Source organism: Oryctolagus cuniculus, chromosome Y (assembly GCF_051225735.1).
Source record: "Oryctolagus cuniculus isolate XC-2025 breed Fujian yellow rabbit chromosome Y, ASM5122573v1, whole genome shotgun sequence".
Lineage (NCBI taxonomy): Eukaryota > Metazoa > Chordata > Mammalia > Lagomorpha > Leporidae > Oryctolagus > Oryctolagus cuniculus.
The window spans coordinates 19,395,780-19,467,868 of NC_142889.1; positions in this window are offsets into that span (position 1 = coordinate 19,395,780).

Genomic DNA, 72,089 nt, shown 5'->3' on the forward strand with positions numbered 1-72,089 from the left:
GTTGTTCAGTCTCCATGTGTTTGCATACTTTCTGGGGTTTCCTGAGTTGCTAATTTCCAGCTTCATCCCGCTGTGGTCTGAGAAGCTGCATGGTATGATTCTAATTCTTTTAAATTTGCTGAGACTTGCTTTATGACCTAAGAGACTATTGGAACTCATAGAAGAGTTTGGCAAAGTAGCAGGGTATAAAAGCAATGCACAAAAATCAACATGCTTTGTATACACAGGCAATGCCATGGCTGAGGAAGAACTTCTAAGATCAATCCCATTCACCATAGCTAAAAAACAATCAAATATCTTGAAATTCCAATCAAGATACTGAAGACCTTCTTCTCAGATCTGGAAAAAATGGTGCTGAAATTTATATGGAGACACAGAAGACCTCGAATAGCTAAAGCAATCTTGTACAACAAAAACAAAGCCGGAGGCATCACAATACCAGATTTCAGGACATACTACAGGGCAGTTGTAATCAAAACAGCATGGTACTGGTACAGAAACAGATGGATAGACCAATGGAACAGAATTGAAACACCAGAAATCAATTCAAACATCAACAGACAACTCACATTTGATCAAGGATCCAAAACCAATCCCTGGGGTAAGGACAGTCTATTCAATAAATGGTGCTGGGAAAATTGGATTTCCACGTGCAGAAGCATGAAGCAAGACCCCTACCTTACACCTTACACAAAAATCCACTCAACATGGATTAAAGACTTAAATCTATGACCTCATACCATCAAATTATTAGAGAGGATTGGAAAAACCCTGTAAGATATGGGTACCGGCAATGACTTCTTGGAAAACACCCCAGAAGCACAGGCAGTCAAAGCCAAAATTAACATCTGGGATTGCATCAAATTGAGAAGTTTCTGTACTGCAAAAGCAACAGTCAGGAAAGTAAAGAGACAACCGACAGAATGGGAAAATATATTAGAAAACTACGCAACTGATAAAGGGCTGATAACCAGAATCTACAAAGAAATAAGAAACTCCACAACAACAAAACAAACAACCCAATTAAAGAGATGGGCCAAGGACCTCAATAGACATTTTTCAAAAGAGGAAATCCAAATGGCCAACAGGCACATGAAAAAATGTTCAACATCACTAGCAATCAGGGAAATGCAAATCAAAACCACAATGAGGTTTCAACTCACCCCGGTTAGAATGGCTCACATGCAGAAATCTACCAACAACAGATGCTGGTGAGGATGTTGGGAAAAGGGACACTAACCCACTGTTGGTGGGAATGCAAATTGGTTAAGCCACTATGGAAGTCAGTTTGGAGATTCCTCAGAAACCTGAATATAACCCTACCATTCAACCCAGCCATCCCACTCCTTGGAATTTACCCAAAGGAAATTAAATTGGTAAACACAAAAGCTGTCTGTACATTAATGTTTATTGCAGCTCAATTCACAATAGCTAAGACCTGGAACCAACCCAAATGCCCATCAACAGTAGACTAGATAAAGAAATTATGGGATATGTACTCTATAGAATACTATACAGCAGTGAAAAACAATGAAACCCGGTCATTTGCAACAAGATGGAGGAATTTGGAAAACATTATGCTGAGTGAATTAAGCCAGTCCCAAAGGGACAAATGTCGTATGTTCTCCCTGATCAGTGACAACTAACTGAGCACCAAAGGGGAAAATTTTTGAAGTGAAATGGACACTATGAGAAACAGTGACTTGATCAGCTCTTTTCCTGACAGTTGATGCACAATGTAATACTTTATTCATTTTAGTATTTTGTTTTATTCTAGTACCATTGGTTGAACTCTGTAATTAACACACAATTATTCTTAGGTGTTTAAATTTTAACTGAAAAGTGATCCCTGTTAGGAATTTGGAAAACATTATGTTGAGTGAAATAAGCCAATCCCAAAGGGACAAATACCACTTGTTCTCCTTGATAGGTGACAACTAACTGAGCACCAAAAAGGAAACATGTTAAAGTGAAATGAACAGTATGAGAAACGGTGCCTTGATCAGCCCTCACCCTGACTGTTGATGAACAGCTTAATATGATATCCCTCTTAGTATTTTTTTTTGTTTGTTCTACTTAATACTTTTGGTTGAATACTGTAATCAATACACAATTCTTCTTAAGTGCTGAAACTTAACTGAAAAGTGATCGCTGTTAAATATAAGAGTGGGAATAAGAGAGGGAAGAGATGTGCAATTCGGGACATGCTCAAGCTGACTTACCTCAAACGGTAGAGTTAGAAACATACCAGGGGATTCGAATTCAATCCCATCGAGGTGGCATGTACCAATGCCATCTCACTAGTCCCAGTGATCAATTTCTGTTCACAATTGAACATAATGATAGGACTAAGAACCAAAGGGATCACATAAACAAGAATAGTGTCTGCAAATACTAGCTGATAGAATCAAAAAGGGAGAGAATGATCCAACATGGGAAGTGAGATACACAGCAGACCCATAGAATGGCAAATGTTCTAAACAGCACTCTCACCTCAGAATCAGCCCTTAAGGCATGCGGATCTGGCTGAAATGCCCATGAGAGTATTTCAGGCATGGAAAGCCAAGACACTCTGGGGGGGGAACCTAAATGAAAGATCTCCACGAGTGAGATCCCAGTGGAAAGAATGGGTCATCAAAGAAGGAGGTACCTTTCTCTGAAGGGAGGAGAGAACTTCCACTTTGACCATGGCCTTGTCTAAATATGATCAGAGTCAGTGAATTCAGCGGGCTTCCATAGCCTTGGCAGCTCATGACAAGAGCCTAGTGTGATTACTGAGGCCAAAAACAAGAGTGTCCATTTGTTAAGTCAACAACAGGAGTCACTGTGCACTTACTCCTCATGTAGGATCTTTGTCCTTAGTGTGCTGTATGTACATTGAGATTTAATGCTATAACTAGTACTCAAACAGTATTTTTCACTTTATGTTTCTGTGTGGGAGCAAACGGTTGAACTGTTGAAATCTTTACTTAATGTATGCTAAACTGATCTTCTGTATATAAAGAGAATCGAAAATGAATCTTGATGTGAATGGAAGGGGAGAAGGAGTGGGAAAGGGGAGGGTTTCAGGTAGGAGGGACGTTATGGGGGGGAAGCCATTGTAATCCATATTCTGTACCTTGGAAATTTATATTAATTAAATAAAAGTTAAAAAATAAAAAAAAGGTTGTGCCGTTCCAGACATAAACAGTAGCAGCTGCTCCAGCTCTTATGTGCACACACAGAAGCTAGAAGGAACTGTCAGCAGGGGCAAATAGAGCAGTTTGAGAGCACTGCCTGAGATAGGTCACTACAGAGGGTCCCATGCTCACCCTGAGGACTGCACAGATCCTGTTTTGCAGTTCATGCTTCAGCATGGGTGAGGTTTATACCCATCATGGGCTGATACTGAGCATTGACCAACATGGAAGAGAGGAGTGAGGTTGTGATTATAGCAACAGGTATGATCCTACCCTCAACCATCTGACTATACATATTCACCAGGCCCAATGTGGTGTCACCCCAGATTCTTGTCCCACACTTGAGCCCTGACCAGAGCTGACTTGCCTTATGAAGCAACTCTGTATTCAGTGAGGGAGCAATCACTCCACTCAGCCACAGAGGCACAGGTTGAAGATAAAACATTCCACTGAAAAGAGTTAAGAAGAATACTAATCACATTTTTTAAATATGAATGTAAATCCTCCTCCAAATAGTTGCTGTTCATGCTTGTATCTAAAGTATCACAAGTTTTTCTATGTTGGTTTTATGAAACTCAGAGTCAGTGCTGAATGCTAATTTTCCCCATGGTAAAAATCCATATATCACAAGAGTTCACATTACCCACCAGCCACAGCCCTACTCTTCACAATTTTATTGGGCAGGTATAAGAGTTCCCATGGGTGGCACTTTCCTTCTGTGGTGCTGGCTCCCATTCCACACCCATTGCAGGATGAGCACAGTGGATGGTTGTTTTCCCAGTGTCTGTATGGGGGCAGATCCCAGGAGTGGACATTTGTTACAGAAAAAAATCTTAAAATTTATACAGAAATGTAAATGTCATTAAATGGCCAAATCTGTCTTAAACAATAAAAATAATGCTATAGGCATCAAATAGATTACAATACACACTGCAGGATAATTAATATTTAAAAAGCATGGCACTGCATAAAAATAGACATGTAACCCAAAGGAACAGAATATAAAAAGCAGAAATAGCTGTACATCTACAATCAATTAATATGTGATAAATGTGCTAAAAAGATTCAAATATTGTGAAAATTGGATTTATACAAGCAGAAGTTTGAAATGTGACCACTACATTATACTCTATGCAAAAATGCTTTCAAATGAATCAAGAATCTAATATTAGGATATAAAACTATCAAATTAGTAGAAGAAAGCATAGGGGAAATGTTGCAGTACATTGGCCTAAATAAAGTTTTTTTTATATATAACATTCCAGAAGCACAGGCAATAAAGAAAAAAATAGAAAAATGGGATTATATCAAGCTTAAGATGCTTCTGCGCTGCAAAGAAAAAAACATGAAAAGAAAAATGAGAGTGAAAGAATCAGCAAACTATGTATCTGATAAATGATTAATATCCAGAACATATAAAGTAGCTCAAGAAATCAACAAGACAATATGGTTAAAAAGTGGACAAAGGATATCAATGTATATTTTTCAAAAGAAACACAAATGACCAACAGACACATGCAAAAATATTTAATATCACTAACCTTCAGGAAAATGCAAATAAAAACCTCAGTTGTATATCAATCTACCCCAGTTAGAATGGCTACAATGCCAAGATCAAAATGTTAAAAATACTGAAAACATTGTAGAGGAAAGAATGCACTAATATACTATTGGTGGGAAAAAGAATTACTGTAACTGTTATAGAAAACAGTATAGATTTTGTATCTGTGTGGGTGCAAACTGTTGAAATCTTTACTTAGTATATGCTAAGGTGATCTTCTGTATATAAAGATAATCAAAAATGAATCATTTTTTTTTGACAGGCAGAGTGGACAGTGAGAGATAGAGAGAAAGATCTTCCTTTTTGACACTGGTTCACCCCACAATGGCCACTGCGGCAGGCGCACCATGCTGATCTGAAGGCAGGAGCCAGGTGCTTCTCCTGGTCTCCCATGCAGGTGCAGGGCCAAAGCACTTGGGCCATCCTCCACTGCACTCCCGGGTCATAGCAGAGAGCTGGACTGGAAGAGGGGCAACCAGGACTAAAACCCAGGGTGCCAGTGCCAGAGGTGGAGGATTAGCCTGTTGAGCCACAGTGCTGGTGAAAATTAATCTTGATGAAGAATGGGATGGGCGAGGGAGTGGGAGGTGCGATGGTTGTGGGTGGAGGGAGGTTAAGGGGGGGAACATTGCTATAATCCAAAAGTTGTACTTTGGAAATTTATATTTATTAAATAAAAGTTAAAAAATAAGAGAAAGAAGAAAAAAAAACAGTATAGAGGGACATAAAAACTCAAGGTGGATTTACTTTATGATCCAATTATTTGACACAGTGGGATATATCCAAAGAAATAAAATCAACGTATAAAACCTGTTTATGGCAGCCAAATGCACAATAGAAATGATATGGAATGAGATTAGTTGTCCATAAACTGAAGGTTGGATATAGAATATATATATATATATACACACACACACACACATATGTGACGGAATATGACAGCCACAAAACAATGAAATCCTGGCATTTACATCAAAATAGATGCAACTGGAGATTATTATGCTTCTGTTATTTGTGGACATTAATATAGAAAAATATAAAAATTGCATGGATATATTATTTTTATATAGATATAATTCTTTATTCAATTATGCCATGTATATGAGAATATACCATTATTCCCATGCTATGATTATTGCAATAAATCCATTTTGTGATATTAATGGATTTGTTTTCAAAAAAGTAAACATCAACTTTATTATTATAAGCTATAGTTATCCTACTGTACTATGGAATATTAAGATTTATTAATTCTGTGTTTTGACACTCTTTATCCAACCTTTCTTTACCCTGACCCCATAATGCCTAGTCTTCAGTAGTTATTATTACAATTTCAGATTTTTTTTTATTAAACTTTCATATAAGTGTGATAACACATTGTTTTCAACTTTCTTTTGGGAAATATTGGCTGATTTCACTTAATATAATAATTTCCAGTTGGATCCATATTTGGGTAATGTTAGAATTTCATTCTATCCATGGCTCAAAAATATTCTGTTGTCTCTATCTATTGAATTTTCTTCTCCTATTCATGAATCAATTGACATCTACATTGATTCCATACCTCATTACTGTGTATAAAGCCAGGCATGAGAGCACAGGTTCTCTTTTATGTGTTAATTTCATTTCATTCAAACATATGACTAGATGTGGGATAGCTGCATCATAAATCAGATCTTTTTTTAAAAATTTTGTGGGGAACATCTATACTGGTCTCCACAGTGGCTGTAGTGAAGTTCATTCTCATTAACAAATTGTAAGTGCTCCTGTTTCTATGCATCCTCACAAGCATTTACTTATTGCCTGAGAATAGTCACTCTGTTTTAATTGGCATAATTGGTTCCTGAAGGTATAGAACTCTTAAACAGACCAATAACCTAACCAACAGGGAGTTTAACTCAGAAATAAACAACCTCCAGATAAAGGAAAGCCCAGCACCAGGTGGCTTCACTGCTGAATTCTAGCAAATTTGTAAAGAGGAACTAATTCCAATTCTCAAACTATTCAAAATATTTGAAAAGGAAGTAATCCTCCCTAACTACATCTATGAGGCCAGCATCACCTAAATTCCTAAAGCAGAAAAAGATACAAGAAAGATACTCATAGACGAATATTCCTGATGAACAGATATAAAGACCCCAACAAAATAACAGTTAACTGAATCCAATGACACTCCAGAAAGATCCTTCACTGGACAAGTTGAATTTATCTCTGGTATGCAAGAATGGTTCAACATATGGAAATAAATAAATATTACACATAACATTAACAAATGGAACAATAAAATTCATAAGATTATCTTAACAGATGCTGAGAAATCATTTGATAAAATATATCATCTAATGATAAAAGTCTTTATTCTTCAACACAATCAAGGCAATATATTACAAACTCATAGCAAGCCTTATACTGAATGTGGAGAAGTTTGCAGCTTTTCCACTAAGATCCAGAACCAGACATGGATGTCCACTCTCATCATTAGTATTCAATATAGTTTTCAAAGATTTATCCAGATCCATTAGGTAAGAAAAAGAAATTAAAGGAAAGGAGAAAGTAGAATAATTATCCTTGTTTGCAGATGGCATGTCCCTATATATAGTGAAACCAAAAGACTCCACCAAGAGACTATTGGAACTCATAACAGTGTTTGGTAAAGTTGCAGAAAATAAAATCAACACACAAAAATTAATAACATTTTTATACAAAGAAAATTCCATGGCTGAAAATGAACTTGTAAGATCAGTATCATTCCCAATATTTACTAAAAATTTTAATACCTTGAATAAATTTAACCCAGGATGTGAAAAATCTCTATAATAAAAATTAAAAACATTAAAAAAAGAAATAGAAGACAACACACAAAAAAATGGAAGACTCTTGCATGTCTGTGGATTGGATTGGAAGAATTAATATATTGAAATACCCATCTACAACTAATCTTTCAAAAATGAGCTAAAATTAATCTCTTGTAAAAAAAGAGTCTTTTGAACAAATTATGTCAGAAAATTATATCTACGCATACAGAAGCATGAAACAAGACCCCTACATTACATCTCATACAACAATCAACTCAAAATCTATGTCCTAATCTAAATCTATGTCTATCTAAATCTATGTCCTGATACAATCAAATTACTAGAAGAAGACATTAAGGAAATTGCAAGGCATTGGCATTGGAAATGTGTTTTTGGAAAAGACCACAGAATTACAGGTAATAGAAGCAAATACACAAATGGAATTAACTTAAGCTAAAAGGACGCTAGACTGCATAGGAAACACTCAGCAAAGTGAAGAGGTAATTAATGGAATTGGTTAAATTATTTCCAAATTATGAAATAAAGGATTAATATCCAGAAAGTATTAAGTGTTCAAGAAGCTGAACATAAACAAAACAAACAATCCAGTTAATAAATGGGCAAAGGACATGAACAAACATTTTTCAAAGGATGAAATTCAAATGGACAACAATAAAAAAGTTCTCAGAATCACTAGCCACCAGGGAAATGCAAATATATAACACAATGAGAGGCCAGACTGTCCTTGTAGCATGTGAAGGTATCTCCTGCAGCATCGTTGTGAGCAGCAATTTGAGTCCCAGTTGTTCCACTTCTGATCCAGCTTCTTGCTAATTCACCTTAGAAAGTTGTGGAAGATGGCCCATGTCCTTAGGCCCCTATACCATGTGGGAGATCCAAATGAAGCCCCTAGCTCATGCTTTTGATCTGGCCCAGAACTGATCATTACAGCTGCTTGGGAAGTGAACTAGTAGATGGAACATTCTCTCTGCCTGTGCCTCTCTTTCTCTGTAATTCTTTCAAATAAATAAATAAAGCTTAAAAAATTACAGTGAGGTTTCACCACATTCCAGTTAGAATACCTATCATCCAAAAATAAATAAGTAAATAGATAGATAAATAAATAAATAGATATTGGTGAGGATGAGGGATAAAAGGCACCCTAGTACACTTTTGCTATGACATAAAGTAGTACAACCATTTTTGGTGACAGTACCATAATTTCTCTGTAATCTGACAATATATTCACCATATGACCCAGACAACCCACTCCTGGGATGTACCCACAAGATATAAAATTGGCATATGAAAGAGTGATCTGTACCCCCATGTTTATTGCAGCACAATTCACAATAGCTAAGATGTGAAATCATCCCAGATGGCAATCAACTGATGACTTGATAAAGAAAATGTGATACACACACACACTATGGAATAGTACTCAGCCTGAAAATAATGAATTCCTGCCTTTTGTAATAAAACAAATGGACCTGGAAGCCATTATGATTAATAAAATAAGTCAGTCCCCCAAAATGACAAGTATCCTATATTTCCCTGATTTGTAGTAACTATGATACAGAGTACAAAACTGTACATTATATGAATGAAATTGACATTTTGAGATTTAACTATTGTTTATAACCCTTGTCTATACTATTGAGGAATAGTGTGTGTTTTTTTTTTTTTTTTTTGTACTTACTACTTGTTGAATTGTTTGCTCAGTGGAAGGCTAAGTAACATAAACTGAAAGTATGTCAATGTAACTATGAAAAGAAAAAATAAGAAAAGAAGGCTGTAGAGAGGTTGGTAGCATGGGTAGGAGAGAGACTAGGGCAGGATGTATCACAATTCTCCTAAATCTGTATATAAGAAACATCAAATTTGTTCACCTTATGTAAATAATTGAAAATAAAAATAATAAAAATGATCTCATTGATTTATAGATTCAAATGATTCCTTATAATACTCTAATAGTAATATTTAAAAATAAAATTAAAAAAAAAACAGAAAATCCATATGGAATGACAAAGGATCCAAATGCCCAACATATTCTCAAAAATAATATTAATGATGGAAGTCTCACAATCCCTTAATCCAAAAGGAAAAGTAATCAAAAATTGTGGAAATAGCATGAACACAGATGAAAAGATCAAAGTAATGGAATAGAGAAGCTAAGGGTGGGCATTTGGTCTCTCAGTAAAAATGCTGTTTAAGATGCCTGCATCCCTGCCAGTGCTGTGGCTCAATAGGCTAATCCTCTGCCTGTGACGCCAGCATACCGGGTTTTAGTCCCGGTTAGGATGCCAGATTCTGTCCTGATTGCTCCTCTTCCAGTCCAGCTCTCTGCTATGACCCGAGAATGCAGTGGAGGATGGCCCAAGTCCTTGGGCCCTGCACCCTCATGGGAGACCAGGAGGAAGCACCTGGCTCCTGGCTTTGGATCAGTGTGGTGCGCTGGCTGCAGCAGCGTGTCAGTCACAGCAGCCATTGTGGGGTGAACCAACGGAAAAAGGAAGACCTTTCTCTCTGTCTCTCACTGTCCACTCTGCCTGTCAAAAAACTTTAAAAAAATAATAAAAAAAGATGTCCACATCTCATACTACAGTATTTGGATTCAATTCTGGCTCCTGACTCAAGTTTCCTGTCAATGTTAAATATGACAAGCCATGATGTGACAAATAATTGGGTCTCTGCTACTTACTTAGGAGGCTAGGATTATAAGTATGGCTTCTGGTTCTGGTTCCAGTTACAGTGTGCAGATCTGGACATTACAGACATCTGGCAAGTGAACCAGCAGTTAGGAGCTGTGTCCATCTCTGCCACTCAAATTAACATAATACTACTAATAATGATAAGCATTAATATATAATAAGCTATGTTAATAAATGAAAGTAAAGGTTCATTAATCTCATTAATCAAGAAAAAATTGACTGAATTCACCTTATCATTAAAACCATAAACAAACTATGAATTGAAGAGCATTTCCACAAGAAAGGCACATATAGAAAATCTATAGCAGACTTCAATAAATGGGAATAAGGCACAGATACTGTTAACACTTCTATTCATCAGTTGACTAGAGGATTCTGCCAAAGAAATCACATAAAGAAAGAAGAAAAACTACAAGGGACAATTTATTGCCTCAGCAGTTTCTCCCCAGCTATGCCACTAAAATATTCAAAATCCACATGCACACAAAGGCTCACAGCAGCAATATTCATGAAAGCCAAACCCAAAAGCAACACAAATACCGAAGTATAAGAAAATATGTTATGAAGTACATCTTTCATAATGGTATGCTATTTGGCAATCAAAATTAATTATGAAATGACAGACTACAGATCTAGTGAAATGCACAAGAAAAAAGAAATCAAAAGTAAAACCCCAAATACTGTAAGACTCTATGATTCCAATTTTAGGACACATCCAAAAAAGTTCATTCTCTGAAAAGAGATTTTAAATTAGTGCCTCTCTGTTGCTGATGGTGAATGAGGATTTATTGTGAATAATACTGATTATTTGGAATTAACAAAATGTGCTTATATTAGACTGTGGTAATCATTATGTAATTCCCAAAATTTTAGAAAGCGTGGAATACTCACTTAAAACATGGGGCAGTTAGGTCTACGCAGATAGCATCCTGAGTTTGGTCTTCACAGAATAAAGTGAAAATTAACAAATATGAGGGAGTTGGAGCTGGCACTGTGGCACAGCAGGTTAAAGCCCTGGCCTGAAGTGGCAGCATCCCTTATGGGCGCTGGTTCTAGTACCAGCTGCTCTACTTCCTATCCAGCTCTCTGCTGTGGCCTGGGATAGCAGTAGAAGATGGCTCAAATCCTGTGCCTCTGCACCTGAGTGGGAGACCTGGAAGAAGCTCCTTGCTCCTGGTTTGAATTGGCACAGCCCCGGCTGTTGCAGACGTCTGGGGAATGAACCAGCAGATGGAAGGCCTCTCTCTCTCTCTCTCTCTCTCTCTCTCTCTGCCTCTCTATGTAGCTCTCTTTCAAATAAATAAAATAAATCTTAAAAAAACAAATATGAAAGAGTTTCACATGCTCTGTAGAACGTGAAATTAAAACACCCTCAATTTGGTTAAAAATATATAAAACTATAATATGAGGGAACTTACAATTCATGGACAATGTTTTTGTGTGAAAGAACTATGCATATGATTCTAGAAATTCTTACACCTTTTAATTCCTCATTTATTGCTTGAGATTGTTCAATTGCTCTAATTCAAATTAATTCCACTTATGCTTGAGAAATATCTCATTTTTCTTATGTGAAACAATGTAAAAGATGCATTAATCACCAATTTAAGGAAATTTTTGACTCCTAACCAAACCATGTACCATGACAAAATATCAATTCAGTTATTTCCAGATTGTCTCTCTTAATAAACTGCTTGCAAACATCATAATTTTAGCTGTGATACTAATTTAAATATTTTAACACTCCTTAATTTTAAACACTGAGTGAGATGCTTTTTGAGTTTTTTTTGTCTATAGTTATACATATATATAGGCTACAATGTGAAATTTTAATCACTGAAAACAGTGGCTACTGATCAAATCAGAGTAAGCAACATTCTCCCTTCCCTGGAATCGCACTTCATGATCAAGCCTTGGAACACTGTTGTTCTGTTTGCTTATAAAGTATAGAATACTTTACAGTGTACTACAGTCACCCCAGCATTCTATGTAAGACTAGGAACTAACAGCCCTAATCTAACTCAGATTTGGTGTCAATTATCTAAATAGCTTTTACATACCACATTTCAAGACACACTACACGGTGGTTATAATCAAAATATTCTGGTACTTATACAAAAACAGATGTATAGACTAAGGGAACACAATAGGCATGCCAGAAGTCAATCCAAACATCTATAACCAACTTAAATTTGACAAAGGAACTAAAATCAATCCCTGGATCAAATACAGTCTCTTCAACAAATGCTGCTTAGAAAACTGGATTTCCACATGCAAAAGTATGAAGCAGGACCCTCATCTTGCACCTTATACAAAAATCCACTTAAAATGGATTAAAACCTAAATCTATGACCTGATAACATCAACTTATTAGAGAATATTGGGGAAACTCTGCAAGACATTGGCATAAACAAAGACTTCTTGGAAAAAAAAAAAACAGAGGCACAAGCAATCAAAGCAAAAATTCATAAGTGGGATTTCATCAAGTTGAAAAGTTCCTGTACTGCAAAAGAAACACTCAGGAAACTGATGAGACAACTAACAGAATTGGAGAGATTATTTGCAAGCTATGCAATGGGAAAAGGATTAATAACTAGACTATATAAAGAGATCAAGAAACTTAACAACAACAAAACAAACAATCCAGTGAAGAAATGAGCAAAAGACTTACCCAGACATTTTCTAAAGAGGAAATGCAAATGGCCAACAGACACAGGAAAAAAAATGCTCAATCACTAATCATTAGAGAAATGCAAATCAAAACCACCAGGAGGTTTCACCTCACCCCTGTTAGAACGCCTTTCATACAGAAATCAACAAACAACAAATGCTGGCAAGGATGTGGGAAAAAAGGTACCCTAATCTGCTCTTGCTGGGAATGTAAACTGGCACAGCCACTATGAAAAACAGAATGAAGATACCTCAGAAATCTAAATATAGGCCTACCATATGACCCAGTTATTCTACTTCTTGGAAGGTACCCAAGGAAAATGAAACCATCATATGAAAGAATTATCTGCACACCCATGTTCATTGCAGCTCAATTCACAATAACTGATACATTGAATCATCCCAAATGCCCATCAACTGAAGACGGGGAAAATAAATTATGGGATATGTACACTATGGAATACCACATAGTGCCAAAAATGAAACCTAGTCATTTCCAACAAAATTGAAGAATCTGGAAAACATTATACTTAGTGTAATGAGCCAGTCCCCAAAAGACAAATATCACATATTCTCCCCAACCTGTGATAACTAGTAGAGCACCTAAAAGCTGATCTGTAGAAGTGAAATTGACACTTTGAGAAGCAGTGACTTGAACAGCTCTTGTCTTGATAGTGGAAGAGCATTTTTTATACTATTTTTTGAACTCTTGTATATAAAGTCAATTGAAAATAGATCTCAGTAAAAAGAGTGGAAATAAGAGAGGGAGAAGGAAGAGTAGTTTGGAAGTATGGGTGAGAGGATGGGTATGATGGGAAGGATCACCATATACTTAAAGTTGTAATTATGAAGTGTATGAAGTTTCTGGCTGTAAAGCTTTATAGCTCCGCATACATTCCTACAGTCTTACTTCTAAGGGTACAGGTTAAAAACTTTCCATGAGGTCCCATATCCCTTAAGCTGGGGGTAAAAATACCATGTTAAGTGCTAAAGTTATCATATGAATAGGATTGAGGTTCTGGTAATAATAATAGAAATTAAAAGAAGTGAATGCTCCAACATGGGAAGCATTCCACACAGCAGACTCACAAAATAACAAACAATCACTTTAAATAGCACTATGACCTCAGAATCAGCCCTTAAGGTATTCTAGTCTGGCTGAAATACTCATGAGAGCATTTCAGGAATGGACAGCCAAGATATTGTGGCAATAAATGTCTTACATGAAGGAACTCGGTGGGTGAAACCTCAGAGGAAAGAAGTGGTCATCAAAGAATGAAGGAGGAGAGAACTTCCACTTTGTTTATGGCTTTGTCTAAATACTGATGGAGTTTGTGGGTTCAAAATGCTTCCATAGCCTAGGCAGCTCACGCCAAGAACTTTGGGTGATCACTGATGTCATACATAAGAGTGTTAATTGTTAAATTAACCAAAAGATTCATTGTGCATTAACTTACCATGCAGGAACTCTGTCCTCAAAGAGTTCTATTTTTTTTTTTTTTAGTATTCTCAAGATCATTTATTTTTCAAAATTGCTCTGTTGGTTTAAGTCCAATCAAAACCACAATCCACTTTCTTTTGTAGAAATGTTTTAGTTGGTTCTAAGAACCAGGTACAGACAAAGAAACTTCAGGGGGAAAAGATGGCATATTTATACCTCTTCACTTATATCTTTATGCCTGGAAATAAAGTTTCAATATTCAAGACAGGATGACTTATAAAATATATATAAATATCAGCACATTGATCAATGGATGCAATGCACATGCACTAAGTTGATTGTTTTATAATCATAGATAATGTACTGAAGAATTTTCAACAATTTTCTGTTGGAAAAAGTCATTGTCCATGTTAAACAAAAAGAAACATGGAATCTATGCCTGTACATACATAAAATAATTGATTATTATTCATAATACTAGAAATGAAACATGAAATTCTAGAACTTCAAAGAATATATTAGAAAACATATTTTTATCTTTTGGTTATTCACAGAATCCTTTTTTTAATAATAAAAATATAATTCTTTTTTCTTTGTTGTGTTAACTTTTCACATTTCTTCTTTCTCATTTTTATATAATGTCAATATATGTTAAATATGTATTATATATAAAATATATAATTTTGTATAGTTATAATGAGAAGAGATTTCATGTATTTCAAGATACAATTCTAAGAACACTTTTCCTCTCTCCCTTCCTCAATCCCCTTCCTTCCTTTGCTTATTTTTTCCCTTTACTTTTTGCAATAACATAATTTTCTTCATAATCACAAACTTGAAGTATCACTAACCATAATGTTCAACAGTTAAAAAGTAGAAAGACCACTGTTCCACAGGAATACAGACAAAGACTATAAACAATTATCAAATCATTAGATATCGGTTTCATTCTTATACATTTTTGTATTTTATATTAACTATCAAATATCAGAAAAAACGTGATACTTGTGTTTTTGGAACTGGTTTATTTCACTAAGCATATTGGTCTCCAGCTGCATCTATTTTGTTGAGAAAGGCAGGATTTCTTTCTTTTTTATGGCTGAGCACATTTTCTTCATCAATTGATGGACATCTGGGGTGTTTTCATAGGTTTGCTATTCTGAATTAAACTACTATAACATAGGAAAGATTACTATTTCATATGATAATTTCATTTCCATTGGGTAAATTACCAGGAGTAGAATAGCTGTTTCATATGGTAGGTCTATTTGCAGATTTCTGAAGAATCTCCAGACCTTTCTCTGAAGGGAGGAGAGAACCTCCACTTTGACTATGACCTTGTCTAAACAAGATAAGAGTTGGAGAACTCAGAGGGCTTCCATAGCCTTGGAAACTCATGACTGGAGCATAGGGAGATTACTGATGCCATAGACAGGAGTGTCAATTGGTAAAGTCAACAACAGGAGTCACTGTGCACTTACTCCTCATGTAGGATCTCTGTCCTTAATGTGCTGTGCATTGAGATTTAATGCTATAACGAGTACTCAAACAGTATATTTCACTTTGTGTTTCTATGGGGGTGCAAACTGTTGAAATCTTTACTTAATGCATACTAAACTGATCCTCTGTAAAAAAAAAAAAAAAAAGAAGAAGAAATTATCAACTCCCAACTTGACTCTCACTGGGATTAAACATGACAATAGGTCTGATCTGATTTCATCATCATTTAAAAAAAATCATCTATTATTTTTCACTTTATGTATCTGTGTGGGAGCAAACTGTTGAAATCCTTACTTAATGTATACTAAGCTGATCTTCTGTATATTAAGATAATTGAAAATGAATCTTATTGTGAATGGAAGGGGAGAGGGAGTGGGAAAGGGGAGGGTTGTGGGTGGGAGGGACGGTATCAGGGGGAAGCCATTGTAATCCATAAATCGTACTTTGGAAATTTATATTCATTAAAATAAAAGTTAAAAAAAAAGAAAAGAAAAAAAATTTTTAAAAATGAATAGTAAAAGCTGACTAGGCTGTAGAGGAAAAGAGTTCTATTATAAACATGTCAAAGTGCTCCCAAAAGGCGTATCATTCTTGGGTGCTTCTTAAAAATTAAGGTTCTAACAAAAAAGTGAAATTAACTTGTAGATGCAATGATTTTGAACAGCCTTTGTCTTGACTGTTGAGGAACAGTTTTTTTTATTGATGTCCAAATTATTGAACTCTTTGATTACTATAGAGTTGGTTTTCTTTGTATAACGTTAGTCAATAATAGGTCTTCATGGTGAATGGAACTGGGGATGGGAAAGGGAGGAGGAGGAGTGAGAGAGTGGGTGTTAGGGCAGGTATGGTGGAAGAATAGCTATGTTACTTAACTTGTACTTATGAAATGCATAAAGTTTGCATTCCTCAAACAAAAGGTTTCATTGAGGGGGGTGAAATTAATTAGTCTTAAAAAAGAGACACTCAAAAACAAAGACAGAAAAAATACTCTCTTCAACTTGTCACTTCACAAATGCTTAAAAATTCAACAATGATTTAGATATAACACCAAACACAGGTGACAAAAATGAAAATAAGGAAATAGGACTGTAAAGAACAACAACAAAAAACTACATGCTAAAGGAAAAGATAAAAACAGAAAGCAAAGAAGGGGAGAAAATATTAGCAAACAGTATGATTAAAGAAAGAATACATAAGACATACAGAAATCAATAGAAAATATAATAAAAACTGATAAATGACCTAATCAGTTTGCACAAATGATCTGATCTGTTTTTCCAGTGAAGACACACAAACAGCTAATAGGGCTCAGTATGGATCATCAAGACTAAAATGGTTATCATCTCATATACATAAACATGGATATTATCAAAAAGTACAAAAAAAGGTAACAAGCATTGAACCAGGTGTGGAGAAATGGGAACATATAAATTGGTTGTAGGAATGTAAATTGGTACATCCACCATGGAAAACACTATGGAGATGCCTCTAAAAAATGGAACAAATGACAAAACAATCTCATTAATTTATGTGCATCCATAAGAAATAAAATCACTATCTCAAAGGTACACCTGCACATCCATGTTCATGGAAGCATTATTTATAAGAATAAAATATTGAAATAACCACATTGTCAGCAGATCAAAAGATAGAGCATGATACTCACAAAAAAAAATAAATGCTACTCATTTGTGGAATCTAAGAGAGTCAATCATAAGCACAGAATATAACGAGGGTTGCGAAGGGCTAAGGGTGAAAAAAACTGGAAGATGCTAGTTGAATGACACATTTGCAGTTAGGAGATAAATTAACATTGAGTTGTATAATAGAGCACAGTAATGATATGAATACAGTATTAGATACAACAGGTTAACATCTGAAATATCTTTTAAAAACTATGTAAGGTGATAGATATGCTAGTTAATTATCCTAATCACTTCACAATATATATGTATAAGGGGACACTAAAAGGTTTCCGATAAAGGGCTTAAAATATAATGTGATTATTCCATAAGTTTGTAAAAGTCCCCCACATTGCAAAACATGTTGCAGGCCTTGAATGTGTACTAATTTTGTCTGTCAATTATACTTAAATAATCTTTAAAAAATTACCTCTATCAAACTAAAAATTAAAAAAAAAATTAACTTAGGAATCTGGGTTTATATCTTGGAGGTGGAAAGATAATCAAGGAACATAAACAGTTTTTAAAACAGTCAGAAACATGACCAGCTAAAATTTGTATTTTGAAAGTTCAGAGACAGATGACAGCCTGCCAATATAAGATGGCTCAGATAACATCCATATATCAATATACAGTGTCCTCCTGCCCTCCTATAACCTGTACAAAAACCTGAGTCAAATAAAACTTTGTTTTTAATTTACCTAGTCTAGGACACTGTTATTGTCAACAGAAAGCAGGGGCAAGACTCCGAGAGAGCTGTGCTGAGACCCTGCTTCTGACATAATCAGAAAACAAGGGGAACGAGGTCAGCCCTGAAAAAAGTAAGCGAGGACCCCATGAAGAACAACTCCTCCCCTGCATGAACCCCACACACAGGGTCTGGGTTCTCCCTGGTGTCCATCGCGTGCTCACCACACAATCTGGGAGGCCGGGGGACGCCACCAACACTGGTTCTCAGAAACTGGTCCCAGCCGACAACTGGCTGTGAGGAGACAGGACTCCAGGAGTCCCAGCTGCCAGCCCAGCCCCGACACCGCAGACCAGAGTGGGCCGAGGGAAGGGCCGTGCCAGCAGGGAGATGCGGCCCACAGATTCCCAGAGTGGACCCTGGGGAGGCCCGCCTCAGACCAGCCTTCTCCACTACTTTCCCCAACTCCTCCTTCCCCACATCTGCATGCCAGGACTCTCACACTCACCATGACAGCTTCTGAGGGGAGAGCTGTCCTGACGCTGAGTTACACCGGAATTCAGTAAACACCAGAGGCCCCGCCCTGGACCTCTCTCTGCTGTGACGCTGGAAGACTATTATGGAGTCAAGATCTCGCGTGATTACGTAGCATTCACGCCCCATGCCTGATTGGACAGCGTGGATATCCATGAGCGTGCACAACGTTACCAAAGTCGTATCAATCAGCATCCTCCACAGTGCTGACAAACAACTTCAGATGTTGCGGGAAGGAATAATAAGAGGTGAGTCCTGTGTTCCATTCTGAAATTGTGTCCTGCCGCCAGGGGGGTTTTCACCTCCCTGGTCCACCACCTGCTGGCCCACTCCTGCCTCCAGGGTCTTTCCTGCGAGGATCCTACCTGGGCTCACAGCAACCTGCTTCAGATTAGTAACAATTTAAAGGCTGTTAGGCCAGCGCCTTGGCTCACTAGGCTAATCCTCCACCTTGCGGCGCTGGCACACCGGGTTCTGTCCCGGTGGCCCCTCTTCCAGGCCTGCTCTCTGCTGAGGCCCGGGAGTGCAGTGGAGGGTGGCCCAAGTGCTTGGGCCCTGCACCCACATGGGAGACCAGGAGAAGCACCTGGCTCCTGGCTTCGGATCAGCGCAGCGCGCGGGCCACAGCGGCCATTGCGGAGTGAACCAACGGCAAAGGAAGACCTTTCTCTCTGTCTCTCTCACTGTCCACTCTGCCTGTCAAAAAGAAAGAAGAAGAAGAAGAAGAAGAAGAAGAAAAAAAACAATTTAAAGGCTGTTTATTAGCTCCTGAGCATTTTTCATCGTATGTGTGACGCACTTTACAGTTGTTTTTATATTGCTTTAAAGAACGTTTAGAGACAGGTAATTTAATCCTTTTGTTTCCATTTCTCTTGCAGATTTTTTCTAGTCTGCCTATTGTCCTTTAGTATTATTTTTATTTGTTTCATACTGATTCTTAGTAATGACTGGATTTTATGATCTTTCTAGTAATCTCATTTATCAGTTTTTTTAAAGATTTTCATAAATTATCTGTATATAAGAATAATCCGACGCATTCACATTGTATTACATAGGAATTGAGCTTTACAACTTGTTTGTTTTTTGCTGCTTATTTCCCTGACCACTCTTGCAGTAGAAAGTTGGAGAGAGAAAGTGCAGGCATTGTCTAAGTTTACTTCCAGGGAAAATACTTTCAATGATCCTGTATTAGCTGTGTAGTTTTTTATAGGTTCCTTGTGCTCTTGATCATATAAGGAGATCACTGACTTTTCTCTTGTTCTCCTAGCAGTTTTATTTTGTACTAGATGCTGAACTTTATCCATTGCTTTTCAACACATAATCTACATGATCGTGTGATTTCCCTTTACTGTTTACTTCCTGGATGCCTGGTCTGAAAATCGTAACCACTACTGCATTTTTCATTACTACTTGTTTGCTATGGATATGTTATGTTTTAATGAAGTGAGTTCATTTATTATATTGATATGTTGTTTAAGATACTTGTAGCTGTGTTTATTGAAGGGGTACTTTAAAAAAAGTAAGTTCTGGTCCATTTGCATCATCTTTAATGTAATGTTGGTTTTCCAAAAGAAATTTAAAAAATTTTTCTCTTCTTATTTCCACTTTGAGTATGTATGGGAAATGTAGATTTGCATTTTCCTCTTTCAAACTCTGAGGTATTCTTTAAATCTGTATCTTAAATCTAGATTTGTGAGACTTTTTTCATTATTGATTTGTTGGAATTTTTAAAATGTGATTCAACTTACTTGGTTTATATGAGTTTTTTCTAATTTGTATTTTTGTTTTGGAGACTGATTTTCAAAATACAATGAATTTTGAACTCTGTAGTCATATTTTTACCCCTAAAGCTTTAACAGCTTTCTCCTTATATCTTGGAAAAGGCTTATAATCTCTAGAAAATAATGATCTTGTTTAACTTATGGAGACAGTTGTTTGTGTTACTGTTCCATTTGTTTCCTTAAATGCTTTTTTAATGGTTTGTTAACATTGTTAACATTTTTATTAAAAAAAATTATATCCTTGTTTTTTGTGCTACTTTATATGGTATTTCATAGATGTCTGTCGTTATCTTTTTCTCTTGCTTTTATTAAATATTCTCTCAATATTTTTGATTCTTGACAAAGAAGATGTAATCTTTGATTTTCAGTGTTTTATTTTAACATCATAATTTAAAGCTGTACATTATCTCCAGGCACTGATTTATCTGCATTCTCTTTATTCTCTCTTGTGTTTCCAAACCCAGTATATGCAGGCCCTGTCTGTCTATCAGTGTTTCGACCCCCATGGGCCTGCAGCCATCACAGGCTAAATGTGTCTCAATGTCTGCAACCCATATGTTCTGATTGGTAACAGATTCATTGCACTCCTTTTCTTTACTGTTGTATGCCTAGTAATCTCAGCACATCAACTACCATTTCCATGTCTGGAAAAGAGCTATGAGCCCTCAAAACCTATCACATCCTCATAGAGCCATGTCTCTCCTGATTTCTTTTAGAGAAACAACTAAAATTTCCCAGACATCTTAGGTAGACATTCCCTTATTTACTACTGACAACATCTGAATCATCTGATCTGTACTCATCATCAGTTTTTATTTTTTTCTTTATGGGGATGTTATTTAATTGCCAAATTTTATTGATGCTAATGAGATTCATATAACTGATTTTTCTATTTACTGGATTGTCCTGAATGGCAAAACTCTACCCTCACAGAGCATATATGAAGATGGTTTTACATATTATATATGTAAAATTGTTAAGTTTTTAAAGTGCTCTGGAGAAAAAAAATAATTGATAGGTCCTAATGCAGAGGACAAAGATTACTTCAGCTCTAACACTTTGAAAAACTCAACTATGGGCAATTATTTGAGTTTAACACATAATGACAGGGGCCGGCACTATGACATAACAGGTACAGCCACTTCCTGCTGTGCTGGCATCTCATAAGGGCATCAGTTCGAGTCCCAGCTGTTCCACTTCAGATCCAGCTCTCTTCTATGGCCTGAAAAATCTGTGGAAGATGGCCCAAGTCTTGGGGCCCCTGCACCTACATGGGAGACCTGGAAGAAGCTCCTGGACCTGGCTTTGATCCGTGCAGCAATGGCCATTGTGGCTATCTGGGGAGTGAGGCAGCAGATGGAAGACCTCTTTCTCTATTTCTGCCTCTCCTTCTCTCTTTGTGTAACCCTGACTTTCAAACAAATAAATAAATATTTTATAAAACATAATGACAGAGAGTAACTTTCAGTACGAAAGGTAGAAAGATTGCCTTTAAGTTGAAGCAAAAACATATTTAATGATCTTTATGAGGGAAAGAAAAATATGGAAGTATTGACCTGGAAGCTAAAGACAAAAGTGAATTCCTGTGATTATAGTCAATGCAAAGTAATTTAATCTTCAAAATTACTGAGAAAATAGATTGAAAATATTCTACCTCTGAAAAATGTGCAAGTTTATATGTATGATAATTCTCTTTATTAAGCCATTACACAATACATACATATTTCAAAACAATATGTATAATGATACTGTAAAATTTCACATAAAGTGGAATTAAATGATTTATATTAAGAAAAATAAAATAGATTTATAGATAGGTATAATGCAAATTTTCAATGTGTTTTTTAAGATCCTTTATATGAATGGATTACAAATTTTCTTGCACAAAAGTACACTTGTCTTTGAATTTCATCCTCCTCAAATATTTTGAAATACTCATTGTATGTAATATGTGACTATATACTGTATATATTTTAGCTTTTATCAAGATCACTAGCCATCAGGGAAATGCAAATCAAAACCACAATGAGGTTTCACCTCACCCCAGTCAGAATGGCTCACATTCAGAAATCTACCAACAATAGATGTTGGCGAGGATGTGGGGAAAAAGGGACACTAACCCACTGTTGGTGGGAATGCAAACTTGTTAAGCCACTATGGAAGTAAATCAGGATATTCCTCAGAAACCTGAATATAACCCTACCATTCAACCCAGCCATCCCACTCCTTGGAATTTACCCAAAGGAAATTAAATTGGCAAACAAAAAAGCTGTCTGCACCTCAATGTTTATTGCTGCTCAATTCACAATAGCTAAGACCTGGAACCAACCCAAATGCCCCTCAACAGTAGACTGGATAAAGAAATTATGGGACATGTACTCTATAGAATACTATACAGCAGTCAAAAACAATGAAACCCAGTCATTTGCAACAAGATAGAGGAATCTTCAACATGGGAAGTGAGATACACAGCCGAGTCATAGAATGGCAGATGTCCTAAACAGCACTCTGGCCTCAGAATCAGCCCTTAAGGCATGTGGATCTGACTGAAAAGACCATAAGAGTATTTCAGGCATGAAAAGCCAAGACACTCTGTCAAAAAAAAAAAAAATGACCTAAATGAAAGATCTCCGTGAGTGAGATCCCAGTGGAAAGAACAGGTCATCAAAGAAGGAGGTGCCTTTCTCTGAAGGGAGGAGAAAACTTCCACTCTGACTACGACCTTGTTGAAATCTGATCAGAGTCGGTGAACTCAAAAGGCTTCCATAGCCTTGGCAACTCATGACAAGAGCCTAGGGAGATTACTGGTGCCATACACAAGAGTGTCAACTTGTTAAGTCAACAACAGGAGTCACTGTGCACTTACTCCTCATGTAGGATCTCTGTCCTTAATGTGCTGTACATTGTGAATTAATGCTATAACTAGTACTCAAACAGTATTTTTCACTTTGTGTTGCTATGTAGGTGCAAACTGTTGAAATCTTAATATATGGTAAACTGATCTGTATATAAAGAGAATTGAAAATGAATCTTGTGGAGAGGGAGCAGGAAAGGGGAGGGTTGTGGGTGGGAGGGAAGTTAAGGGGGAGGGACTCCCCCTTGTACTCCATAAGCTGTACTTTGGAAATTTATATTCATTAAATAAAAGTTAAAAAAAAAAAAGTTCCCAGCTGGGCACCTTCTGGATCAGTTTGTTAAGATGCTTGTTTGGGAAGAAATGAATGCTGATCATAAGACAGCCTGTGCTGGCCTGAGGGAGGCTCATAAATCCCCAGAGGCAGTTAAAATGAAGGTTGAGTCTTCAGGTGTGGAGGCAACCCCTAAAGGCCTAGCACTGCCTCAACCCACTGAGCCTCCAATTCTGCCCAAGTGGCCACCCCTTTATGGTTATTCCCCTCTCTTAGATTCCCTGTCACCATCTTGTAAACAGTGTGCTTACCAAACCCCGTGGCCAGTCCTGCTAGGCCCTGGTGTGCACAGTCTTCCCTGTAAATGGGTGACCATGGCCTTTCTCTGCACTCTCTTCCAGTCAACATGGCCTGACGCACCCATGCAGGCATGGCCAGATATCTCTAGGGAGAGTACTCCCTAGGGCTGTTTTTTTTCTCTCCATTGACAACCCTAATCTCTCCTCACTGGGAGGGAAAGTGCCTCTGGCTACTACTGGCCTTACCTAAACCTCTGCCTTCCACATGTGTGGCCCCAACTTCACTATCTCAGCTCACTATACATCCCCCTCCTGCCTAGGAATTCAGACTTTATCTTAGAACCAGGCCTGGTCCAAAGTCTACTCTCCTTGTCTTAATGGCTGTCTCCATGATTTCCAATTGGTCTTTTGTCCCTCTCTTGTTCAGTTTTACCATAAGAATAGCAAGGGTGTGGTAATCCCATCCTTGGGCTCCCTGCTTATTGAGAAACAAATTAGGTATCCCACCCTTCTGATGGCTCTTTTGTTTTATCTTGAGCAAGACAGACAGGAAAATCAGGAGTGGGAACTGTGACAGCTGCCTAAACCTTTATTTCAAAAGCAGCCCCACATGGCTGATAGACTATGATGTCATGGGGCCTGAGATATTCTTTAAAAAAAAAAGAGGGAGGGCAACTAATTTTTCTTTGAATCTAGGATGTTCACTAGCCTTAAAAATATTGCTTTGTGACTTGCTGAACTTATTTTGCAATTTATTTTAACAGGTTTCTGGGTAATCAATGCTCAATGAAACAACAATGGGTAATTAGTACTTGTGTTAGATAAATGCAATTTTAATTTTGACAGATGATATTATATCAGCACGCTAAGTCATTTAGGTGTAACTGCTAATTTAAATTGCATAAAGGCAGATGAGATAAATGCATCCAAATGTAAACTTTTATATACTCAGCATGTTATGAAAATAGTTCAACACTCTTTAAAATAACTCAGGTCAAAATTTGTGTTACCTTATTTAAAAATGTTATGTTAATTTGGAGATTCTTAGCAAGTTATTTCAAAATGTAATCAAGGATATTGGCAGATGGAAAACATCACAAGTATACTAATCTATTTCTCTTTGACATAAACTTAAAATCTGATCCTCTGTTAAAGTAATGTTAATCTATTATGTTCTCTCCATTCCTCTTTGACATAGAATTAAAATTTGATTCTCTGTTAAAGCAATGAGTTAAAGTAATATATTATGTTGTCTTAATGCCTGTTAAATTCTAATTGTTTGAAAACAGCTGAGTTTTTATTAAGAGCTATGGGTTATTTAAATATGTGCTTATTTCCAAACATTTAAATAATCACCTTGTAACAATGATCAAGCTTGGTCTATATTATGTCTATTTGCCTGTTTTTAACATTTAAGTGATTACCTTAAATCTAATCAGATCTAGCCCACAGCCTTGGTTAAATTTTTGGCTAAGCAGTTTGACTGTCTAACAGTTTTAAATTCTAAAATGAGTCTTCCAACTTTGGGGCTTCCCATAGGATCCCTGGAATACTCAAAGGATGAGACTCTAAATGTGTTAAAGTACAACTGTTTGAGTCAATTCAGATTATGCAAAGTGTATTAAAATGCTGTAAATGATGTCAGACCTATGTTGTACTCATGTTTTTGCTTTCCAGATAAAGTGGTCTTATGTAAATGAGAAAATGGAAAAACCCACTAAAGGGATGCTGGCAAGGACCAGACCCACTGATAAGGGCTGGTAGTGGATTTGGTTGTGTCTTCCCTCAGGGGAATTCCAATCCCTTATGGGTACGTGTGAGAAAACTTAAATACCCCCCCTTTGCCAAAGAATGTCACCCAGGAGGACACCCTCCTGAGGAGTGATTTTTCTTTTATAGGGATAAAAAGACCATATTGAACTCCCTGCCTTATTGTGACTGTGTCGCTCCCCGTCTTCATGGAGGAACAACACAGGACCCTGCGCTGTTCTTTCATCTGCTCGGCCCTCCCTGGGTTTGCTGCTGGTTCTTCCCAGGTTGGCTACCGTCCCTTCCACCTCCGTGGAAGGGCAGTTCCCCTTAGCCACTTTCCCCACTTCCGCGGGGGAGCGGCACACCACCAGCCAGCTCTCTCGGGGGCTGCACAGGTGTTCCTTCAGATAGATGTTCCTCTTAGATGTTCCTGCTGCATGTTGTCTCTCTCCTCCTTTATAGTCCTCTTCCACCAATCCCAACTCTGCTACCCACACGCCGAGTATGCTGCTCTCCTCCAATCAGGAGCAAGATCAGCTCCTGCAGCTCAGTCAATCAAATTGGTGAGAGGCAGCTGCGTAGAAGCTGCTACTCCCTTCTCAGCACCATATTGTGGGAGAGCAGATGCATAGAATAAGTCTTAATTCCAGTAACTTAGTCTAGTCCGAGTTACTCCCCACAGACTGGATCATCATGGTACACTGGAGTGCTGCTTTTATGCTAATTGTTCCAGCATCATCAGGGAAAAGATCAAGACCCTCCAAGAAGAACTTGAAGCTCTAGTTACCTGTGATCTGGCCTTGGGGGATGGCTTCCTTATCTCCTCCCCCTTGTGGACCCTTTGTCTCCATTGTCCTTGTAAATTTGTCTAAGATTGCATTGCTGTGGTCCAGTTAATGGTGGTCAGACAACAATATGCCGCTCTTTAAGTGCCAGCTTGGGAACTCTATACATCTGCCCACGGCCACTGCCAAGATGTAGAGATATAATACATCATACACTGAGTTGCTGAGGTGGTAGCCAATGACAGGTAAGATCCTCGGGACAGCCCTTAACAGCTGGAGTAGTAGTCAAAGGCAGGTAAGGTCCCCAGAGGGGGACAACCTAAGACAGACAGGCTCCCTAAAGGGCTGATCCCAGTCAGAGGGGACAACCTAAGACAGGCACACTCTCTGCTCAGTTCCTCTTTTTCTCTCTTTTATATAAAACAAAAAAGGGAATCTGTGGAGAAATTAGTTCCAGGAGGCAATTCAAAGATGGCACCTGCAGGGAAATTAGCACCAAAGGGGAAACCTGTTGAAATGGACACTATGAGAAACAGTGACTTGATCAGCCCTTGTCCTGACTGTTGTTGTACAATGTAATTCTTTATCCCTATTAGTATCTTTTGCTCTAGTACTATTGGTTGAACTCTGTAATTAACACACAATTATTCTTAGGTGTTTAAATTTAACTGAAAACTAATCTCCGTTAAATATAAGAGTGTGAATAAGAGAGGGAGGAGATGTACAATTTGGGACATGCTCAAGCTGACTTGCCCCAAATGGTGGAGTTAGAAACGTGCCAGGGGATTCCGATACAGTCCCATCAGTGGCATGTACCAATGCCATCTCACTAGTCCAAGTGATCAATTTCAGTTCACAATTGATCACACTGATAGGTAGGTCTAAGAATCAAAGAGATCACACAAATAAGACTAGTGTCTGCTAGTACTAACTGATAGAATCAAAAGGGAGAGAACGATCCAACATGGGAAGCGAGATACACAGCAGACTCATAGAATGGTGGATGTCCTAAACAGCACTCTGGCCTCAGAATCAGCCCTTTAAGGCATTCGGATCTGGCTAAAGAGCCCATAAGAGTATTTTAGGCATGGAAAGCCAAGACACTCTGGGGAAAAAAAAAGAAGACCTAAATGAAAGATCTCTGTGAGTGAGATCCCAGTGGAAAGAACGGGGCCATCAAAGAAGGAGGTACCTTTCTCAGAAGGAAGGAGAGAACTTCCACTTTGGTTATGACCCTGTCAGAATAAGATCAAAGTTAGCAATCCCAAAAGGCTTCCATAGCCTTGGCAACTCATGACTAGAGCCTAGGGAGATTACTGACGCCATAAACAAGAGTGTCAAATTGTTAAGTCAACAACAGGAGTCACTGTGTACTTACTCCTCATGTGGGATCTGTCCTTAATGTGTTGTCCAATGTGAAGTAATGCTATAACTAGTACTGAAATAGTATTTTACACTTTAGGTTCTGTGTGGTTGCAAACTGATGAAATCTTTACTTAATATATGCTAAACTGATCTTCTGTATATAAAGATAATTGAAAATGAATTTTGATGTGCATGGAATGGGAGAGAGAGCAGAAGATGCAAGGGGTGCAAGTGGGAGGGAAGTTATGGTTGGGGGAAAGCCATTGTAATCCATAAACTGTACTTTAGAAATTTATATTTACTAAATAAAAGTCAAAAAAAATCAAAAATTCAACAAATAAGTGTATTTCTTATCATAAATTATCTCCTATAATAGTTCCTCAATAATCTTGTAGCCCAAGAGAAAGAAATAGCTTACTATTTTTTATTTAATTTCAATTGAAATTAAGTATTCTAATATTTAGTAACTAATCCATTAGCCTTCCATTTCATTACATGTGTTTTTCTAATATGCATAGCATTGTGAGAAAGTGGCCTGCTGCTTCTGCAATGATTGACCTCCCTTTCAGATAGATTTATAACATTATATAACTTCAAATATTGTTAGCAAAATCTTAAATATAGCACATTTATGTGATTTAGTATTATAATGGCAAATAAACTAAATGTTAACTAAAAGTACAACCTACTATGTTACAAATCACCTCATGCTCAGGAAAAAAAATCAATTCTAAGATAACATATATGTTTACAATTTCAGGGATACTGAAATATGACCTACAAGTGATGTAAAAAATAACTTGCTAATTGTTATACATGGAAGATAGGATGAGGCAAATTGATGTTTGACATTGTCAACTACTTTAAGGATGGATATACTCAAGAGGTTATCATCTCTTTTACATTGGGAAAAGCACTTTTTGTTGCAGTTAATTTTGAATCCTCAACAGCTGGGACACTAACCCACTGTTGGTGGGAATGCAAACTGGCTAAGCCACTATGGAAGTCAGTCTGGAGATTCCTCATAAACCTGAAGATAACCCTACCATTCAACCCACTGTTGTGGGAATGCAAACTGGCTAAGCCACTATGGAAGTCAGTCTGGAGATTCCTCATAAACCTGAAGATTACCCTATCATTCAACCCAGCCATCCCACTCCTTGGAATTTACCCAAAGGAAATTAAATTGGCAAACAAAAAAGCTGTCTGCACCTTAATGTTTATTGCTGCTCAATTCACAATAGCTAAGACTTGGAATCAACCTAAAGTAGACTGGATAAAAAATTATGGGATATGTACTCTATAGAATTAATGTCCATGACCACTTATAATAAGAGCTATATTCATCCAGGTATCAGTTTTATTTGTGTGAAGACATATATCTGTATCTGAATATATTTTGATCATTAAATATTAAACTACTATCTATACTAATAAACAGTCTATTATCTATACTAATAAAATATTAGTCTGTAAAGAAAATGTTTTCTCTAAAAGTTGAACATTTGGGAACAACTGTGAATATGAGTGTCAAAACTGTCAAACCAGATATGTAATATTCAAATAAAATATTTTGAAAAAGTATAAAATGTAGAATATATGCAAATTACTCATTAATCACTTTCAAGTATTTTCTATTTAAATATTTCAAAATGAAACCATATTATATCTGATTTGAAATTTTTTTGAGTCAACCAAATTCTAGTTTAGTTTACTGCATGGTACTATAACTTGCTTTCAGATAAGAGACTACACAAATGCAAGCTTAAATATGCCAGTTATATATAAACAGTAAGCCTGTATAGAGAGTTCATGTCTAAAATTATATTTTTGACTTTTATTTAATGAATATAAATTTCCAAAGTACAGCTCATGGAGTACAATGGCTTCCCTCCCCCTTAACTTCCCTCCCACCCACAACCCTCCCCTTTCCTGCTCCCTCTCCCCTTCCATTCACATCAAGATTCATTTTCAATTCTCTTTATATACAGAAGATCAGTTTAGCATATATTAAGTAAAGATTTCAACAGTTTGCACCCACATAGCAACACAAAGTGAAAAATACTGTTTGAGTACTAGTTATAGCATTAATTCACAATGTACAGCACATTAAGGACAGAGATCCTACATGAGGAGTAAGTGCACAGTGACTCCTGTTGTTGACTTAACAAATTGACACTCTTGTTTATGGCCTCAGTAATCACCCTAGGCTCTTGTCATGAGTTGCCAAGGCTATGGAAGCCTTTTGAGTTCACCGACTCTGATCAGATTTCAACAAGGTCGTAGTCAGAGTGGAAGTTTTTTCTTCCCTTCAGAGAAAGGTACCTCCTTCTTTGATGACCTGTTCTTTCCACTGGGATCTCACTCATGGAGATCTTTCATTTAGGTCATTTTGGTTTTTTTTGACAGAGTGTCTTGACTTTTCATGCCTGAAATACTCTCATGGGCTTTTCAGCCAGATCCACATGCCTCAAGGGCTGATTCTAAGAGGGATAACCTATTAAGTTGTTCATCAACAGTCAGGGCAAGGGCTGATCAAGTCACCGTTTCTCATAGTGTTCATTTCATTTTAACAGGTTTCCTTTTTGGTGCTCGGTTAGTTGTCACTGATCAGGGAGAACATATGATATTTGTCCCTTTAGGACTGGCTTATTTCACTCAGCATAATGGTTTCCACATTCCTCCATTTTGTTGCAAATGACCAGATTTCATTGTTTTTGACTGCTGTATAGCATTCTATAGAGAACATATCCCATAATTTTTTATCCAGTCTACTTTAGGTTGATTCCAAGTCTTAGCTATTGTGAATTGAGCAGCAATAAACATTAAGGTGCAGACAGCTTTTTTGTTTGCCAATTTAATTTCCGTTGGGTAAATTCCAAGGAGTGGGATGGCTGGGTTGAATGGTAGGGTTATCTTCAGGTTTCTGAGGAACCTCCAGACTGACTTCCATAGTGGCTTGACCAGGTTGCATTCCCACCAACAGTGGGTTAGTGTCCCATCTGTTGTTGGTAGATTTCTGAATGTAAGCCATTCTAACCAGGGTGTGGTGGAACCTCATTGTAGTTTTGAGTTGTATTTTCCTGATTGCTAGTGATGTTGAACATTTTTTCATGTGTCTATTGGCCATTTGGATTTCCTCTTTTGAAAAATGTCCATTGAGGTCCTTGGCCCATCTCTTAAGTGGGTTGTTTGTTGTGTTGTTGTGGAGTTTCTTGATCTCTTTGTAGATTCTGGTTATTAATCTTTTTTCTGTAGCATAGCTTGCAAATATTTTCCCATTCTGTCAGTTTTCTCTTCACTCTCCTGACTGTTTCTTTTGCAGTACAGAACCTTCTCAATTTGATGCAATCCCAATAGTTAATTTTGGCTTTGACTGCCTGCACTTCCAGGTTATTTTCCAGGAAGTCTTTGTCAGTGCCAATATCTTGCACAAAAATCCACTGAACATAGATTAAAGACCTAAATCTACAACCCAACACCATCAAATTATTAGAGAACATTCCTGAAACCCTAAAATTATTTTTAAAGTATATAAGTGTAAAATGTAGAGAACTACATGTAAATCAATGATTATTATGCTATAGCCAATAATTATGATTTGTTTAATTCTTTGAATTGAAAGAATAAAATATAAAATGAACAAAAAACATAGATCATACTTAACCACATGAAAAATAGAGTAAATCTTCATTTAGCGAATCTTTACTTACAGATGAACACCAAAGGACAAAACTCCTGAATTTGCACCCATTCAGGTTTTTCCACTTGACAGGTACAGAGTGCAGAGCAGAAAAGTGACAGTCAGGTATTTTCTGAACAAGAGAAACAATATTAAAATCATGTTTTTCATAAAAAATGCATACTAGTGGCCACCTTTTCCACTGATAGACCATAAGTAATCTTATTAATGTAGCGCAGCTAATTGGCCCCTTGCATCAACTTGCAGCAACCAAAGACAGAGTAATGTCCATTGGATAAAGAGCAAAGACCAGATAAACAGCAGTTACTCACTTTTCTCCATTAGGATCTAGAAATTAGTTTTCAACACACAAAAATAAATATCTCTTTCAAGAACCTAATTTACCTTTTACACATAGTAATGAATGATTTCTTTCTCAGTTGCCCACCATTTATCACCGTAGTGTAAAATTTTTCTCATCCCCATTTCTGGCTCTTCCCTTGCATTGCCCATTTTGTATTGATACATTTTATTCTTCTTAAAGATTACCTTAAAACTTTCAATTTCAAAATTCCCAAATCTGGCTCTCTCTCTCCTTTATAATTGATTAGATGTTGAGTGGTTTGGTGGCTAATTTCTCAACTGCCTAATTTCATATGTGCCTTCCATTTTACTCCTAACTATTGGTAATTTGCATTATGCTTAATTTATCCTGTGAAAAATAACACACACATGCACACACATGCACACACACACACAACATTGAAGGTAAGGTTAAATGGCTAAAATAAGTTGCCTTGTCAACACTGCAACTTTTTGTTCATATAGGTTTTATATAAAATAGTCATCTTATTGTTTTAAAAGGGAAATTTATGTATTTCGGTACATAAATCTTGAAAAGTGGAAGAATAATTCTCAATTGATAAAAAAACATTCAGGCCAAAGGTATAAGCAAGCCCATCCTCAATTAATATGGCAATTTGATAATCCTTAGCAGCTGCCACTTGGGAACAATTATGACTGTTCACATCAAAATTCAAATATAATATTATATGTGAACCAGAGCTGAATGATTGTCAAATGCCCATCCAATTTTCTCAACTGAATCTACAGAGTAATCCGCCTCTTGCCCAGTGAATTTTAATTTTACATTGTATTTATAAACTTTTATTCATAGTAAGGCTGTTCATTTTAAATAATGATTTAATTAATTGATGAGATCCCATGAGACAGAGAGAGTCCTCACATCCCTTAGGTCTCTCCCCAGATTTCTATAACAGCTTCAGGCTAGGGCCAACTGAAATGCTGAATCAAGGTGGCATGAACCAAACCATATGAATCTCCAAGACTTTCTCGCAGGGTTGCATGACAAGGAAGCTGGACTCACAGGCTGAATCCAGTCTGAAACTCAGATACTCTGACATGGGATGTGGGCATTGTTGCTCCCCCTCTTCATGGAGGAACGACACTAAACCCTGCCTAGGCTTCATATCTGAGTCATGGCACCATTATGTCGCTCCCCCCTTCATGGAGGAACGACACAGGACCCTGCACTGTTCTTTTGTCTGTCGGCCCTCCCCAGGTTTGCTGCTGGTTCTTCCCAGGTTGGCTGCTGTCCCTCCACCTCCGTGGAGGGGCGGGCCCCCTGCCACTTTCCCCACTTCCGCAGGGGAGTGGCACACCGCCGGCTGGCTCTCTTGGGGGCTGCACAGGTGTTCCTTCAGATAGATGTTCCTGGTGCATGTTGTCTCTCTCCTCCTTTATAGTCCTCTTCCACCAATCCCAACTCTGCTACCCACACACCGAGTACACTGCTCTCCTCCAATCAGAATCAGCTCCTGCTGCTTATTGGTTGAACTGGAAGCAGCTGTGTAGAAGCTGTTTCCTCCTCTCCCAGCGCCATATTGTGGGAGAGCAGATGCATAGAATAAGTCTTAATTCCAGTAACAGTCTAGTCCGAGTTGCTCCCAGTTGCTCCCCACAGGGCATCTTAACTGCTAAGACAAAATCTGCCCCAATATAGACCAATCATTCTGTTTTTCTCCTTCTATATTTTTACCTTATTATGTAGAGGGAATGAGCACCCTTTAACTATATGTGTATAATTTTTGTCAGTATTAGTTTTAATAAAGTCTGTACTTTATCAATGGTATAAATAACTACAAATTAAAATATTTGAATTAACTTGATTGATTGGCTGTATTTATTGTCATTACTTATAAAAACAAATATCAAAATAGGCAATGTAGGGAATATTAAACAAAAATTCTAATATACAAGAAACCATGATATATCATATATTAAAATTTACCATAAATAATTTAAGTATACTGTAATATGATGGTATCAGGTTACAGATTTACATCCTTGATTTATTGTGAATTAATTTTTGTATAAGATGTTAAAGAAAAGTCTTGATTTTAAGGGATTCTTAAACAGCAAAACAAAGCTGGAGGCATCACCACATCAGATTTCAAGAACACCACATGGCTGTTATAATCAAAACAGCCTACTACTAGCACAGCACAAAAATATACATGAAGACCAATTAAACAGAATAGAAATCCCAAAATTTAGTACATGCATCCATAATGAATTTTTGATGAATGAGCTAAAATCACTGTCTGTAGAAAGGACATCCTTCTCAACAAAAAAGGTTGGGAAAATTGGATATTTTCACACCGATAATGAAACAAGGCCTTTCTTTGCTATTTGGGATCATTCATGTTTCCATATCAATTTTAACATTGCTTTTTTCTAGATCTGAGGAGGATGGTATTTTGATTGGAATAAATTTGATCGCTTTTCATAGTATGGACATTGTGATTATATTGATTTTTCCAAACCACAAAAATGTACTACTTTTTGTGTGTTTTACTCAATTTATTTACTTAATGTTTTGTAAATTTTATTTTAAATATCATTCACATCCTTCGTAAACTTATTTTAAGACATTGAAGAGTTTCGGTTAGTGTTATTTCTAAGCCACGGCATTGTTTGTATATACAAATACTATTTGTTTGTGTTGATTTTTATAAGTTGCAACTTTGACAAACTCTCTTGTGAGTTCCAAGACTTTCTTAATGAAGTCTTTTGGTTCCCATAAATATAAGATGATGTCATCTGCAAACAGATAATTTGAGTTTCTTCTTTCTAATTTGTACCATTTTAAATTTCTTTTTCTTGCCGAATGACTCTTGATAAATCTTTGAGAACTGTATTGAATAGCAATGATGAAAGTGTGCTTATTTCTACTTCAACATCTTAGTGTAAACGCTTCCCAATTTTTCCTTATTCAATATGATGCTGCCTGTGAGTTTTTCACATATTGACTTGATTATGTCTTTCTATACTGATTTTGCTTAATGTTTTTATCATGACAGAATGTTTTCTCTATATTTATTGAGATAATCTTTTGGATTTCACTCATCAATTTGTTAATGTTATGTATAATGTTTATTAGTTGCATATGGTGCACCATCTCTGCATTCCTGAGATAAATCCCACCAGGTCTTGGTGTAATCTTTTTGGTGTGTTGTTGGAATTCTTTAGCTAGTACCTTGTTTAGGATCCTTGCATCGATGTTCTTTGGGAATATCAGTTTGTAGTTCTCTTTGTTTTATCTTTTTTAGGGATTTAGTATAAAGGTGATACTGGCTTCGTAAAAGGGGTTAAACATAAATCACATGCTTTCAACTATTTTGAATAGTTCTAGAAACATTGAAATTGTTTAATTAAAAGTTTATTAGAATTCAGCTACGAAGCCATTAAATCTTTCACTTTTTTGGGGGGAATGTCTTTATTAGTGGTTAAATTTCCATCTTGGCTATTGGTCTATTTAGAATTTCAATGTCATCATACTCAATTTTGGTATAGCTTATGTGTCCATAAATCTATCCATTTCTTATATATTTTCCGATTTGTTGGCATAAATCTAAATAAAATAATTTCTAATGATTATTTTCACTTCAGTGGCATTAGTTGTAACATCTGCCTTTCCATCTCTGATTTTATTAATTTGGGTCTTCTCTTTTTTGGTGATTTAGGCTAACTGTTAATCAACTTTACTGTTGTTTTAAAAAGTCAGCTCTCATTTCACTGCTCTTTTGTATCTTTTTTGACTTCAATTTTATATATTTCTTCTCTAATTTTTATTATTTCTTAATTTGGGTTTGGTTTATTCTTGTTCATCTAGGTCTTGGAGATGTATTGCCAATTTCATGATGTAGGCACTAGTTGCTATTTAATCTTTCTTCATAACATGGTTTTTGCCATATCCCATAAACGTTGATATGATGTGCTGACATCTTTGTTTAGTTCATGGAATTTTTTTTATTTCCTTTTGAGTTCTATGATACAATGTTCAGTTAGAACCATGTTGTTCAGACTCCATGTTTTTGTATATTTTCTAGAATTTTTGTGTTATTAATTGTTGCAGTTGATTTCTCAACAATGTTGCAGTGGATTCATTTCTGAGAGGAGTGTGGTGGGGGCAAGAGGTGTGGAGTCACCACACAGACTCCAGGAGTTGGGTGAAAGCAGGCCTGAGGTGAGCAGCCTGCAAACTAGTTCATTTGAGTTAGTAAAACAGCTTATATAGCAAAGACCAGCCAATCTAGTCAAGGGGCAGTCTATGCCCCAACCAATCACAGCCTGTTGCCAGGCAGTTTCCAAAGCCATCCAATCACAGCCTGTTGCCAGTCAGGCTCTTGTCACCAGGTAGTTTCTGAAACCATCCAATCATGGCCTGCCATCAGTCAGGCCCTGTTGTCATGTGGTTTCCTCTGTTGTCATGTGGTTTCCAAAGCCATCCAATCATGGCCTGTTGCCAGGCAGTTTCTGTTGTCAGTGGCCATCTTGGCATGACCTTTTCACCTCATTCCATCACAATTAATTACCAGCTTATTTCAACTGTGGTCAGAAAATATAAATAAAATAACTTTTTAATCTGTTGAAAATTTTTCCCAAACATGTGGTCTATTCCAGATAATGTCCCATGCCCTGATTGTGTATTCTTCTTCTGTGAAATGGATTCTTCTGTAGATATGAATTAGATCCATTTGGAGCAATGTGTAGATTAACCTCATTGCTTTCTTGGTTATATTGTCTGGTGATGTGTCTATTGACGAAAGTGGGGTATTGAAATCACTAATTATGATTGCTTTGGAATATATGTCTCCCTTTAGATCCATTAATTTTTATTTTAACTAACTGGGGGGGTCTAATATTTTGTTCATATACATTTACTATAGTCAAATCTTCCAGTTGAATTGATCCCTTAATCATTACATAATAATCTTCTTTGTCTATTTTAACAGATTTGTCTTAAAGTATATTATGTCTAATATTCAGATAGGTATGTGGCCAGCACTGTGGCACTGAGAGTTAAAGCCCTGGCCTGCAGGTCTGGTATCTCATTTAGGTACCATTTGCAGCCCTGGCTCCTCCATTTCTGATCCAGCTCCCTGATACTGTGTCTGGGAAAGCAGCAGAATATGACCCAAGTCCTTGGGACCCTACACCCATATGGGAGATCTGGAAGAAGCTCTTGGATCCTGGCTTTTCCTGGCCCAGCTCTGGTTATTGTGGCCATTTGGGGAGTGAACCATTGGATGGAAGACCCCTCTATCTCTCTCTCTACCTCTCTCTGTAACTCCACCTTTCAAATTAATAAAATAACTCCTAAAACATAGGTATGCCTCATTTTTGATTCCCATTTGCATGTACTTTTTCAATCCTTTCACTTTTGATCTGTTTTTCTCTTTTGTGAGATGTTTTTCTTGTAGACAGCATATAAATTGGACTTGCTTTTTAATCCATTCAGCCACTCTGTAACATTAAATTGGAGTGTTTAGTCTACTTACATGCTTTGTCATTGTTACTAAGTAATGTCTTAGTCTTGACATTTTTCCATAAATATTCCTATTGTTTCTTTTGGATCACCTTTGGACTATTAAATTTTGCCTTTCCATTCTTTCAGGAAGCTGATCATCTTTCTTTGTTTTTCCTGTGTAATAAATACTTAAGTATCACTTGTGAGGCTGGACAAATGGTGGCAAATTTCTAGTTTTTTAATAAGATGCTTATTTTATCTTCTTTTATAAATAAGAACTCAATGCAGTGTTTGGGGCTTGTGAGGTTTTAATTTGGGTAAGATGTAGACTATATCTCTCCATCTCTAGTAACCTGTTGGTTTTCTGATGAGAGTCTTATTTTCAATCTAATTGGAGATCTGTTACAAGATAGCTGATATTTCCCTTGTACATTTTAGGATGTTTTCTTTGTGTTTTTACATTTGAAAATTTGAATATAATGTGTCATGGTAAAGATCTTCTCTGAATGTGACTCTTTGCAGTTCCATGTGTTCTTGTACTTGGATATCCATATATATAACAAAATTAGGAAAATTTCCTGTTATTGTATCACCAAATAAGTTCTCGAAGTCATTCTGCTATTCCACTCCTACAGGAATGCATAGGACCAGTATATTTTGTCTTTAATGGTATCCTGTAGATCCTGAGGCATTTTTTTGCATTTTTATAAATTTTAAAATGTCCTTTCTTTTTATCAATTTCAAAACCTTTTTCTTCCAGCTCAGACATTGTTTATTCTACCTTACTGAGTCTGTTTTTCAAGTTTTCCACTGTTTCTTTTTACTTATTAAATTTTTTATTCATAATATTTCAGTTTGATTTTTCTTTAATTTTTTTCTTAGCCTAATTTCTTACCCATATCATTCACAGGTTTCTTTAACTCTTGTGATTCCTTCTGTGTGTTTCTGAGGAGCCTTACATTTTTAAACTTCCTCTTCAGGCATTTCATCAATCTCATCTGCACAGTCTAACACTGAAATATTATTGTGTTCCTTTTGCAGTCATATTGTCTCCCCTTCATGTTCCTTGTATTTTTATACTTATTTTCATGTGTATGTAGAAAACACTTGTTGATATCTCCTCTAAAGTCTCTGTACTTAGGAACCTGCCCCTAGGTATGGTGGGATGCCTGTATCTTCCAACAAATCCAGAGGTGTGTACTAGCTGGGGTCAAGTGTTCTGGAAAACATTTATAGGTGGGCCCAAAGCCTAGGGTAAAGACTATGAGCAAAGACTTCTATGTGAATCAGGCTCACATCTTCATGCTGGTGCAACAATCTCTTGCCACAGTCACCTGTGGGATTGTTTCTCTGCAGTGTCTCAGACACCTCCATCAAAATAATGGAGAATCAGAGAAGTCAGGACAATATCTGTGGCTGGCACTGTGGCCTAGTAGTCATAGTCTGCAGTTCTGTAATTCCATAAGAGCACCAGTTTGAGTAGTTTTTGCTCCACTTCCAATTCAGCTCCCTGTTAATTTTCCATGGGAAAGAAGCACAAGATGACCCAAAATCTTGGGCCCCTGAACCCAAGTAGGAGACCCACAGGAAGCTCCTAGCCACAGCTGTGAGCTGCTATAGGAAATCCAATGTCTCATTTTTCTAGTTATTGGACTTTGTGAGCTTTACTTGACTCATCAGCTGACCTGAAATCCTGAAGATTCTAGCTATCTCAGTTCCACAGTGTGTCTCTGTAGTCAGGCCTTAATTGTTTACTAAACAACCTTTGTGATAATATAGACTTAAGGACTTTATTGGTGTCCACTTGTCACTGACCATGCCTGTGCCTAGACATGCTCAATAGAGGTGCTTGTTCACCTCTCTGTATCAAATTTTTCATAAACTTTACCTTTTGCACACTTTCCAAGGTAAAATGATGTGATTCATTTTATACCCAATTTCCTTAGGGTGAAGGATGTGTATTTTATCAAAAGCTTTCTCTGTATCTATTGAGATAATCATATGGTTTATGTAGTTCAATTTGTTAATGTGATGCATCACATTTATTGACTTAGGAATGTTGAACCATCCCTGAATACCAGGGATGAATGATCTTTCTAATGTGTTGTTAGATTTGATTCACTAGTATTTTGTTGAGGATATTTGTGTCTATGTTCATCAGGGAAATTGGTCTATAATTCCCTTTCTGTATAAATAAAAAGCTTTTATTTGTTTACTTGAAAGTTGGTGTTACAGAAAGAAAGAAAGAGAGTGAGGTCTTGCATTCCCTGATTCACTCCCCACATTGGCTGTAATGGCCACAGCTGCACTGATCCGAAGCCAGGGGACAGGATATTCTTCTGGTTCTCCCATGCAGTTGCAGAGGCCCAAGGACTTGGGCCATCTTCTACTCCTTTCCCAGGCCACAGAAGAGAGCTAGGTCAGAATAGGAGCAGACTGAACTCAAACCAGCGCCGAAGTGGGAAGCCAGCACTGCAGATGGCAGTTTACCCAATACACCATGGTACCAGCCCCTATAATTATCTTTCTCTATTGCAACTTTTTTTCTTGTTTAGGAACTAAAGTGAAATTGGCTTCAATGAAGAAGTTAGGGAGGAATCCCTCTATTTCAGTTATTTTGAATAGCTTGAGAAGAATTTGAATTCATTCTTTAATTGTTAGATACAATTCAGAAGTGAGGCTGTCCTTTCTGGACTTTCTTTATTGGGAGGGTTTTTATTATTGATTCACTCTCCATTTAGCTTATTGATCTGTTTAGGGGGTAAGAAGATTACTGGTTCTAAATTTGAAATGAATGATGTTTTCATACTTTACACCAGGAATCAAAGTAGAAAATATGCTAATGCATTTACCCACATTGATAGGATTAACAAGAATGTCATATATTCACATTACTAAATAAACACTATGGGCAATTAATGGAAATAATATTTAATTAAATCAATAGTATGCTGCAAAATATTTCTAAACAACATGAAAACAATTGGTACAAAAGTAATGACACTTGAACTAATGTGGTTTAGTGGGTAAGGCTGCTGCCTGTGATGCTGGAATTTTTGTGGGCACTAGTTTGAGTCTTGACTGTGCACTTTCATTTAGCTACATGGTAATGAGCCTGGGAAAACAGCTAAAGATGAGCCAAGTACTTGGGCCACTGAACACATGTGGAAGGCCCAGTAAAAGCTACTGGGCTTTATTTGAGCCCAGTCCTGGCCATTGCAACCATTTGGGGAGTGAACCAGAAAATGGAAGACCTCTCTTTTGCTCATTCTCTCTTTCTCATTTTTTCTCTCTCTCTGTCTTTCCCTCTCTGCAAGTATACTTTTCAAAGAAAGAAAAATAATTTTAAAACATTTAAAAAAAGAGATGTCATTGGAGCATAAGCATTTGCCATAGTTGTTAAGATTCCTTTTTGAATTTCTGCATCTCATATCAGGGTGCCTTCTTTCAAGTTTAAGCTCTGGTCTTGAGTTCAGCTTTCTGACACCTTGGGAAGCAGCAGGTGAAAGAGCCCTAAAATAAAAATTTCAAAACTTGTCTAAAGAAATAACAGGAAACAAAAAATGAAACACAATTTCCTTGTCTGTGGATTGGTTGAATTAATACCATCATAATGAAAATACTACTGACAGCAGTTTATAGATTCAATGTGATCCTAGAAAAAAAATGGTGCTAAATTTCAAATATAAACAAAAGAGATCCAGAATAGATAACACAATCTTATCCAAAAAGAAAATAAAGACAGAGGCATCATAACACCAGATTTTAAGACATCCTACAGGGCAGTTATATTCAGAAGAGCGTGCTACTGGCAATAAAATATATTTGCAGACCAATGGAACTGAATATAACTCCCAGAAATCAATTCACAAATCTGTAGACAACTACTCTTTGATAAGGGCTAAAATCAATCCCTGAAGAAAGGACAGTCTAGAACCAATGCTGTTGAGGAAATTTAACCTCCACCTTCAGAAATATGAAAAATGACTTGTACCTAGACCTTAAGCAAAAATCAACTCAAAATGGATCAAGAATATAAATCTATGACCTGATACCATCAAATAACTAGAGGAGAATTCTGGGGAAACTTTGCAAAGCATTGGAATATAAAATTAATTATTGTAAAAGACATCAGAAGCACAGAGAAATCAAAGCAAAAATAGACAAATGGGATTACATCAAGCTAAGGCTCAATGCAAAGGAAACATTTAACAAATTGAAGAGTCAATTGATAGTATGGGAAAACATATTTGGAAACTATGAAATTGCTAAGGATTAATGCCCAGAATCTATAAAGAGTTCAAGAAACTCAACAAAAAACAATCAAGTATGTATTCAAGGGATTTGAACAAGCATTTCTTTAAAAAGAAAATTCCATTGGTCAAAAGATACAGAAAACAATGTTCAAGATCAGTAACCAACAGGGAAATACAAAGAAAAACCCCAATGAGGCTTAACTTCACCCCAGTTAGAATGTCTCTCATACAACAATGAAAAAAAAATGGTGGTAAGGATGTGAGGAAAAGAATCTGTAATCCACTGTTCAAGGGAATGTGGACTAGAACAGCCATTGTGGAAAATGCTGTGAAAATTCTGCAGAAAACTGAAAGTAGATCTACTAAATGATCTGGCCTGCCTACTCCTGAGCATTTACCCCCCAAAAATGAAAACAGCACATGAAAGAATTATCTCTACCTCTAAGTTTATTGCAGCTTAATTCACAATAGCTAAGATATGGAGTCAACCCAGATGCTCATCAATTCATGACTAGAGAGAGAAAATGTGGTGCGTATACACTATGGACTATTATTCAGCCTTAAAAAGAATGTAACCCTATCTTAACAAAATGAATGCTACTAGAAAACAGTATGCCTAGTTAAATAACCCAGTCCTTAATAGACAAATATCATAGGTTTTATTCTAATCTGTGGTAACTAAAAGAGTACAAAAATATGCAATGCATAATTATTTGCATTTCAAATTCCACAAAATTATTTTGTGCATAAACTGCTGAAAGATAACACTTTAACATCTAAATGAACTTAATTATTATTTTTAAATACAGTGGAAATATGTAATTGTTATATTGACATTTGTTCTATTTCATTGAAATTCTGAATGACTAATTGGAAAAAAAACTGTGTATGGGTGAGATGGTCAATTGTACATTCAACTATTGATATCTGCTGCCTATATTCCCACTAAAGTAGGGGCTTTTTTTATTCATTAAACTACTTATTCTGTGACGTATTTTCTGTAATGTAAATTTAAAATATGTTATCTCAAAAACTAGTAAGAAGAAAATGAAAGGTAGAAGGAAGGAATGTTGGAGAGAGTGAGGGGGGGCGGGAACTAGAGAATATACTTATCTTCTTAGGTTTGTAACTACAAATCATCTTGAATATTAAAATTACTAAAGTAAATGTAAAAAAACCTAAGTATATAAAATGTAAAATATATTCAAAATATACAAAAATGAGAAATACAAATTGACACTACCAAGGAAAAACAAGACAAAAATGAGTTAAAAAATTCACATAATCATGAAGGAAAAATAAATGTTCAACTTAACTGATATGAAGCAAATTTAAAGTAGTCATAAAGTAATTAAAACTACTATTAAATAATTTCTATCAATTTGTTAGATGCGTGCTTTAAAATGGTTTAAAAATACAGTATGTGCAGCACAATTGACATATTCAGGCATAATTTTTTTAAATTTATATCCCACCTAACAGATAATATATGGTATCATTCATTCTGTGTCTGATTTATTACACTAAACATTTGTCCTCCAATTCCAATCATTTTCCTGCATTTGTTGGATTTTCATCCTTTTGTCTTACATTAACATTTTATTTGTGTGTGCTTTGTGTGTGTGATGTGTGTATACAAATATCTTTAGCCCTTCATTTGATTAGTTGATTCTACATTTTTGCATTATGAACAGTGATGCTATTCACATGGTAGAGCAGGTATATTTAAGCCAATATTTTTGTGTCTATTCTGCATATATCCAGGAGTGAAATTATTGGATCATATGGCAAATCTACTTTTAGATTTTTAAAGGAATCTCCATACTATTTTTTATAGGGACTGCACTAATTTACATGTTCACAAACAGTGTGTAAATGTATCCCTTTCTCCACATCCTCATAGGCGTGTTACACTCTCTCTTGAATAACAGCCATTCTGACAGGAGTAAAATGAAAACTCACTACAGGTTTGATTTGAATTTCCCTGATGGCTAGTGGCATTTAGCATTTTTTTCATTTAATTTTTGTGGATATTGAACCAGTTAAATATATGAAAATATCCAATGCAGGCTACTTACATAGAAAGGGATAAAAAAGAGAAAGTTATGAAAAATAGTGATAAAACATCTAAGAAACCATTTTTTGTGAGACACAGAAGAAACTTTATTGTGGAGGGTGAGGCTAAATATAAAAGAGGCAACTGGCAGAATACAAAAATGATAAACAATACATCTGATAAAGTATTCATATCTAAAAAATATAAAGACTTCAAGAAACTCAACAACAATCAAGTTAAGAAATGGACATGGTACTCTATTTATTACCTTTGATCAGGGAAAACATGAAATCTGCCTTTTTGGGCTGGCTTAATTCAGTAAGCATAATGGTTTCCAGTTGCAACCATCTTGTTGCAAAAGATAGGATTTCATTCTTTTTTGAAAGCTGTGTTTATTGAAATGTAATAGACATTTTGAGAATCAGTGATGATTTATAGTCCTAGGCTCTTTCATTGAGGAACGGTATTTTGTTTTACTTTGTTTTCTCTTCATACTACTTGTTGAGCTCTTTTACTGAGGGTAGCTTTAACTATATGAGTATTAAGTGTACTAAAAAAGATCATTGTAAAAATTAAGAGTGGCAATTCAAGAGGGAAGGAGAGAAAGGATTAGAGCATGAGTGGGAGGGAAGGTGTGGTATGTCCACTATGTTTCTTTAATGGTATAAAGAAATTTATGAAACATATGAAACTTGTAACTTAAATTAAATATACTTTTAATAAAAAATAAATGGGCAAGGGACATGAACAAGTATTTTTCAAAGGATGAAATACAAATGGTTGACAGACAAATGAAAAATGTTCTGAATCATGAATCATTAGTGCAATACAAATAAAACCACAATGAGAGATCAGCTCACCCAATTATAATGACTATCACCTAACAATAAAAATCACAAATGCCTGCACAGATGTGTAGAAAAGAGTACCATAGTACACTTTTGGTGGGAATATAAACTAGTGCAACCATTATGGAAGACAAAAATGTAGATTCCTCAGAAATCTGGAAACCAACCCAATGGTAGAACAACCATCACATTCCTGGGAATTTGCCCAAAGGAAATGAAGTCATCATATGAAAGAGTTATTTGTATCCCCATGTTTATAGCAGCTCATTTCACAGTAACTAAGATATTGATACATTGTAGATGTCCATGGATGACCGGATAAAGAAAAGGTAGTATTTATACACAGTGGAATACTATTCAGCCATGAAAGAGAAATAAATCATGTATTTTGCAACAAATGGATACAACTGGAGACTGTAATGCTTAGTGAAATAATCCAATCCCCAAATGACGAATAATATATATGCTTTCTCTGAAATACACTAGTTAACACAGAATACAAAAAAACATAAGAATGAAACTGATGTATTTTGATGTGAACATTGCTTACAGAACTTGTGTATATTCCTAAGGAACACTTATCTTTCTACTGAGTAACTTGTTGAAGATCGTGGTTAGTGGTACATTAAGCCTGTGATCATAAATAAAGATAATTTTTCACAAATTAGAGGAAAATAGAAAGGAAGGAAGGAGGGGAGACTGAGGGAAGGGGGAAAGAGAATATGGCTATATTCTTAGAAATGTATGTGTGGCATCAGTAGTCACCCTAGGTTCTTGTCATGAGTTGCCAAGGCTATGGAAGCCTTTTGAGTTCACTGACTTTGATCTTATTTAGACAAGATCATAGTCAAAGTGGAAGTTCTCTCCTTCCTTCAGAGAAGGATAACTCCTTATTTGATGGCCCATTCTTTCTACTGGGATCTCACTTGCAGAGATCTTTCATTTAAGTTTTTTTTTTTTTTCCCAGAGTGTCTTGGCTTTCCATGCCATAAACTGATGCCATAAATAAGAATGTCAATTTGTTAAGTCAACAATAGGAGTCACTGTGCACTTACTCCTCATGTAGGCTCTCTGTCCTTAATGTGTTGTTCAATGTGAATTAATGCTATAACTAGTACTCAAACAGTATTTTGCACTTTATGTTCTCTGTGGGTGCAAACTGATGAAATCTTTACTTAATATATACTAAATTGATTTTCTGTATATAAAGAGAAATGAAAATGAATCTTGATGCAAATGGAATGGGAGAGGGAGTGGGAGTTGGGAGGGTTGTGGGTGGGAAGGAAGTTATAGGCGGGGAAAAGCCATTGTAATCTGTAAACTGTACTTTGGAAATTTATATTTACTAAATAAAAGTTAAAAATATTTTAACAATAAATAAATAAATAAAATTCATGCATAAAAAAGAAATGTATCTATGAAATACTTTACATGTTTTATTTTTTATTAATAAAAGTAAAATCTAAAATTAAAAATAAAGCTCCAATGTCACATTTCATTTACATATTCACCAGCTGTATCTCTTTATTAAGAACAATAAATTCACATCTCTTTTGAACACAAATTTTAATTGATAAATGTATAAATTAACCACAACACAAATGAAGGAGAAAGATAAAAAATACAAAAAAAAATTGAGTCAGGGCTATTCATGGCCTTTGCCCATTTCTTAACTGGATTGTTAATTTTGTTTTATTGAATTTCCTTAGGTCTTTATAAATTCTGGATATTAATTCTTTTTTTAAGATTTATTTATTTATTTGAAAATCAGAGTTACACAGAGAGAGAAGAGGTAGAGAAAGAGAAGTCTTCCATCCACTGGTTCACTCCCCAGATGGCTGCAATGGCTGGAGCTGCACTGATCTGAAGCCAGGAGCCAGGAGCTTCCCCTGGGTCTTCCACATGGGTGCAGGTGCCCAAGGACTTGGCCCATCCTCCATTGCTCTCCCAGGCCTTAGCAGAGAGCTGGATCAGGAGAGGAGCAACCAGGACTAGAACCGGTGCCCATATGGGATGCGGCGCTTCAGGGCAGGGCATTAACCTGCTACGCCACAGCACCAGCCCCTGGATATTAATTCTTTACCATTGAGTAGTTTGAAAATCTTTTCTTTCATTCTGCTAGTTGCATCTTCACTTTTTTTGTGGAAACAAAGAGGTGTTTTTCAAAGAATGAAATACTGTCATCAATCACATGAACAACAACAAAAAAGATGCTCAGGATGCCTAGACATGAGGCAAGCAAATAAAAACCACAGTGTATCACCTCACATCAAAATGAATATCATCCAAAAAACAATTTCTGGTGAAGATATGTAAAACAATTACCCTAATACACTATTAGGGGAATGTAAACTAGTACAACTTTATGGAAGGCAGTATGGAGATTTTTCAGAAATCTGAAACATATCTACCATGTGACGTGGTCTTCCCATTCCTGAGAATATGCCTAAAGAAATGGAATCTTCATATGACAGGATTATCTGCACTGCCATTTCTCTCACAGCTCAATTCAATATAGCTAAGATATTGAATCAGCCCAGATATCCATCAGAGTCTTTCTACTTTTTCCTGGCTGAACTCAGTATTTAGTGAACCACAAAGCCTGTGATTATAAAGCAAGTTCAAAGCATTTTTTAAATTTTGAAGTGTTTTGAATAATTTTAATTTTAATTATTGATAGTTTTTTAACAGATTCAATATAATTTGTAGATACAATTTTAAGATGTGATGCTACCCCTTCTTGCATCCCTCCACTTCTCTCTCACCCTCTTTTATCCTCCTTTTTTGTCTTTTTTAGTTTTAGTATTTGAGACAACATATTTAAAATAAATTACAGTAAAAAGGGTTAATACTTCGCCCAGGAAGAAGTTTAAGAAGTAAAAATCAATAAGACCGTAGTGTAGTAAGAATATAGACAAAAGCTATAAACAGTAACTGAGTGGAAAAATGATAATGAATCAACCCAGATGCCTATTGTCTGATGAATGGATAAAGAAAATGTGGTATAGATACACTATGGAATATTACTCAGCCATATAAAAGAATGAAGTCTTGTTTTTCACAACAAAATGAATGCAACTAGAAACAATTACATTTAGTGAAGTAAGCAAGTACCAAAAACAAATATCTTGTTTTGTATGTTCTGTAGTAACTAATAGAGTACAAAAAATGCAATGAGTGTTAGCAAAAGTGGCATTTTGAGAATTGGTTATTGTTCATAGCACTTCTCTCTACTGTTGTGAAACTGTGTTTTTCTCTTGCTTTTTCTTAAGTTCTTTGCTTAGAGGATGGCTCATTTATGATTATAAATAAACTGAAAGTATGTCATTATAAACATAAAAAGAATAATAAAGGGAAAGTATGAGTATGGGCATGAGGGAGGATAGTTTGGGAAATATCACTGAGCTTCCAAATCTGTATATATGAAATACATGAAATTTGTTCACCTTATATAAATAAAATGCTAAGAAATAAATTAAAGAAAAAGAAAACCTAAAAATATTTAAATAACAGACAGTGCAGTTAAATGCATTTAGAACAAAAAGGGCACAATTAGAAGTAACTTAGATTTTTGATAAATTTTGGATATATGTTTTTATTTTATGTGTTTAATTTTTTCTTTAAATATTTTCCTGTTATAAATAGAAAAAAGTGATCTATAACATTAGCTACATTTCCTGATTTGCCTTGAGAATGACAGAAGAATAAAATGACTTTTGGAATCATGAGCAACATTGGTTCTATTTCTTGGTTGCCTTAGCATATTCATTTTGTAATAATTCCTGGAACTTTATGTAAATAGTTTGTGTGTTTCATTAGGTAGTTTATACATCAATAAGCAATTTACGCATTACATATTTGCACAAAAATTTTAACCACTCTCTCAGAATAACTGTATCATTATTTGTTCATGTGAAAGCTGAGCAGGGCTTTGGGGGACTGTTTGACACTTCCCTATGCATGCATCTTGAAGTTAGAAAGGACTTAAAATGTGCTGTTTGTCAGATGTTGATGCTAAGGCCTGAGAAGGATAATAGAGTTGATCAAACTTTCCACCAAATGCAGTTTTGAGCTGCAGAAAACTGTATTTGGGACTGTGCTTCAAAATTAAGGCATAATTTTTTCTAATGATGATATTAGTGCCTGAACACAATTACATTTGTTTTATGGTAAATGAGCCGGCAAGGAATCTGAGATAAAGCATAACATGACACTCTATATGATGTTTCTAAATACTAAGAGCTAAAACATCTTTGAAAACATGCCCTAAACTCTTCTATAGCTTTCTGAAGTTTAAGGCACAGTGATTTTTCATGGCCTATAATTGTTGCAGCAAAAACTAGTCTTCAAGTTAGTTTCTAAATTTTACATCCTTTGTGGCATTTTCCTCTTCTTGGTCAAAAATAATGACTCCTGCTCAGAAGTTTACGGAAAATGTGCTTGAAATATAATATATCTTTGACTTGTTCTGATATGCCCACATAGTCATAATTTTGTAATAGTATAAAGAGCATTCAGTTAAGGTCACTTGTGTGATGTGGTGTTGGAGTGTTCAGTGGAATATTCACAATCCAGACACTGGGAAAAAAGTGGGGGTGTGTCTTCTATGAATTTAGTAGTGTTTGTGTGGGTGGTCTCCAGTCACTTGGTATGTGTTTCTCAGGATCTAGTATGTTTTCTGGTTGTTCTGGAATGACATCCAGGATGCTCGCATGACCGACTATGTCTACCCAACCAACAACATGAGGAGGATGAAAGACCAGCATGCACAGTGCCATGTGAAATTGGTTATATCGCACCATGGCAAGAAACTCTGACAGGTCTTCAAAGGACGTGGTCTCCTGATTGACACACTCTGTGTTAAATCCTCTGAGTTGAGCAGGGGCTTCCTTCTGCAGAATAGTAATGGGGTGGTCATGAGAAATAAAATTTCTCATATCTTGTTGTGAAAATAAACTTATTCAGGAAAATAAATTTAATAGAGTTTATTTATTTAAGCATTTATGAGATTCATGAATCAGACAAAACTCAAAACCAGAAGACATTCAGAGAACTCCATTTAGCAGGTTGAATATGGATGCAAAATAAAGATATTACTTGAGGGGCCAGTGTGGTGGTGCACTAGGTTAATCCTCTGTCTGTCAAGCCGGCATCCCATATGGGTGCCATGTTCTAGTCCCAGGTTGCTCCTCTTCCCATCCAGCTCTCTGCTGTGGCCTAGGAAAGCAGTGGAGGATGGCCCAAGTGCTTGGGCCTCTGCACCCACACGGGAGACAGGGGGGAAGCACCTGGCTCCTGGCTTCAGATCGGAGTAGTTCCTGCCATTGTGGCCATTTGGGGAGCGAACCAATGGAAGGAAGACCTTTCTCTCTGTCTCTCTCACTGTCTGTAACTCTACCTGTCAAATAAATAAAAATCTTTAAAAAAAGATATTACTTGATAAGAGGCAATAAGGCTTTGGCTTATGTGTATGTGATCCAGTGGAAAGTCCCAATTTTGAGCTTAGGTTTTGTTTCACTGTTAATGTTAGATTTAGATTGTCTATAGAGGTGCCCAGGGTGCTAGAACTTTCTCAACCTAACGACCTCTACTTCTTCTCAATTTGTTTGCTTAGTAGAGGGCTGAACTTGTGTTTATAAAGTAAATTGAAAGTATGTCATTATAAAAATCAAAAGACAACTAATAAAGGAAACACAAGGGAAAGTGGCAGTGAGTAAGGATAGAGGGAAGGGAAAGGAAAATGGAAAGTGACATTACGTTCTGTTTTTTATTTTTTCATTTTTTGGCAGGCAGAGTTACAGAAAGAGACAGAGAGAAAGGTCTTCCTTTTCCGTTGCTTCACCCCCCCCAATTGGCCATGTGGCCAGCCAACAGCGCCAATCCAAAGCAAGGAGCTAGGTGTCCCCTCCCGGTCTCTCATGCAGGCACAGGGCCCAAGCATTTGGGCTATTTTCCATTGGCTTCCTGGGCCACAGTGGAGAGCTGGACTGGAAGAGGAGCAACCGGGACAGAATCTGGTGCCCCAAACAGAACTAGAACCTGGGGTGCCGGCATCACAGGCAGAGGATTAGCCAAGTGAGCCATGGTGCCAGCCTGCCTTTTTTCATTTTGACTCTTGTTGAAGTAATTGGTACCAGATTTTTCTGCCCACCATAAATAGTAAGAGCACAGAAAAATGAGACCAAGGCATACAGATATTGGGCAACAGCAGTGTTGGGCCATAATCCTTGAGCAAGAAAACAAGAGACCCCTATAAAAGAGGACCCGTTTCTGTTAGAAGAAGGCAGCTCAGGAGGATGGAAACTAAGGTGGTTCTTCTGGGCTGAGTAGACCTTGTGTTGTCAGAGGCTGAAGCAGGTGTGATTTGGGAGACGTGGATCAGGAAGAAGGAAGCTATCCAGAGAAAGATCTACATAAATCTGCATAAGGGTCTCTGCATTAGTGGATATTAAGGTGTGTGTGAGTCAGGTGAAACTAGGAAGCCCAAGATAAAACCATTCCCCAAACTGGGAGGTTTCCAAGTTCCAACAATGAGAGTGAAAGACTCACCATAACATCTATACTTAGTTTAAAAGTAGAAACATATGTATGAAACATATATATGTATTTTATAGATAAATATATTTGTGTACACACATATATATGTTTCTTTCATATATATGATGAAATGCTTTTTCAGGTATACAAATAGGAAAAAATTATCTGCTACAAATTACACAATAATTTGTACAAAATTTTATTGTACAAATATTTATTGTAAATTGAAGGAAATTTGTGCCAAATGGAAATCCAGATCCACAAAAAAGAAATAAAGAGCCCAGAAATGGTAAATACATAGGTAAATATAAAATGTGTTTCTCTTATTTTTAAAATTCTTTCAATACACATTTATCCATTTAATGTAACAATAGTAACAATGAGTTTTGGAATTAATAAAATACATATGGGGCAGGCCTTTGTCATAGCGATTAAGATACCACTTGAGACAGCTGCATCCCTTATGGGAGGGCCTGGATTGGAGTCCCAGCTCCACTCCTGATTGCAGTTTCCTGCTGGTGCAAACTCTGGGAGGCAGCAGGTGATGGCTCAAATAGTTGAATCTCTGTCACCTATAGAGGTGGCTTGGATTGATTTGCCATCTTCTGGCCTGAGCCAGCTCTGGGTGTTGTCATCATCCAGCATCTGTGGAGTGACCTAGCCTATAGAATGTCTGTCTCCTTGTATCCCTCCCCTTCCTTCCCCTCCCCTCCCCTCCCCTCCCCTCCCCTTCCCTTCCCTCCTCTCCCTCTGCTCCACTCCACTCTTCTCCCCTTCCCTCCCCTCTTTTCCCTCCCCTTCTCTCCCCTTCCCTCCCCTCCCTTCCCTCCCCTCCCTTCCTCTCCCTTCCCCTCCCTTCCTCTCCCTTCCCCTCCCTTCCCCTTTCCTTCTCTCTCTCTGTCTCTCCCTCCCTTTAACATAATGGCTTGAATCCTACTTTGATTTCTGATTCCAGTTTCCACCTGGTGTTCACATTTGGGTAGCAACAACTGATGACTCAAATTGATGGGTCCTTGCCACCAAAGTGGGAGATCTGGATTTCAGTCCAGTTACCACTTTGGAATTAGCCCAATCATGAGCATTTTTGGTATTTGAGGGAGAAGCCTGCTGATGGGAGATGTCTCTCTCTCTCCCTCTCTCTCCCTCACACACACACTCTTTCTGATTTTCTTGCTCTCACTCTAGCTCTCACCCTCATCTCCATTCCTGCATGCCCATAAATAAATAAAAATGCTTAACAAATAGACTGAGATAAGGTAAATGTGGTTATATTAATGCATAGAAAATCATATTTTAGAAAGAATAAAGGGCTAAAGCACATAAACAAATAGCTAGGACAAAACATATCCTCAGTGAATAAATAAACTCAATTAGCTGAATCAAGAAAGAAAACATAGTAAGCAAGAACAAAAACAACAAATATACAGTACAATAAAACACTGAAAGTCTTACTGGTGATTACGTTAACTATAAAGGCTGTAAACATTCCAATTAACTCAGTTTTCATACTGAAGAAAAAAAGCCACTCCAACTATATGCTAAAGAAGTTAAATTTCTAAAATAAATGAAAATTAAGTTAAATATCAGTACACAGACAAATTAAAAAAAAGAATACCTTGCAAATACTAATCTTAGTAAGCTAGACTGACTATATTGATAAGAAGCAACATAGATTTCAGGACATGGCATATTGCTAGGGATAAAAAATAACATTTCATAATGACAAGAAGACTAATTGACAAGTAATATATAATTATATATCTACAAAATGACAGAGATTCAAAATTTGTACATATAAAAATGGCTGACTGAGGTAAGAAAAAATTGTGTACAAAAATGATAGCTGAATGTTTCAGTTTGCATTTACAGTGTTATAAAAAAAGAAATACTACCTACTAACTGGGTGAAAACATTTGCAAATCACATGTCTCAAAAAGTACATGTATCTAGTATGTATGTGTGTGTATATAGATACTAGATATACATATACACACTATATACACCTTATATATATATATATGAGTATATATACATACTCAACTCATTTGTAGGAAAATAGGAAGTCCAATTAGAAATGGATAAAGACATGATAAAGACATACATTTCATAAAGGGGTAGGTATATACATATAGGAAGTAAGTACATGAAAAATAAACAAATACAAATTAAGGACAGAATGAGATATTGCCACAATCTATTGTACTGACTAAAGTTTATGCTGATGATATAAAGTGGTAGCAAGGATTTGGAGTGACAAGACCTCTCTCAAATTACAGGTTGGAATGTAAGCTGGAATATCAGCTCTTGAAAAAAATCATCTGCGGCTCACTAGGCTAATCCTCCACCTTGTGGCGCCAGCACACGGGGTTCTAGTCCTGTTCGGGGTGCCAGATTCTGTCCTGGTTGCCCCTCTTCCAGGCCAGCTCTCTGCTGTGGCCAGGGAGTGCAGTGGAGGATGGCCCAAGTCCTTGGGCCCTGCACCCACATGGGAGACCAGGATAAGTACCTGGCTCCTGCCATTGGATCAGTGTGGTTTGCCCACTGCAGCGCACTGGCCACGGCGGCCATTGGAGGGTGAACCAATGGCAAAAGGAAGACCTTTCTCTCTGTCTCTCTCTCTCTCTCTCTGTCCACTCTGTCTGTAAAAAAAAAATCATGGCTGTGTTTTATAAACACACATCACCATATGAGTATAATTTAAAAGTTGTGTTCCCAGCTATTTATCTTAGGGGAATGAAAACTTAACATTCACACAAAGAATCTGAATCTGAATATACATAACAGCTTTATTAACACTCAAATAAAACTGAAAAACCTAAATGTTTTCAATGAGCAAATAGATAAACTATGGTGCTTCTGTTCAGTGAAATTATTACTCAAACAAAATGTACAACATAAATGGATTTTTGGAACATTATGCTAGGTGAAAGAAGCTAGACACAGAATCTACATATCTTTTTTTAAAACAAATATATTCTATAAATGCAGAAAGCATATTTGTAGTTTCCTAGTGTTGAAGCTGGGAATGGGATGAACTGCAAATGGGCATGAAAGGAATTTGTGAGTGGAAGAAATGGATTATGGTGGGGCTGGCACTGTGGCTTAGTGGGTAAAGCCATTGCCTGCAGTGCTGGCATCCCATATGGGTGCTGGTTTGTGTCCCAGCTGCTCCACTTCAGATCCAGCTCTCTGGTATGTCATGGCAAAGCAATAGAAGATTGACCAATCTTTGTGCCCCTGCACCCACATGGGAGACTTGGAGGTATCTCCTGGCTCCTGGCTCCAGATATGCACAGCTCCAGCCATTGCAGCCATCTGGAGAGTGAACCAGTGGATGGAAGACCTCTCTTTCTTTCTCTAACTCTCTCTGTAACTCTGTCTTTCAAATAAAAAAAAAAACTGTATGTATAAAATACATGAAATTATTTCCCTTTATATAAATTTTTAAAAAGAACATATAAAAGTAAAATATGAATACTATGTGAGTAGCCACAAACCTCAGACAACATATCTTTTATAGTTGTTACAAAAGGAAAATTTAGTGTTTTACAAACCTTAATATAAAGTTTCCATGTAAAATACATTATAAGGGAGTCTTGAGAAATAATTCAAAATTAATTTTGTTGTATTTCTATCTTTGTGGTAAATTTCAACATTTTAAAATTTGTACTTGTTATGTGTATTTGTTTTTCAAATTAGTATTCTTTGTTTTATTTAATTTTATACTTGCATATTTATATTTTAAACAAACATTTGTTTATATTCTATACATTTGAAACCTCATGCACCTGTATAAGCCCCCACCCCATTTTTTTACTGGTTCTACTTTCACACAAAATTTTGATATTTTTTTTAATTAATTCCATCCTTTTATTTTGACTTTAGAATATAAATTAAAAATTATTTTGTCTTGATTATTAACTTGATTCATTTCTACATATAGTAGAATCCAAATTGTATTTCTTTCTGTATTTGACTTATTTCAACTTCTATAACATTTCATAGTTCTATTAATGTAATGAACAACAGAGCTTCTTTATCTAAAGGCCATGTGGCATTAACTTTTATCGATATACAATATTTATATTCACTCTATTATTAATGGACACTTGAGTTCATCTTTTGGATGTTGTTAATAATTCTACAATAAACATAAAATATTGATTTCAATACCTAGTATATATACCCCGAAATTGGATTACTGGATCATGCGACACTATGGTTTGAATTTGGTCTGAGAATGCCCCTGAGGGTTCATGAGGTGGATGTTTTGTCCAAGGGGGCAATAGTGCCATGTTGAATATTTTTCAGATGGATTCTGGTGTTAGCATATTGGGGAGCACTACTATTGGAAAGATTCATGCCTGTGTCCTAGAATGAGTTAATTCTCACAAGACGATACCATTATAAAGTAAAGTGACCCACAGGCATAGCCTCTTCTCCACATGACCACTTCCTTTCCCTTTTTTCTGCCAACCTGCAATATAGTTATGGGAGCTCTCATAATGGGGTAACTTGGTGATGCTTTGAAACTAAGAAAGAAAAATGCATGCAAATTGCTTTCAGAGAAGAGAATGCATGTAACTTTCTTAGGCAGAGATTAGTGCATGTTGCTACACAGTAACTGCTGTCATTACTGATTAACATAGTACTTTCATTCAATGGCTTGGCATATATGACAGCTTTCCTAATCTGTGAATGGTAGGTGGTAGAGAATTAGCAATGAAGCAAATAGACACATATCTATGCATTCAGGGAGTTCTCACTTTAGTTTATGAGTGAGGAAGACAAACAGTTTATAAATAAATACAAAAATATGTGGTATACTTGATAATAACATCTGCTACAGAAAATATAAACAGACTTAATAGGTTTTAGTAAATCACTGCTGCTTGAGCAGCCTTCTTTCCTCTGTTACCCCTTCTCAAACTTTCTCACCATCTTCATGTCCTCTTCCAATGTGACTAATAATGTACCTTTCTCTGAAGGGAGGAGAAAACTTCCACTCTGACTACGACCTTGTCTAAATAAGATCAAAGACAGTGAACTCAAAAGGCTTCTATAGCCTTGGCAACTCATGACTAGAGCCTAGGGAGATTACTGATGCCATAAACAAGAGTGTCAATTCATTAAGTCAACAAAAGGAGTCACTGTGCACTTACTCCTCATGTAGGTTCTCTGTCCTTAATGTGTTGTTCAATGTGAATTAATGCTATAACTAGTACTTAAATGATATTTTACACTTTATGCTCTGTGTGGGTGCAAACTGATTAAATCTTTACTTAATATATACTAAATTGATCTTCTGTATATAAAGATAATTGAAAATGAATCCTGATGCAAATAGAATGGGAGAGGGAGTGGGAGATGGAAGGGTTGCAGGTGGGAGGGAAGTTATAGGGGGGAAGCCATTGTAATCCATAAACTGTACTTTTGAAATTTGTATTTACTAAATAAAAGTTAAAAATAAAATATTAAAAAATAAATAATGTCTAAATAATTTTAATACTTGAGGTGATTTTATCCCCAACTATAATCTCAGGGATGATAAGATCTGAGAAGCAAGTCTATTTGGGCTTCTTGAGCTACTGGAAACAAATTCACAAAGTAAAGTTTTTGCTTGCAATGATTCTATGAAATGGCAAAACTGTGTAGATACCCCCATGCAGCCTGAAAAATGTGTCACATACACATTGGAGATATTAATAAAAAAGGATTTAGACTACCACAGGTTGTCAAGGGGAATGAGGTTGGGATGAGGAAAGGAAAGATGTTTATTGAAGGATGCAAAGTTCAACTGAGTATAAAAGAAAACATTTTAATGAGTTATTACACTGCAAGTTGACCACCATTGGTAATATATTGTATATTTTCATAGTCAGTTTTGTAGCCTGGCAGGTTAAGCCTCTACTGGAAACACTGACAGCCTATATGGGTGCCAGTTCAAGTCCCAGCTACTCCACTTCCAACCTAGATCTTTGCTAATGCCCTGGGAAAATAGTGGAAGATGCCACAAGTGTTTGGGGCCCTGTACACAGGTGGGTGACCCAAAAGAAGCTCCAGGCTCCAGGCTTCAGCCTGGCCAAGCCACAGCTGTTTCCATTTGGGGAGTGAACAAATGAATGGAAGATTCTCTGTCTCTCCTCCCTCCCTCCTTTCTTTTCTCCCTCTTTCCCTCCCTCCCTCAGTCCCTTTCTCTGTAATGCTTTCTCAAATAAAGAAAAATAAATGTGAAAATAATGTACAATGTATTTCTCATTTGCTAAAATGATTGATATTTAAGGTAAGGCATTTGGTATGGTAGTTAAGATCCTGGTTGAGATAACTGCATCTCATATCAAAGTGCCTGGGTTAGAGTATGCCTGACACCTGTAATGAGTTCCTGGATCACAGCTTCATCCAGCTTCAGCCCCAGCCATTGTGTATATTTGGGGAGTGAAGAAGGAAGTAGAACCTCTGTAACTTTCTCTGTCTCTCAGATACATACATGCATTCATACATACACACATGCATGCAGACATACATTTTTAGAGAAACACATTTTATGTAAAATTAGTAAATTGGATAGTGAGGGATGTGGTAATCATCTTGACTGCATTTTTATATAATGCACCTATGAGTCAAAACATCACATCATACTCCATAAATACACAATTATTATTTGTCAATTAAAATGAAATTAAAAATAAAATGTTAATAGTGAAAAGCCCCTGGATAGCCTTACATATTAAGGTAAATCATGAGATACATACCCTATCATACTTGAAGTCCAGAAAGTATATAACATTAAATGGAATATTCTTAAAATGGATGTTTAGAACATACATTAATTTCATGACATTGAATAGGGAAAGTTTTTCTCAGTAAATGGAAAAATAATGACTATAAAGACGAGATTAGTGTTGGATTTCAATCAAGGTAACATTCCCCACTTGTTTCCCACTATATCAGTCTTAGTTTTCCTGTGATCAAGGACAACTGCACCAGGACAAGTGAGAACAAGTATAAATGAAGGAGGAGAGCCAACAGCTCTATTCAGTGAACCTGATGGTGAAGACCTCACTGATCTGGTTCCTCAGTATTCTTCATCTCTGGGATGACGGGTGGGCCTTACACAGAGCAGATGGATAACTGTTCCAGAGTAGATAGAAGAGGATACATAAAGGCCCACCAGAATGTACACAAGACTCAGAGTTTTTATCCACATGCATATCTACTTGTTGAGAAGAAAAATGTCACAACATCAAAATCAGATGGTACTGGATTCATAAATGGGACCACAGATGTAACAGTTCTTCTTAGCTTAAAGGTTCACATATGGAAAAGTCATAGCAAAGGGATAGCTGTTAGGTTTCAGAGAAACAGAAAGTTTATTAGTTGATAAAATCTAGTTCCTCTACTTCAGAGTGTGTAAAGCCCTGTGAGTAAAGTTGACAGAGGAGACTGGTGGTTAAGTGACAGGGCACTGGAGGTCCACATGTGTATAAGTTATCCGGGGGATAGTGCAGACCATGACCTTCTGTGTATGTGAAATGCAGGTATCCTTTCTGTCCTCCAGAAATGCACTTAGCCTGGAGTAGAGTTAAATAGAGGAAATTTAGCCTGAATTCTGCTACCAATGCAGATTCCCTGACTCCCACATGTGTTCCCTGGGGGAAAAAAATCACTATTCCTCAGAATTCATCAGGCACAGTTTCCTGATTTACAGGTGCTTTACTATTTTGCCGAGAACCTGAAACCACAGGAGAACTTATGGGGATGCCACCAGGTGGCTTCTGGAGCAATGGGGATAGCTTGACAAATCAGAGGTGGCTTGTACTTGTTCTGAAGTAAAGACTACTGTTTTACTTTTATTGGTTGACAATGACTGAGAGCATACAACCTGCCCACGCAGGCCTGCCTTGGAGAAATGAGTCCACAGGTGAGAAGAGTGAAACCCAGCTGCTCTCCTCTGCTCTCTCCAGAAACCAGGAAAGTTCATTTATCCCTGAGGTGGCTCCTATTTTTCATGATGCCAAGTCTCAGGCTGTCTTGCTTCCACAAGTGAAATGACAGTTATGGGCCTGAAGGGAGATGAGCTGATGCCATACTTTCCCTATAAAAACACCTTAGGGATTCATCTAATAATGGATTCATATCAGGGACTCAGCTGGGTGAGTGTCTTTCTGTTTCATGTACAGAGTGATCTCCAAGAGCAACTGGGTTCTGAGGTAAAAAAGAATTCTGTCCTATGATATATTAGCAGAATTCTCTGCTCATGATATCACTCTTAGATATTACTCCACAATTAATGCAACAAATATTTCTAGACATGAAATGATAAACTTTGTGAATTGTGTAAGGCCATACAAAATAGGTTTGCAAAATTATATTTGTGATTTATGATGCACTTGAATTGGATTTGTACTTGATTTCCTCATTATATTTCTCAATTTAACTTGTGATTTTTATCTCAATTAAATTTGATCTAGTAAGGCACTTGATCTAGTACCTTGAATATAGTGTACTATATTCTAGTACTAATATCTAGTACTCTAGGAAGAAAGGGAGGATGTAATCATGATATTGTTGTGAATATAGTGGAATAAAATGACAGGGATTCTCCATTTGTGGCTGTACAGGTATTGACCCTTCAAGAAATCTGACTGACAAAATGCCACTGTTGATATGTTCAAAAATTGCAGTGTTAGGTCTTAAAGTCTTTATTTTAAAACTTTGCATTCATGCCTTATGGGGGATAATATTCAGGTGTCCTGGCACCACCTGGCCCTGATCAGGGAACTGGGAGCCCAGGATGTATTTGTCATTTTTTTCTAAATTCACCTTTTGACAGGGTTGCAATGGCTATCACCTCCTTAGAAAAATGATGCACTGAGAAGAATGTTATTAGCTCTAAAAACCATAGATTTATCCCTTCCTGGTGTCTATTTGACTCTGATAGTTTAATAAACACAATTTTAGGGAGCAATTTTAGGTGTATCCAAATCCACAGCATAAGATTCTTATTATATTTTCCTGCTAAAGTTTCTGTCTTCTACTTCTGTGGTGACACTATAAAACCCATGCTTTTTCTCAGGGTCCTGGGAGTTCCATGTATCAGATTATGACTGTGCTTCTCATCAACACTGTGCTTTCACATGAATTTGCTTTAAATTCAGTTTCCAAAGAATGGGTGACACATTGCAGTCACTCATTGAAATTGGATGCTTTCCCTATTTATTCTTCTGGGATTGGGGGATTTTATAAAAATTCCTTTTATTGAGCTAATCATGGTGGAAAAGATGTTTATCCACCTGAATCTGCCAACTGACTTATTTCCATCATTGAATCTATCAATCTACTTCTGCATATCAATTCATCTAAAATTCTCATAATCATTTAGTGTTGTCAATGATGTCATAGTTCTTTAAATGCTGATCAATAAGTATGGTAAATTTATAATGGAAATAACATGGGAGATTAACATAATAACAACATAGTATATTTTGTAATATATTCTCATTTTCCTAAATCTACATAAAATGCAAACATCATTGTGCATTCATTCATAAAACAATACTCTATTTTAGCACTAATATACCAATTCACTAACAGTTGATACTACAAAAGAGGTGACAAAAGAGGCTTTATCAAAATTATTTTTCTTGAGGAAACCATTTAGTGCAGTTCTCTCCTCCCTTCAGAGAAAGGTACCTCCTTCTTTGAAGACCTGTTCTTTCCACTGGGATCTCACTCACAGAGATCTTTTGCCAGAGTGTCTTGGCTTTCCATGCCTGAAATACTCTCATGGGCTTTTCAGCCAGATCCGAATTCCTATAGGGCTGATTCTGAGGCCAGAGTGCTATTTAGGACATCTGCCATTCTATGAGTCTGCTGAGTATCTCACTTCCCATGTTGGATCACTCTCCCCTTTATTTATTCTATTGGTTAGTGTTAGCAGGTACTAGACTTGTTTATGTGCTCCAATTGACTCTTAGTCCTTTCATTATGATCAATTGTGAACTGAAATTGATCTCTTGGACTAGTGAGATGGCATTGGTACATGCCACCTTGATGGGATTGAATTGGACTCCCCTGGTATGTTTCTAACTCTACCATTTGGGGCAAGTCAGCTTGAGCATGTCCCCAATTATACATCTCTTCCCTCTCTTATTCCCACTCTTATGTTTAACAGGGATCACATTTCAGTTAATTTTCAACACTTAAGAATAACTGTGTATTAATTACAGAATTAAACCAGTCATATTAAGTAGAACAGACAAAAAAAACTACTAAGAGGGATAATGTATTAATTTGTTCATTAACAGTCAGGGCTATGCTGATCAAGTCACCATTTCCCATAGTGTCCATTTCACTTCAAGAGGTTTCCTTTTTGGTGTTCAGTCAGTTGTCACCGATCAGGGAGAACATATGGTATTTGTCCCTTTGGGACTGGCTTATTTCACCCAGCATGATGTGTTCCAGATTCCTCCATTTTGTTGCAACTGACTGGATTTCGTTGTTTCTTACTGCAGTATAGTATTCTAAAGAGTACATATCCCATAATTTCTTTCTCCAGTCTACCGTTGATGGGCATTTAGGTCGGTTCCAGGTCTTAGCTATTGTGAATTGAGCTGCAATAAACATTAGGGTGCAGACCGCTTTTTTGTTTGCCAATTTAGATTCCTTTGGGTAAATTCCAAGGAGTGGGATGGCTGGGTTGAATGGTAGGGTTATCTTCAGGTTTCTGAGGAATCTCCAGACTGACTTCCATAGTGGCTTAACCAGTTTGCATTCCCACCAACAGTGGGTTAGTGTCCCTTTTTCCCCACATCCTCACCAGCATCTGTTGTTGGTAGATTTCTGTATGTGAGCCATTCTAACCGGGGTGAGGTGAAACCTCATTGTGGTTTTGATTTGCATTTCCCTGATTGCTAATGACCTTGAACATTTTTTCATGTGTCTGTTGGCCATTTGGATTTCCTCTTTTGAAAAATGTCTATTGAGTTCCTTGGCCCATCTCTTTAAGTGGGTTGTTGGTTTTGTTTTTGTGGAGTTTCTTGATCTCTTTGTAGATTCTGGTATTTAACCCTTTATCTGTTGCATAGTTTGCAAATATTTTTTCCCATTCTGTCGGTTGTCTCTTCACTCTCCTGACTGTTTCTTTTGCAGTACAGAAACTTCTCAATTTGATGCAATCCCAATAGTTGATTTTGGCTTTGACTGCCTGTGCCTCCAGGGTCTTTTCCAGAAATTCTTTGCCTGTGCCAATATCTTGAAGGGTTTCTCCAATGTTCTCTAATAACGTAATGGTGTCAGGACGTAGATTTAGGTCTTTAATCCATGTTGAGTGAATTTTTGTGTAAGGTGTAAGGTAGGGGTCTTGCTTCATGCTTCTGCACATGGAAATCCAGTTTTCCCAGCACCATTTATTGAATAGACTGTCCTTGCTCCAGGAATTAGTTTTAGATCCTTGATCAAATATAAGTTGGCTGTAGATGTTTGGGTTGATTTCTGGTGTTTCAATTCTGTTCCATTGGTCTATCCATCTGTTTCTGTACCAGTACCATGCTGTTTTGATTACAACTGCCCTGTAGTATGTCCTGAAATCTGGTATTGTGATGCCTCCGGCTTTGTTTTTGTTGTACAACATTGCTTTAGCTATTCGAGGTCTCTTGTGCCTCCATATAAATTTCAGCACCAATTTTTCCAGATCTGAGAAGAAGGTGTTTGGTATCTTGATTGGGATTGCATTGAATTTATAAATTGCTTTTGGGAGAATGGACATTTTTATGATGTTGATTCTTCCAATCCATGAGCATGGAAGATTTTTCCATGCCTTGGTATCCTCTTCTATTTCTTTCTTTAAGGTTTTGTAATTTTCATTGTAGAGATCTTTAACGTCCTTGGTTAAGTTTATTCCAAGGTATTTGATTGTTTTTGTAGCTATTGTGAATGGGATTTATCTTAGAAGTTCTTCCTTAGCCATGGCATTGTCTGTGTATACAAAGGCTGTTGATTTTTGTGCATTGCTTTTATACCCTGCTACTTTGCCAAACTCTTCTATGAGTTCCAATAGCCTCTTAGTAGAGTTCTTTGGGTCCCCTAAATAAAGAATCATGTCATCTGTAAACAGGGGTAGTTTGAGTTCTTCCTTCCCAATTTGTATCCCTTTAATTTCTTTTTCTTGCCTAATAGCTCTGGCTAGAACCTACAGAACTATATTGAATAGCAGTGGTGAGAGTGGACATCCCTGTCTGGTACCAGATCTCAGTGGAAATGCTTCCAACTTTAACCCATTCAATAGGATGTTGGCTGTGGGTTTTTCATAGATTGCTTTGATTGTATTGAGGAATGTTCCTTCCATACCCAGTTTGCTTAGAGTTTTCATCATGAACGGGTGTTGTATTTTATCAAATGCTTTCTCGGCTTCTATTGAGATAATCATATGGTTTTTCTTCTGCAGTCTCTTAATGTGGTGTCTCACATTGATTGTCTTACGCACATTAAACCATCCCTGCATACCAGGGATAAATCCCACTTGGTCTGGGTGGATGATCTTTCTGATGTGTTGTTGTATTCTATTGGCCAGAATTTTATTGAGGATTTTTGCATCTATGTTCATCAGGGATATTGGTCTGTAATTTTCTTTGAATGCTGCATCTTTTTCCGGCCTAGGAATTAAGGTGATGCTGGCTTCATAGAAAGAATTTGGGAGGATTCCCACTTGTTCGATTGTTCTGAATAGTTTGAGAAGAATTGGAGTCTGTTCTTCTTTAAATGTCTGGTAGAATTCAGCAGTGAATCCATCTGGTCCTGGGCTTTTCTTTGTTGGGAGGGCCTTTATTACTGTTTCAATTTCTGTCTCAGTTATGGGTCTGTTTAGGTTTTTGATGTCTTCCTGGTTCAATTTAGGTAGGTTGCATGTGTCCAGGAATCTATCCATTTCTGATACATTTCCCTGTTTGCTGGCATACAAGTCCTTGTAGTAATTTCTGATGATTCTTTTTATTTCTGTGGTGTCTGTTGTTACATTTCCTTTTTCATCTCTGATTTTATTGATTTGGGTCTTTTCTCTTCTTTTTTTAGTTAGTTGGGCCAATAGGGTGTCAATTTTGTTTATTCTTTCAAAACACCAGCTCCTCGTTTGGCTGATTTTTTGGAATGTTTTTTTTTGATTCAATCCTGTTGATTTCTTCTCTGATTTTAATTATTTCTCTTCTCCTACTAGATTTGGGTCTGGTTTGCTGTAGGTTTTCTAGATCCTTGAGGTGAATTGAAAGCTCATCTATTTGGTGCCTTTCCAATTTCTTGATGTAGGCACCTATTGATATAAACTTTCCTCTTAACACTGCTTTTGCTGCGTCCCATAAGTTTTGGTATGTTGTGCTGTTATCCTCATTTACTTCCAGAAAATTTTTGATTTCTCTTTTAATTTCTTCTATGACCCATTGTTCATTCAGGAGCATGTTGTTCAATCTCCATGTGTTTGCGTATGCTCTAGGGATTCCTGAGTTGCTAATTTCCAACTTCATTCCTTTATGGTCTGAGAAGCTGCATGGTATGATTCTAATTCTTTTGAATTTGCTGAGACTTGCTTTATGGCCTAGTATGTGGTCAATCCTAGAAAAGGTTCCATGTACTGCTGAAAAGAATGTAAAATATTTAGCTTTAGGATTGAAAGTTCTGTAGATATCTGTTAAATCCAATTGGACTATAGTGTCATTTAAATCTACTGTATCCTTGTTGATCTTCTGTCCTATTGATCTGTCTATTTCTGAGAGTGGAGTATTGAAGTCCCCCAGTACCATTGTATTGAGGTCTAAGTCTCCTTTAAGTCCCTTAACAAATCTTTTAGATAAACCGGTGCCCTGTAGTTAGGTGCATATACATTGATAATTGTTATATCTTCCTGTGGAATTGATCCCTTAATCATTATAGAGTGTCCCTCTTTGTCTCTCTTAACAGTTTTTGTGGTAAAGTTTGTGTTGTCTGATATTAAGATGGCTACGCCCGCTCTTTTTTCATTTATGTTGGCATGGTATATCTTTTTCCAGCCTTTCACTTCAGTCTGTATGGATCTTTGTTGGAAAGATGTATTTCTTGTAAGCAGCAAATAGATGGGTTCTGTTCCTTAACCCAATCAGCCAATCTGTTTCTTTTAACTGGACAGTTCAGGCCATTAACGTTCCATGTGACTATTGATAAGTGGTAACTTTGCCCTGCCATTTGCCAAAGATAAGTTCTAATATATGCTTTGAATTCCCTGTGATATTTTGCTGCCAGGTTTCCTTCCTTTACCTTCTTTCATATTGATGACCGTGTTTCTGTGTTTCTGTGTGTAACACATCTTTAAGCATCTGTTGCAGGGCTGGATGAGTGGCAACAAATTCTTTCAATTTCTGTTTGCTATGAAGTCTTTATTTCACCTTCATTCACAAATGATAGCTTTGCAGGATATAATATTCTGGGCTGGCAGTTTTTCTCTCTTAGTACCTGGACTATATCTCGCCATTCCCTCCTAGCTTGTAGGGTTTCTGATGAGAAGTCAGCTGTGAGTCTGATTGGAGATCCTCTGAGAGTAATCTGACATTTCTCTCTTGCACATTTTAGGATCTTTTCTTTATGTTTCACTGTGGAGAGTTTAATTACAACGTGTCGTAGTGAGGATCTCTTTTGGTCGTGTTTATTAGGGGTTCTATGAGCTTCCTGTACTAGGATTTCTCTGTCCTCCAAACCTGGGAAATTTTCTGCTAATATCTCACTAAAAGGCCTTCTAATCCTTTCTCCCTCTCCATGCCTTCAGGAACTCCTAGAACCCGAATGTTGGGTTTTCTAATAGTATCCTGAAGATTCCCGACAATATGTTTTAGATTTCTAATTTCCTCTTCTTTTCTTTGGTCTGACTGTATCCTTTCCTGTTCTCTGCCTTCTAAGTCTGATATTCTCTCTTCTACTTCACCCATTCTGTTTGTAAGGCTCTCTATTGTGTTTTTCATTTGATCTATTGAATTCTTCACTTCATTATGATTTCTCATCACTATCACAGTTTCCTGTTGTACTAGTTTTTTCATTTCATTTTGATTCCTCCTTAATATTTTATTTTCACGAGAGAGATTTTCTATCTTGTCCATTAAGGATTTCTGTAGTTCAAGAATTTGTTTTTGTGAACTTCTTAATGTTCTTATCAATTTTTTGAGATCTGCTTCTTGCATTTCTTCTATCTCATCATCTTCATAATCTTGAATTGGGGTTTTTTTTTCATTTGGGGGCATCATGGTGACTTCCTTTTTTTTATTACCTTGGTTTTTGCATTTGCTATTTGGCATATTGGAGATATTTGGTTTCTTCACTGTGGTGCTTTTTCTTGTTATACTATGACTCTAGATTAAGTGGACTGTCTGTTTTTGATGGAGCCTTAGAGGCTTGAGATGGGTGTGGCCTGAGAGCTCTGTTTGGTGTGCCAAAGGTGACACTCCCAGGTTAGGCTTGGTAGATCTCTCTCTCTCTTTCTTTTTTTGATTCAATAGGGAAGTAATTCCACACAGCTGAATGAAGTTGGAGGTAGTTATCAGGCAAATGATATACCCACAGGAGCCAGAGATCAGAAGCTCTTTCCCAAGGACCACACAGGGAATCTGTTCTGATCTCAGAGTGGGCTCAAATTCTCCTTCAGTCTCCCACTGGGTTGCCAAAGTTACGGAATTGTAGCATCTCTGGAGAGTACTCACATGAATTCCATGAGTTCTCTCCCGCACCATCTCTTTTTTCACAGTCTCAGTTGAGTAGTGCCGCAAATTTACTAGATCCTAATCTCCTGTTAATTCACCCCACCCAGAGTCAGGTTTTTCTGCTAGGCTCAGGGCCGGTGCAGACCTGAAGTCGCTCTGCTTATGACGTATGTCCAAGATGGCGCCTGCTCTTTGTCTTGCTCACCTTTGAGAGGTGAGCAGAGAGATTTCACACTTGCATTGTCCCAGAAAAGCTTTGTAGAAATCATGCTTTTCTCCAGTGCTTATATGGTGATCTTCTTATCTAGCCATTTAAGGAGGTCTGAGTACCTTCAAAGCATGAGGGATTTCCCAAGGACCTCCCCCCGAAAAGAGCCACCCATACTGTCCTGCTGTTGGTGAGTTTCTTTGTGATCATGTATACTGTGTGGATATCATAATGTCATCCTTCTCAACCATATTGTGGAAATATGATCCAGTTGTTCTGCATGCCCAGAAACTTGTGGGAAATATCTATACCACTGTCAGTCCTTGGTGCTTATTAGGGCTAATAAATGAATAGTTGGAATTCTTCAAAACATGAGTGATATGACATCAATTTTAACATGCTGATAAAACACACCTGAAAACATAAATTCTATCAAGTACAATATTTAAAAGTCCAGAATTTTAATTCTAATTTAAACATGCAAAATTTGTATTTTTAACTTGTATCTAAGTATTTTAAAGATGTATATGTTTATTGGAAAGGCAGAGCTACAAAAGACAGAGACAAAGACATAGAGAGAGGTCTTCCATCTGCCAGTTCAATCCCCAGATGGCAGCAAAGGCCTGAGCTGGGGCAATCCAAAGCTGGAGCCAGGAGCTTTTTCAATGTCTCCCACAGGAGTGTAGGGGCCCAAGGACTTGGGTCATCTTCTACTGCTTTCTTATGTCATACCAGAGAGCTGGATCAGAAGTGTAGCAGTCAGAAATTGAACTAACACACATATGAAATGCTGGTACTGCAGGTAACAGCTTTACCTGCTATGCCACATCACCAGCCTCTAAATGTTTTTTTCTCTTGGACACTGCCTCTGTTAGTTCAATGTTCTGCATGTATTGAAGTTTATTCATCTTGTTCTTTCTTAATTTCATGCAAGAGAACATTTGCATTTCTTTTTGTGGTGTGCTCTATGAAACTATGTTTGGTACCGAATCCCTAGATCTACTTAGAAATTAATCTAAGTTTACCTTTGTTTGTTGAAGGCAGTTACTCTATGATGTCTTAATATTTATATCTGTTCTGATACTATATTAAAAGTGTGGACCTTGCTCTTGTATTTGTATATCATCACCCTTCTTTTATCACTTAAGTCTTTTTTTTCCTCTATGATGTCACAAAGTATAGATATTACTGAAGTACTTTTTGTTAAATTTTCACTTTTGACCCAATAAACTTCTGAATCACAGGTTTGTATTTGTGATCAATTTTGGAAATTTATGCCATAAAAATTCTAATAATACTGTCCTTTATTTCTTTTCCTTAGTACAGAGAAACAGCTAGTAGTTTAATTCTTTCTCAGTCTAAGCTTTTTATATGTAGGTTTATATTTTAAATTCCATTCATTTACTCTTTACTGTGTTTGAATGTACTCACTGTGCTTAATAATATAGTTCAATAGTCTTCAGCTCAGCTCATGTTTAACATGGTTCACATTAAGTAGATTCACTACCTATTCAGTTATGTACTTGCTGTTTCCAAAATATACCTTTTTATGCATATAGTATCCTGTTGTTTTCATTTTCATTTTCCTATGGCCATTGTATTCACTTACAGTGTAACAATACGATGCCTATGTCTGAAGCTTACGTGATATGGAATTTTATTTTGGTTGGTTAGTTCTTGTGTAAAAAATAATATAAAAATTGATTCTCATATAAGTGATAATTCATTTTGAAATGTTTGCAGTTAGTTATTTTTCAGTCCTTTTGCCCCCTCCAAACTGAGCAACCCAAATATATTAGTCATTTTTTTAAATAGCTCTTATATGAAATGAGAACTTGCTTCTTTAATTTCTTCTCTAAACCATTTTCTTGGTTTAATTTTAAGTTTGTAGCCTTCAAATTTTCCTTCCACATTATTGGGAATTTAAGGGAATCTAATAACATTTCAGGATTTTGACTTTCTGTATTATAAATTATTAGAATATATAACAAATTTTCCAAAAATCACAGTTATCACTATTATACAAAGTAACATTTCAGATAGATTTCCTGTACTAAACAACCATATTTCATGAGAAATCATTTTTTTATTTTTGTTTGCAACATATTCCTCATATTCTTTTTGCTCAATGTACTAGAGCATAATGATAATATGTAGAAAACAATTATTTTAATATCATACAAATATTTTCATGTTTTTTCACAAACTTATGAAGCATTGCATTTCTTTGCCATTAATAGTCCCTATATATAAGTTCAGAATTACAGTTTTATGATAGCATTAAATGACTATTTGTAGGAATATTTATCTGATTCAGGATTATTCACTCCTCTTCATTAACACTCCCATGAATCTAAAAAAATCATTTTTAAATTTCTGTCTAAATTGTGGGCTAACTTAAATGATCTTAATGAAATGAACATGTAGGTATCTATCATTTGATATTATTACACTTCACTTGATAATTTCTATTGTCATTACAATGCCCCAAAAATATAATCTGGTTGATTTCTGCTGTGAAGGATGCAATGACAATTTTATACCTAAAATTTATACCTACTTAAGCACTTAACTATGGTTTCTGAACTGGAAATATTATCCTTTGTTTCCTGGTCAAAATGTTCCCATTTATTTCTATGCTTAATTAAAAAACTTTTACATAAATTACTGAACTATATATGTGTTCATATACTTCATTCTTTGTTGTTTACATATTGATATTGATTGCTTTTAATGAATCAATGAAAACTGAAGAATCCTCTGTTGATTTCTCTCTGTTAATATAATGGAAAATGTATGTATTTTTCCTATTTAAAGGATTTTTTTGTTACTAATTTGGAGCTTTTAACTATTAAGCTCATAAATACCTAATGGTTTATAATATTCCCTAACATTGTCTATAGTGATTAACACTTTAGATTCATCAAATTATTTTTGTTCATAGCAACTTCAAACAAAACTTTATTTTATATTCATTCTTATTATATATATACTACTATGTATATATATTTAACACTTAGGTCAATATATTTATTTAACATATATTTATATATGCAGTCCATCATAATTAATTATTGATAAAAAACTGCCATATAGTTAATCTGACCTGTTTTATAAATTTCAAAGACAAAAGGGAGCATCACCAGCTTCCTTTAGATTAAGTAATCTATCTGTATCACACACTAAGTGTGACTATGCAGTACTAAAGTTATATTCATTTTGCATCTTACATCCTACAAGAGAAGAAAATTTGAGTCCTTCATTCTTTGAGCTAAAATTTTCTCCCATATTAAAATTCCAATTGTTTTCCATGCCAAGTACCATTAAACCTACTTATATGGATTACTACAAAAATTTTATTAAGAGGTAGATACTATTAGTGGAAACTCATGAAACTGATTACGTAACTTGACTTGCAAAATCATCTTGAAAAGATTTGTGGAAATGCATATGATAAAAAAATGAAAATCAACCTAGTTTTTCATCAAAATACACTTTCTTTTATTTCCAATGTCACAAATTTTTCAATCACTTTTGTATAACAAGAAGTAAACTCTGAAGTCATTAAAAAGTAAAAATAAAATATTTATTTAAAAATCCTCCCATGTACAAAAGCCCATGGTTCCATTGCTAAATATGTGTCTATTAATAGAGATGTAACAATACAAAGTCTTAACATTGTATTCTCTTCAACATGGCTTTATAAATATTGTTTTGTGCATCTGCCTTTAAATCACATAGAAAAAATAATTAACCTCCAAAAGGAATGAGTAATGGCTGTTATAGTTGTCTATTTTGTTATCAAAATCTGTGATTTTATTAATTCATATCAGTTTTAGTTACTGCATTGTGTCCTTCATTTCAGCCTGACAAACTCACTTGCTCATTATAGTAGGATTGTTCTATTAACACAACCACTTCAATTTTATCTCACCATGTTTTAATTTTGCCTGATATAGAACTCATATCTGATAGTTGTAGTCATTTTCCTTCCAGTGATTTAAATGTGCCTTCCCACTTACCTCTGACTGCCATTTTTGTCAGAGGAAATCAGCTGTTAGTCACTTTAAAGATCATTTTTGTATCAAAAATAATTTGCCTCTTATTCCTTTTGAGATTATTTGCTCATATTTTGTCAGTAATTTGAAAAGGAATATATCTCAGTGTGCTTTTGCAGCCCATCCTCTTGAGTTCACTCTAGATCTCACATCTGTAAATCAATGTATTTTGTCATATTTGGACATTTCAGCAATAATTTTCCAAATATTCTGTATCCCTTTCCTCACTCCTAGTGGGCATCCCATGACGGCAATTTTAGGACAATCAATGATGTGCTGCAAATGTCTTGGGATCCATTTACTTTTTTCATTTATGTGTCTTCTACTCAGAAGACAAAGCTTCATTTTTCTTAGAAGACACTGATTCATGTGCCTCTTCAAGCCTGTTACTGAACTTGTTTTGTAATTTTTGGTTCAGCTATTTCTTAATCTCCTCAATTTCCTTTTGCCTCCTTCTTCATGATTTTATGTTTTAAGAATATTTTTATCAATTTATTTTATAACTTTTTATTAAGAAGTAACAATTGTTCAGGTTTGTGGGGCAAAGTATAAAATCCATCAGTATTAACTAGGTAGCTTTTCTTATCAATTTTTTGTGTTTGGAGCCTTCCAGATTCTCTCTTTGTAACCCAGCCATCCCACCTGTGGGTTTATATGCAATGACATATAGAAGAGATCCCTGCAGTCCCACATTCACTGCAGAATTATCTTTTTGTTCACATTCCTTGCTGTATATCTTACCTATGTTTTCCTTAATTCCTTGTCAATGTTTCCTTTAAGCCCCTGGGCATTTGTAGGACATTTACTCAATGCTAAATAATTACAATTCATTTATTTTTGTAGAATGTCGAGCAGTTGGGGCTTGTCTGATATATTTTTGGCAAGAATACCACAGAACTTGTATATCCTCAGTATAGAATGTTAGGGGACCAGGTGTCCAAATCTCACATTACTGGTTGACTCTGAGCAATTGGTTCAGGTGGTGTCTGCCAGGTTTCCCTAAAGTTACTATTTCCCCCCACTGTAATTA